The 53,559-nt window shown below is 37.6% G+C and overlaps 2 protein-coding genes across 5 annotated transcripts; one reads left to right on the top strand and one right to left on the bottom strand.

Annotated features, from left to right (window-relative positions):
• The first annotated feature begins 17,278 nt into the window (after window positions 1-17,278).
• LOC133977383 (basic helix-loop-helix ARNT-like protein 1) lies at window positions 17,279-21,846 on the top strand. The gene is made up of 10 exons (XM_062415541.1): window positions 17,279-17,403; window positions 18,035-18,094; window positions 18,181-18,338; window positions 18,425-18,507; window positions 19,966-20,058; window positions 20,211-20,328; window positions 20,673-20,822; window positions 20,931-21,177; window positions 21,322-21,428; window positions 21,692-21,846. Exons 1-10 carry the CDS (start codon window positions 17,279-17,281, stop codon window positions 21,844-21,846), a joined length of 1,296 nt encoding a protein of 431 aa, XP_062271525.1.
• Window positions 21,847-24,158: 2,312 nt separating this feature from the next.
• btbd10b (BTB (POZ) domain containing 10b) lies at window positions 24,159-31,988 on the bottom strand. Of its 4 annotated transcripts, none has more exons than XM_062422991.1 (8): window positions 31,823-31,988; window positions 28,912-29,108; window positions 28,166-28,481; window positions 27,869-27,971; window positions 26,934-27,054; window positions 26,248-26,445; window positions 26,038-26,148; window positions 24,159-24,683 (listed from the first exon to the last, which is right to left on the bottom strand). In XM_062422991.1, exons 2-8 carry the CDS (start codon window positions 29,060-29,062, stop codon window positions 24,352-24,354), a joined length of 1,332 nt encoding a protein of 443 aa, XP_062278975.1. In that variant the 5' UTR covers window positions 29,063-29,108; window positions 31,823-31,988; the 3' UTR covers window positions 24,159-24,351. The 4 variants fall into 4 exon arrangements, with proteins under 4 accessions (XP_062278975.1, XP_062278968.1, XP_062278951.1 ...); XM_062422984.1 differs by having other exon boundaries at window positions 28,912-29,105; XM_062422967.1 differs by lacking the exon at window positions 31,823-31,988 and adding an exon at window positions 31,214-31,809.
• Between the last annotated feature and the right edge of the window lie 21,571 nt (window positions 31,989-53,559).

The raw sequence follows: 53,559 nt of genomic DNA, 5'->3' as shown, positions 1-53,559 counted from the left end.
CACACACACACACACACACACACACACACACACACACACACACACACACACACACACACACACACACACACACACACACACACACACACACACACACACACACACACACACACACACACACACACACACACACACACACACACACACACACACACACACACACACACACACACACACACACACACACACACACACACACACCTTCCTGCCTCTTGACATTCAGTCTTCCTCTATGCTCCACTCTCTCTCCATCTCTCTCATGTGGCTTCTCTTTTCATTTGCCACTTTGTTACACAGAGGAACATAAATTAACCTGACTGATAGAAAAAAAAAAAACCTTTATCTCACAGGTGACAAGTGAGACGTAAGACTACACATGGTATTCTCTGAGGTAAAAATGAGCACATTCCTTGTCTTTTGTTTCAGGGGTGCAGTCTGCATTGAGTGTTTCCCACATCGCTGGATGAGGTTGCATAAATGTCAAGATTTGATTATGTCGAGTGTTCCCAGAACTCTGGTGCCACTTGAGAGGAAATTCAGGAATCTGGAGTGTCCTTCTCAAGCTTTACGCTGAGCTGGCCTGATTAAGGAGACAAAGGGTTTTAAAGAATGCCACTCGTAAGTTTTAATATTTTTCTCTCTGGCATGCAATCAGAGCATTCTGCTGCCAGCCGGATAATCTTTCTGTCTTCTTTAAAGTCTTATCGTACAAGCATACCAAAGATTCAGTCTTTTATTATAGCGTCCTGCCATGTACATAAACATACACAAATCACATCTATACGCACACTAAACAAAAACATGTCAAGCCTCAACAAAGGAGATGGCGCAGTCTTTGTTTGGAGTTCACCGCAGGGTTCACAGGTCATGTTATCAGAGGTTAAAGTTACTGAAGCATCGTTGCCATCTGACTCGCTCTGCTGGGGGGGGGGGGGGTCATGAAGGTGAACAGTAGGGAGGTAGAAGATGATAAAGGAAAGCACACTTTAAGCGGCAGGACTCCCCGACCCTGGCTCTTCATGAGCAGAGCAGAGGGTTTCCTGTGGTGGGACGTGAGCAGCAAGGGGATCAGAGGTGTCTGCATGGCCACTAAATCTTTTCTGTCACCTTAGTTAACTTGATAAAGAGCTATGAGAAACTTTGCATGCATCAACTCTGTCTAAATGATAAAAGTGAAGAATGAGAACAGACTTTTACAGGCCAGCCCGTTGTGTGTTTACATTAACGCTAATATTTTAATGCAAATCTTTCCCTTACTGCAAATTAAATGTAAATGTATTTCAAACTTGATTCAAGTAATATTATCCTTAAACGTCTCACTGCCTCTTTCTTCCTGCTCTGTTTTAGTACAATACCTCAAATATCTTCAGTGTGTTAAAGTCAGAGGTCAAATTTTTCTGATAAGAGACCTTGGTTACTCAGTATAGATGAATCTGAAGCCAAAGATACCTGAATTTCTGACTACAATCAGATCTAAAGCCCTGTTTTTTTAGCAAAGGCCTGTATTATTTAAAAAAAAAACATGTTTAGGGGCAAAAGTGAAACAGCATGTTACAGCCAAATATTACAGCTAATGATGCTGTAGAAGAAGCTCTGTTTCAATGTGCCGTTAATTCATCAATGTGAAAATAGACATATATACACACAAACATACATTAAGTGCATTTTCACACATAACTAAATATTGTTTGAATTTACTTGTTTACACAGGGAGAAAATGGTCACAAAAACTTAAAAATTCAACGATTTCTAACATTGAAAATACACAAACGCTGAAGTTCAGAGCATTGTGAGCTTCAGTGCAAGTTCCCTGGATTACATTGAAAAATACTGCGTAGTGTGAAGAGTAAATTGTGTTTGAAAGGTTGTATGGTTTGTATCTGTGGGCATTTGTTATATTAAAAGTAAATATTGTCTTATGTAAAACTTATTGTCAAAAGATAATGGAAAATTGTTTTGTTAAGATATTATATATTGTGATTTTAGCCACACGACTAATTGATGGTCTACATATAAATGACCAGAAACAGCCTCAGCCCTACTCTCATAAAATAAACACAATTTGATTAACAAAGCACTGGAGGGTTATGTGATGTATTAAATTTCAACATTAACCAAATCAAGTAAATTAAATACACATCACTGTGCTGGAGGCATTTTGACAGTTTTATATAAACAACTTTCAACCTTCAACTCAAAAGGGAATGTCCCAGATATGTCAAGCGCAAAAATGCCTTTGATACGGCCGAAATGAAACTTCAAACTACATCAAACTGCTGAGTGGAAGAAAAATACCTCGTCAAATTAATTACATTGAAATACATTATTTTTCCCGTTGTCAAAGCAAATTCCTCGCACATCAGGCAAAGTTTAACTTCTTTTTATGGTACAACCTGCCAGTGTTTCCTAATCCCGGGAATGTGTCACTTTGTGTTGCTGGGAGCCTTTGTTCGGCCTCAGAGAGTGATCTGCCATGAAGTCACTAATGAAGGTATTGACTCGAGAGACCAGACTTCAATACCAGCGCTGAGGTGTGAGCCACTCAGAAAGCACTTGGCCTGCTGCTAACAGACTGGGGCTGCCAGTGTGCGCTCATTAGAGCTCATTGTGCTGGTGGCAGGTGTGTTAATCCTGTAAGGCCGGGTGGTGACCCTAGGACCCGGCCTGTGGGATACTGTACAACCTCTTTCCGAGCCACTCAAGACCTGTCACATCCTGTAGGGACAGATGTAGCCCAGATCTGTCACAAGCAGACTCATTACCCTCCAATAACCTTTTTCAGAAGGGCTAAATTACAACTGGGGGAGTGAAAGAGAGTGTAGGACAATCTTTTGCTACTGTTTGCAAAGCAATGCAAAAGTCACTTGTAAACAAATCAGCCAGCCATTTTCATCATGACTGGGTGTCTCACAGATGAGACACTGGGTCATATGCAACTACTCCTATGCACAGATTCATTCTTAAAAGGATTTGCCTGAAAATGTTCTATACTTTTTGTTGAATCTCTCATGCCACTCTCAATCCCACTTATATGATACATCATATTCCTCTGTGCCATAGACCTCCGTTGTTGTCCAAAAACTATTGAATACACATCATTGAGTCATGTCACTGCACTGGGCGACATGTTCCTTCACACTTGTAGACGATGGTTACAGTAGGTTGTTTAGAAATGGCTCCAAAGAGTGAAAACAGCGATACCTAACTGTGTGTGCACAGAAAAGTGTCACAGTTTACACAGCTTTTTGGCCTACACATCAACCTTTTGACTGTATGTGTATGTGTAAAGTGCCTTGAGATAACTTTGTTGTGATTTGGCGCTATACAAATAAAGATTGATTGATTGACTGTACTAAAGTTTTTTAAGAAATTCATAATATCGTACAAAGTCAAGAGGCTGTGCTATGTAGCACAACAAGCTAGCAAAGCTCTGTAAAAAGAACTGTTTCCACCATCGATGTACAAAGAGAACTGGATAGAGTGTTGGAGGTGGGAGTCCGTTCATTCCTATGAAAGCTGCTCCGTGGCGCATTAAGCTAAACAAATGTCTGCCAAGTTCTTCCTCTTCCCGAGCCAGCTACTTCCAGTTTAGCCGTCCAGCTAACTTGAATGGGTATAAAACGATCTAATCGTGTAGCTCTTCTGGACTTTTGAAGTGAGATCGGACCGAACGGATCACATTCTGATAGTAAAATGAATTATTTTGTGGGGCTTTGTGACGCAAAATGTATCCGCTGATGTCTAAGTAAAATATGAAGGAAAGTTTGAAAGTGGACGCAAAATATCTGAACAGTGGGGAAAAAACTAAATGCAGCCTTAAGAAAAAGGAGGATGGAAGGGAAGAGAAGGGTCATTGTGTTTCGACATGAGCTCTTATAACACTTTGGCTTCTGGCCTAGCTTCTCTTGATAGTGCTGTGTTCAGTTCACCACATTACATCTTTAAACCATGTGTTAAACAGCTTCAGGTTGTTTGTGGCAAAAGCTACCACACCCAAAAGTAAATAAAGGACAGCTATACGTATTTTACAGCTCAGCACGGTGGCTCAGTCATCGTCAACAACACAGAGACAGACACTCTTATCGTTCAAAAAGTAGGATTTCATGGGTGTGCTTGGTGTATCAGTTACAGAAAAACTCATGAAGATGTCTGGGTGTTTCTGAAATTCACCGAATTACCTTCCTCTCCATGAAAGTAGATGGATTCTGCTCTAGGCGAAAAATCACAAGATCTTGCTGCAGAACAATTGCTGTAACCCCCCCTCCTCCTTATCACCTAATGGGAAAGTTTGGTTTCACATACAATGGTGATGGATTGTGTTTCAATACCTTTGTGGGTCAAAACGCACACTGTGTACAGTGGAGACTAAAAAAAGGATTAAAAAAAAACTGAGAATGTGGCAGGTTTCTAATTATGTTGCACCTGCTAACCTCAGCGGGTATTTAAACTTCATGAAAGCAGAAGCTGTCAGTGTGTAGATGAGTTTACATTTCATCTGATTAAATTTAACATTTTAACTTAGATTGTGTGAACATTTATACACACTTCTTCTCAGTTTATCAATAAAAATGCTTTTAAATCTCAGAAGGAGCCTTTGGGTAAGTTTTACCAAAATGTGAAAAAAAATAAGTTTGTATCAATATGGATCCAAGAGTCTTAAATATATTATAGTTTTATCTTGAGTTTCTAAAACACTACAATTCAAAATCTGTGAGTGCAGTGATCACAAAATCCTTACAGGAGTTTACTCCACAGTCAGCAGCTATTCTTTCATACAGCTGTATATCGCTATAAAATGTGATGCATTGCATTTTGGTATTGTTTGCAGAAAGTATTTTGTTGTTCCTTTTTGAAAATTATGAGGGCACATAATGGCTGCATTACATTTTGATAATACAGGTGGCCGTGGTATTGCTCATACTGTCTCACTGGCTTATCTTGCTGGGGCAATTGAGTGAAATGGAGCCATCCATAATTATATTAGTTCCACCTGTGCTTTTCCTGCAGTGAGAAGTCAAATGTCTGCAGTCAGAAGAGGAATACTAATCAAATACTGTGAAATAAATGTGAGTGCAACAGTGTCACCAAATGGAAAGAGGCAAAATATTACACAGTCAATCCTGAATTCATTTGCCTTTATATTACAGTGGTGCTATCTACAGTACATTAAGTGAATGATGATCAAAATCCAAACTTTTTAGAGCAAGTTTATGCCCATGTCTGACACCATTTTCAGTTAACAGCAACCCAACTTACTGGTAATGTAATCATCATTTGATACTGCTCATGATTTGTACCTGACTGAGAATATTAAATGTGTTAAATGTTCTTCCCCCCTCTAAACACGGGACTGTGCCCATCAGGCAAAAACCACTGCTGTGTCTGTGAACCAGGACACACTTTACTGTTTATCATTTTGATCTGCCCCACAAAAACAAGTAAAGAACATTGATTGTCTGCAAACTTTGGAGAGAGCAGGAGTAAAATATGTCTGAACTATAGATTGGACAAACACAGGCGTCTTGAAAGGAAATCCAAGATTTTGAAATGAGACAGCCTAAAAGCCATCTAATAAAAGCTTTCTTTAGCCATACACATCATTCATTAGTTTGTGCAGGATGTCAGACACTTAAAACAACAATCTGAGCCTGTGAGTGTCTGCAGCGCTCTCACTCAATACTGGGCCAGTTTCAGAAATTGTTGTCCCCATTAGTCACTACACATTTGGTCAGACACAAAAATATGGGAAAATACTAGGGGTCGACTGATTATCCACCAAATTGATAAATGGCTCAATACTGCAAAATATTCACTTCTTAAAGCTTCTTAAATGTGAGGATGTGCTTCTTTTCTCTGTTTTATATATTCATGGTAACACTGGTTTTCACAGTATGTTAGTAAAAATGTAATAGTGAAGTGTAAATTTAAAAAGGAGCAGGACAATCTGTAGACTAAATACAGTTGTATAGAAAGAAATCTGCTTTCAGCTTTATGTCGAGAAATTTTAACGCAGAAAGGACCATTTGTAACACAGTATTGACATATATTGATGATGTGATTATAGAGTTAGTTTTGATCATTTGTATTCAGTTTGCTGCTCTTAACTAATCTGTTATTTTTTTGTGAAGGCTCCTCATTTAAATGGTCTGGAAATCAGTTGTATGTTTGTGATGTACTAACTTATATTTTCTCTCCATGTTTTGAAGCACCTGTTTATGCAGTACTACAACCTAAAGACATGCTGATCAGCAAATGGAGTCAGTACCAGCTTCAGCACTTCTCATTCGATGGCGTCTTCAGCAGAGTCGCTCTGTGTCAAGACCTATGCACCAAAGACTCTGTGGCCATCAATATACTCAATAAGAAGACCAATGCATCCCAGGAGCCCAACAGAGAGGTGAACCATCAGAGTCTTAGTCTTTGAGCAGCACATTTCAGTTAATATGTAAGATTAACTGTTAGCTGAATCACCCATGTAACTTCTCCTTTTTTCTCTCCAGCTGGCCATGTTGAAAGTGATTCAAGTTATCAATCTGCTCTACATTGTCCATTTTCATGAGAGTTTTGAGCACATGGGGTAGACATGTCTTGTCTTCGAAATGCTGGACAAGAGTCTCCATGAACTGTTGAGGGAGAGACGTAACACCCTCTCTCTCTTAAACAAAAGTATGGTGGAGACACTGGGCCAGCCGGAGAACCAGATCCCTCATGACGGGACCTACACACAGCTCTATTTCAGCCAGACCCAGGACCCCAGAAAACCAGCATGAAGATTAAAGGTAGGAAAGCCTAATTAACATCTCATTTTCCACTCCTGCCTGTTTAAGGGTTAACTTTTGTGACACAAACAGCAAGTCCTCTTCTTTTACAGACTCAAAAATCCTGATAGTTTTTTTAAAAAATCATTATGGACTGACCTTGTCGTGAAGGTCAGTAAAATGACTGTCCAGCAGCAGCCTTCCTTTGTAAACATTTCATCTGTAAAAAATACATAAAGCAAAACCTTTTTTCCAATACAAATGCAGGATTTAAAAAATTTGGTGCAAAATGTTCCAAATTTCACTTACTCCACATACAATAATCTAAAAATACAAATAAAGTTCCCCTCACAACCTCCCACTTTATCTTATCCTGCACAGTCTTCTCAGTCTTATACCTCTTTTTAATTGTCAGTTTTATGGACTTTTTCTGCACTGATCGTAGCGTTAGTGCACTGTGTCTTATAATGTCATACATGGACAACTTTATATCAGTACTCATGTCACATTGTTAATCATACACATACTGATAGTATTATACACCCAGAGTCATCTGTCAGCAAAGATTACTGGGAAAGTGAAAATCAATTATCATCAGGAAAGAAAAGTTAAAGGTTGTCAGTCAGTTGAGTCACTGTCATTGCTCATCACTTATCTCATCTTTGTCGTTGGCGTCACTCAGGGCAGAGCACATGGTTCACCCAGACAGCATGGATAATCAGTCAATTTACATCTCAGTGATGATAATGTACATTACACGGTGGAGATGCCACTAAATTGTATATTTGATCCAACTGTTTGACATATATTTAAGCTGTTTCAAGTTCAGATCCAAGTTTGAAAATTAAGCTACATGTGTCCGTTCAGCACTGGCGCAACCCTGAGGGAGAAAAACCTCACAGATGGTAGCTGAGTAATTTCTCTGCTGATTTGGATGGAAATGGACAAAATGCGTGTTTCCTATTTAAATAATCTTTTATTATGCTCACTGTCTCAGCAAAGTAGCAGAGGAGGCAACAATTGTTTCGCTGTGAGCTTAGTGGTACTCCACAGATGGTCTGGCCCTGAATAAGCAGCATACTGATTAGCATTTAGAAACAGCTGACAGAAGCTCACAACAAGAGTTCAGTCATACAGGGAACACTCTCCATCTTTGGAGAGAGGCCTGAAAGCTCTTTAATAGCGCTGGGGTTACGATGAAAATGTACATTGCATGTCTCAGGAGCCTCTTGTTCATTATTACTGGGTATAATGAACGTGTGCACTTTCTCTCTTTTAATACTCATGTGGGCTGGGAGGATGTGGCTGCTGATTGCTCATTAGAAAGACATAAGGCTTGTTAAGCAGAATTAAACGCTGTCAGTATCATTATTAGTAGTATTAAGGTATCTGCAGTTTTAGGATATAGCTACATGGTGTTAGTCTGAATATTTTGGATCAATTCCGTTTTCTCTGCTCGTTAACAGCTCATATTCATCCACAAAAATATAACTTGCATGATTTATTTGGGTTTGATATCTTCATGAATCATTCGAAGCAACTGCACCAGTGTGATCCAGATCATCTAAAGTTGGAAATTAGCTGCCATGACAGGGAATGTCAGCATTATGGGAAGTAATGAGACAGAAAAATGACAAGGATTAAATATATTTTAAATCGGCTTCTTACAAATGGGGACAAAAGTATTTTGGAGACACAAGATCACTGATGTTTATAAAATAATTTACTTCAAACTTTAAAAAAAAAATTAAACATCTAAAATTTGTCATGAGATATATGTTGGAATGATAATTCTTGACCAGACCAACAGGTTTACATTAAAAACTGTAAAAATTAAGTATTTTCTTTGTCATTTTAACTGAACAGAGATAGTGGGAGGTAGTGCTGAAAGGTCTATATTTACATTTAACTTATCAGTGGAATAAAACGGACCAGACACAGCTTGACACTGACTGGTGATATCTGACCTCGAAAAGGTCTCTTTTACAAAAAAAAACAGTGACAGCACAGTCATCAGCTCTGAAGGGCTGAGTCTGATTATGTGTGTTGTTTTCCACATCACAGATTGGTCATTTCTCGGTTAATTTGCACCAACTTAAATCTACAAAAGAGGTAAACTTGCATAGTGGAAAGTCTGTTATCTGTAAAAACCTAATAAAATGAGTAAGAAGGGCTTGGTACTATTAGACACTGGTCCAAAGATACAGAAGCAAACAGGGCGCACAGTGATTTTACCTCACGTTGGGAGTCACACTTACACAGCGGTTTGGCTTTGGGCTTTTTGGTCACTTAGCAAATGACACTGGAGCTGATGCTGATCAAAGACACAGCAAAGATCACATGTCCAAGCTTTCAAGGACTGTACTTTCTCTCTAAAAGTAAATCTAACTCAGTGGCTAGAGCAGTGGTCAGTCCCTTTTTGCCAGTCCCCTCTTTCGCTAAGACTATTCCTCAATATTTGTTGGAATATGGGGGGAAAAACAAAAAAAAACCCAAACAGATGAATGTCCTCATAGGATCACTCTCACAAACAGTAAACTTACACATTTTTTAAGATTGCAGTTTAAGAATGCCAAAACCTGACAAATATATCTTTTCATTGTGCAAATAAAGGATCAGGAATTTCTGCTAGATCGATGTGTGCAGATAACTCAGGTGCAAACCTCCCTAATATGATAAGGTGAAAACCAAGTATCTGGACATCTGTGGGAATGTGGAAAGTACTGGAGAAACTTTAAAAATTAGAAATATAACTGAAATGTATTTTAAGTTTCCTCTGATGTTTCTTTTTGGGTTCAAATGGTATAGTATGAGGATTTAATAATGTGTTAAAAGTATTTTGAGAGGACAAATATCCTCTGGAGGAGGTGGTGTGGCCGTTCTGGGCCTGCATCTTTTTTTAAAAATGAACTAGTTAGATAAACTAGAAGAGGCATGTGACAAATGTCATCTACAGAAATAAGGTACAGATGAGCTATTTTACCAACAAAGTTGTTAATAAACCACATTACATTAAAATAACAAAACTGATATTGATTTACATGCATCAAAAGAAACAATTCACACATGACTTACATATGTTATCAAACTAAATTGCTGTGTAACTAAATTATTTTGATGGAACCAGCAATGGTTTGGTATTTCATTTTTTAAATGACTGAAACTATTAATTGATTGAACAGATTATTAACAGTTGCCAAGTCATTTTCTGACAATGGACTAACTTTAACTGATTTATGGACAAAGCATTTAAGCTCCACCTAACATACAGCTACAACAGGTTACTATTAAACATATATTCTAATCCAGGGACAGAGCAGCACTGAATACTTGATCTGTTTACATCAAAACTTACAGTTCTAGTTACTTCAAACTACATTTTTTATACAACATATATGAAAAAGAAATCACTAACAACTACCAGTAAAGACTGAACCAATGAATCAGAGTAGTCAGCAGCAATACATTAATACCACATTGACAGGAATGTTAGGTAGGTACTGTACACAAATACAGAGAAACCAGTAGAGAGAGGGGCAAAGAAAAGGTGTAACTGACTCACGTTATTTGATGTAAAGGCCATTTTACTTGTTCATGGTGGACTGGAGCACATCTATCACATACGACAGTGTCCCATTGACCCTGCTCCTCATGTTGTTTGTCTACAGAGCTCTTGTGTTGCTTGTTTTACTTAAAGGACGTTGCTAACTTTATTTTATCTAACGCTAGTGTGCTGTGAGGCCAAAATGTGATTAGCTCATATCAGTATCTTTATAACATGCTGAAACTAATAAATGTTTAATTAGTCTCACCTGTCGCCACACCGGAAATGATTGTGTTACCAAATCACGTTCAGAGCCGTAATCACGCGAGAATTCATCTTGTCACTCTTCTGCGCATCCGCTGGAGGCAAAGAAAAAGTAGAAACACAATGTAGGCTAAGTTTATTTTTTTATCCAAAATTTCACATAAGATTTGTGTTGAAAAAGAAGTGTTGTTTTCTGTTTTGTGTATAACAATAGTTGTAGCATTGTAAACCTTTTTATTTTGTTAGGTACGTTTCATATCCACAAAGCCAAAGTTTCAAAAACAACCCCATCATTTATTTTTTTATTGAAATAAAATATTATTTTCAGTCTCTACAATATATAAAAAATATTGTGTTTTATCTATTACCTAAATCTATTCAGAATGTTTTAATTGCAGATGTCTGTCCGTCTGTGTAGCCTATCTTTTGGTCATTCGATTTTCTTTTTAGTATAGAAAAACAATAAATGGTTTGATTTTCTTTTCATATTTAGAATAATACAAAATAAAATCCCTGGCAAACAGAAACAAAATATGACCCGTTTTATCATATTCTGAGACTATCATCATCAAGGCTAGAGTGCAATAAAGATTTTAAAAAAATAAATAAATCCTGTCCATGTCTGGGAAAAGTAGTTTAACACTAACCACCGCAACGGTCTGACAGACCATCATATGGATAATGTAACAATTTTTAAAAATACAATACATCATAAAATATGAAAGCAATGGTTGCATACAAGTACACACACATGCAATTGATCCTGTCATCATCTGCAGATCACTGCCTTTTTTACTTTTCCTAAGAGTTAAATATGATTATCAGTTTGGCCCAATAGCAGACATTAGTAGGAGCTTGAAATTTGTCTGAAAGATTAAGCCTGATGAAAGTAGTAGTGTTTTAGCAGATGTTAAAATTGATTTTATACAGGCACACACAAACTGTGATTTCTGTTACCTGTTAGTGGCTGTCGACTGCTTGATCTGTCTTGTTGCCTGTAGGTATGACTGTATGACAGATGTCTGAGTGATGAGACACTTGTGCAGAAGTACTGAAGACATTGTGCTTTGGAGTACCAGCATAGTCCAATTTCAGCATGTTTCAAATATATGTATATATATATATATATATATATATATATATATATATACACACACATCTGTGGACAAGATCCTTTACTCATAAGATTTTGTTTTGACTGGTTTTGGATCAGATAAACCATGTGATTCAATCTTTAATTTGAGTTATCACCAGCATGACTAAGACAGACAATAACACATCTTAGTCATCTTGTCCCAGATGTCAAGGAAAGCCTCTTTGAGCCAAATTTCACCATGCAACCCAAACATGCCCATGGATATGACAAAAATGATCTTCTTTATATTCCTTTGCCTCATGACTCACTCCTGACAGATGGATTTTTTGCATGATAACAATTAGTTGTAAAGGGAATTTAATTAAATCAAAAGATTATTTGAAATAGCATTACATTTTTACCGCCTCAACTATATATTACAAGCTTATGAAACAAATGACTTCAAAATGTACATACTTAGCCAATGTTCTGTGTCCTATTTGAGTTTCTATGTACCTGAACCTATAATTACCAATAAAATGGTCCTACAACTCTTTGAAACTCTGACATATTTATATCTAGAAGAGTATCAAGACTTTATCACTATTCTGTGCCACAATCAACAGAATCAGAGCTGCCCATCAGGAAAGTATGCATCCGTTTACTTTGGTCTGACTTGGACACTTGACCTTTTTGGCATTGATGCTTCTTCTCCAGTTTCACATCGTGTTGCTGCTTTTTCTACCAAGAACCCACATTTTCCTTTCCAGTGATTTGGTTATTATAGGTTAGTATGAAAGCTGATCATGTTAATTCTATGTCACAATCTTGCAGGCAGTTGGCCTGATACACATGACAAAACAGAGCCTGACACAGAAATTGACTGCTTGCATAAATACAGTATATCTATAGAGATGTTTAGTCTTTCAGGTCAGAGGATATTTATACCAAGTCAAGAGCAACAAGGTAACTGATGAGGTTCTATGGGTTTACTGCTTTAAATTCAAAATTGGTATTATTCTTATGATCTTATAAGACTAATATATACCAAGACTAATATAACAAATTATTTTACTTCTACATTTACAAAATGGTGATGCTTTGTGCTTTCCATGTTTGATTTAGATGAATATTACAGCTTCTACATGCAGAGTGTGTAAGTGATAGGTGTAGAAGTGTCACTTCAGATTTAACACCTGTTGTGCATGAAACATACAGGGTCACAAACAATGTTTCATCTTTTAATCTAAAAACTGAGATATAAATTGTTCTCAACACATTATGTATGACTCCTTTAATTCATGTTTTGCAGGCTGAAACTCAATCTGAAGCACATTTATTATTCTTGTGTTTTCAGTTTGGTCAAGGCTTTTCTGTTTCTTTTTTGTATTTCAATTGATCTTTTATTATATTCACATTTGTAGATTTTTTTTTATTATCCTGAGAAAATCTTAAGTGATCTCTAGCAGGAACACATTATTCTCAACTTTGAAATATAAACTGTAAAGTAAAAGCAACAGTGGTGGCGCTACCTTGCAATTTGTTGTGTGCAGACACTATAAATATGTTTTTTTCATGTTCTTTTGATTTAATTACAGAGACAACTTTTTTTAGGTTTTAGAAAGTGCTGCATTGAGAACAGGCTGCACATTTTTCATTTGATTTCACACATGTCAATATGTGGCATACTGACACGTTATCCCATAAACAGAGCAGATGGTTGAAATGGGCTGCAGTTAAATATGGTGTAATGTTGCATGTTCACATCTCTGTGGCCGAATTTGATTAAATTAGAAGACACCAGAGCTTGTCTTTCCCCAGCTGTCGAGAAACGCAGAATGCAGCCAGACAGCCAAACAATTACCTTTACAACACATTTCTTAATCTATTGCTTTCATTTAAAGTCAGCTTTATGTTTTTGCCATGTAGCTAAGAGACTAGACACCACCCGTTTTGGATCGCTGCATGATTATAATGACATTATTATTTGTTTGACTCTTCCCAAGAATTTTGTGCCTTTCATGAAGCACTAAGGTTTAAAATTGTCACTCTTCATTTCATTTTTTTAATGTCTGTGTTGATTCAGCAGTTGTATCTACAACTCTATAGTCTCCTATTAAATTCAATGGTTTTGCATTTTGCACAGATGTTTGTATTGTGTCCTGATGCGTTCATTTCAAGTTTGGACCTGATTGATATATCATCACTACTACAGTTGAGATTTGCGGCTATAGCAGGTTGGACTGTCACTGTCTGTACTGTGTTGTTTCTTCATGTTGTTCTGACTCAGCTAAATAAAAAAGCAGTTTTGTGGTTTGGTTTGAGCAGCTCATACCACCCAAGATGTTATCTTCTAGACTAAAACAGAAGGGAGGGTATGAGGTAACACATGTGGAGTGGATATTGCATGCCTTTATTCTAAATTGCTTTCGACAGAAGTGTGTGCCAGATAAATTTAATGAAATGAAATGTAATGCTACAAGGATTTCTCATCTGCTGAACATGCTGATGACAACACTGTCTGGGAGCTTGTTACAGGCTCTTTGTTTCTGGATTAGACCACACAAAGTCTCTCCGGCAGCAGAAGGTAAGCCAGGAGGAGTCCTGGGTGTCTGAGGGGAACACAGCAGTTAAGTGGACACTCTGCTGGATTTGGGATTTGATAATACCGGCCTGAACTCAGTGACCTTTGTGTAAAACCGGAGTAACCCTGGACTGAATCCAAGTAAGAGTTATAATGCACAGAAACGTACTGCAGCATAAGCAATGACAGCATGGAGTGAATCAAACTGGCCTGTGCTCATTTTTTCCCCTCCTCACTCACAAATGTCTTCAGAACCTGGTTCCTGAATACATCTGATCGTCTCCATATCTATTTATCAGCAATGTGTACACAGCATGATATAGCACAGGACAGTTAATGTGAAGCCTGAAGTTTAAATCTAGTATAACAGTATTAAATATACTGTTACACTCCAAAGCAAACTTCTTAAAAATGTGTAAACCTTTCAGTACCAAAATAGGTATTAGTTTCACTGATGCTATTACAGTTAGGTCCATAAATATTTGGACACTGACACAAGTTTTATTAATTTACCTGTTTACCAAACATATTCAACTTAAAGCTGTATAATGAATATGGGTTTAAAGCTCAGACTCTCAGCTTTAATTTGAGTGTATTCACGTCCAAGTTGGAGAAAGGGTTTAGGAATTACAGCTCTTTAATATGTACCAACCTCTTTTTGAAGGGACCATAAATAATTGGACAACTGATTTACTAGCTGTTTCATGGACAGGTGTGGACAATTCCGTTGTTATTTCATCATCAATTAAACAGGTAAAATGTCTGAGTTGATTCCAGGTGTGGTCTTTGCATGTGGAAGCTGTTCCTGTGAAAATGCAATCAAAAGAGCTCTCAATGCAGGTGAAACAGGCCATCATTAAGCTTCAAAAACAACAAAAAATCCATCAGAGAGATCCCAAGAACATTAGGAATGTCCAAAACAGTGTCCAACAGTCTGGTACATTGTGAGGGAAAAATATGCACTGGTGAACTTAGTAACACAAAAAGGCCTGCATGTCCACAGAAGACAACAGTGGTGGATGATTGCAGCATCAATCATCAGATACCTTACATTACAATACTAGATTTACATACAAATTACACATTTGCACTTATAATTTTTTTAATTTGAGACGCATCTCAAACCTATTGTAGATTTATTTTGTTGCACTATGCTGCCAGCATGTGGTGAAAAAGGGTGATGGCCTGCTATTCTCTGCTGAGGAGACTTTTAGTGATGACATATGACACAACACATGTTTTAAAAGGCAACACAAGGCTTTCCATTTCTTGACTCACTGTCCTCTGTGTCCTTGAACATCTGGGTGGTAAATGTTTGTTCAATCGCTTCTCCCTATCTCTTCTCACAGTGACAGCAACAAAAACAATTACCACTGCTGCTGTTAGTGCTTGAAGCAATAATAATCACAGAGTCAGTCAGATTGGTATGGTGGCCAGTTAACTGGGGTCTACATGTAGCGGTATGAGCCATTCTTATTCTTCTCAAAGAAGAAAGGGAGAGGGAAAGACTCCCTCAGTTTTTAATGCCATCTGCACAATACTGCAGGGATGACTATTGGTGCTTTTACAAATTATTTACACAATGAGATTTTTGATAATCATCAGTAATGTGGATATAATGACTAAATTGTTAAATAATAGAACAGCTAGAACGGTCTGGTCAGTTCAGAGAGTTAAATCATTTGACTGTAATGCAGCCTTTAAAACCAGGGAAAGACAACACTTATGCCGTATCACAATATTACAATATCCAAAATCTAGTCTCATATCAGAATATTGATATACTATTATGATATTGTCCTTATTGTAACAACTTGCACCCTTTCAGTAATTGGTTGTTTTTCCATTTATGCAGTGTGTTTCCTTATCTAATGCATCAGTTTGCTAATGTTGTCTTAAATGAGATGAATGTGTTGTCAAAGTATTCAAATCATTTTCTGTATTTGCTTGTATTCTCTTAAACTGTGGAGCTTTTTCCTTACTGTAGTAAATGCTTGATTGAATGGATTTTAGTAATTAGTGTTAACGTTTAGTTCTGATGCTGATGTGATGCCATAAAATTTAGTTATACTAACAGAAAAGAGAAATTTAGTTTGAAACCAGAGATGCTGTTACATAATAGTAAAAGTTGAAGAACAGGCTCGTAACAGTGTTATAATGAGGCAAAAAGACAGGGATTATCATGTTTAGTAATATGAGCATGTTGCGTTGGAAAATACAATGAGAAAATTATGCTTTAATCCCCAGAGCCAACAAAAAGCTCACATAACTGACTTTAATAATGTGTAAATAGGTGTGTGATTACTCCTGCCATCTGTTCCTCTGTTCCACTTGTATTTTCAGACTGATTTTGTTCTGTCTCTCTATTTTCTGTCTCCTCAATGATAAATATGAAATTTTCTGGCAAATTTCAAGAGTATACTAATTTTTTTAGATTCATTGTCTACTTCAAGAGAAAAATCGGTGTCTTTAAGTTTATACAAATTCAAGTGTAGATTTGAAACCTGGAAAAACTATAAATTGACAGCTGCAGAACAGCAGCTTTTTACCTAACTACTTCCGACAAAGACTTTTAAACCGGGCAGTTACATCAGGTCCTGCTCATTTTCACGTCTTAGATGTTTCATGTCTTATGCAAGGCTGATTTTGATCTTCAGTTTAGAAATGCACATTGTACACATTTTATCAAAACATGTTTTTCATCCGATTATCTAATCTATTCTTAAAGTTGAGACAGCTTATCTTAAAGGGTTCTACCATATCTTGATTGAGGTTCAGTTTTCTCTTATATATGTATATCTGATTCTCAGATACCTTGTTCATGTGTGTATGCTAACAGGAAGCAGGTGAATGAGAGGTGTGGAGAGCTCCTGCCTCTATGAAATCCTCTGGGTCTCTTACATTGTAAGCACCAGCTGTTAAAGCTGTCCATGCTGAGATATAAATTTCATTGATGGTGCTCAGTTTTCACATTCAGACTAGAGTTGAGTTTACGTAATTTCCTCAGTGCTTCCATAAAGCTGTCTCCCTATGGATCATAGTCATGTTAAAGAATGGATCTCTCATTTACGATGAGCAGGTTTATGTCCTCACGATCAACCAACCTGGTCAGCAGCTCAACTGGCACAAGTAGCAAGAACCTGTCTCGCAAAAGGAAAGTCAGCTCTGTTGTATACCAGTAAGTCTTCTGTAGTCAATGTCATACTGTGTGTTACACCTGCATGCTGTCAAAATGTGTTTCCTTGTTGCTGAATTTAGTACAGGTTTGAAATTGCCTTTGATTTATTGCTTACAAGTAAATATAATGATATTTGGTTAAAATCTTGGCTCTGGTCTTTTCTCTTTGGAGCCTGTATATTAAAATAATGTTCCACCCACAATGCAAAGACATTATCTTTCTGTTTATTAGCCCTGCAACAGGCTGCAGTACCAGTTTGTTTCCATTCCTTTCAACCTGTGCATGTTGGCTCCAGCTCCATTTAAAACTGAAAAGGAATAACTGAAAAGAAGCTAACCGTTTTACTAACTATGTTGATTCTTTCTGAAAGGAAAATGTAAATATCTAAAAAGAGAAATAAATATTTCTGTGGGGTAAAATATTTGTTAGATATCAGAATACTTGATATACTATGTTTTTATTCTTGTGGTGAATTACACAATCAGTCCAAATGTATTGAAGAAAATGTATTAAATCATCTGGTCATAGACATTGGAACCCAGATCCACCTCTGTTATCACAACAGGGATTTAAGTACACATTGACTGTTGAACTGAGCGCTGGAAAACTGTCTCTTAAAATCAACCCTAACATTCTCTATGTTTCTGTACAGAGAGTGCGGTGATCAGTCAGGCCAGGATAAGAATGCCAGGTATCCCCGTCTGCTTTTCCTTTCACATATATAAAGATAGTATGGACACAAGAATGGAAATTATGTCTTTATTTTTTGAGTTACAGGGAGGCTCACAGCCAGACAGAGAAAAGGCGCAGGGATAAGATGAACAGCTTCATAGATGAGTTGGCTTCATTAGTGCCTAAATGCAACATTAAATCCTGCAAACTGGACAAACTCTCAGTCTTGCGAATGGCAGTCCAACACATGAAGACTTTACAAAGTGAGAGAAATCATGATTTTAACAGGTAGAGATTAAATCTGGTTCATATTTAAATAGTTGATTGACATTTTCTCTCTGAAAAACAGGTTCTACTGCCAAACATCACACAGAAGTTAACCACAAACCTGCATTCCTATCTGAGGAGGAGCTAAAACACTTAATCCTGAGGGTAGGTCTACCATGCAGTGTATTGCTAAGAGTGCAAAGTTTTAACACTTTTACTGTATTCATCAATTTATGCAAATAATGTTGTATTACAAAATCCTCCCAGAAACAGCACTGTGGAAGCAAATATCAACCTGAATGCTTAAGTTTTGATAAAAGCCAAATACCTTTCCAGACCCTCTTCGTAATTTGAGTCGCTTTTATTGGAGCTGAGATTATAGGACACAAAACCTCTCTCTGATTTGTCTGCCTTGATAAATAACACCCACTTATTTTTGCATTGGTGCAAGCTGATTTGTGTAAACATATTCTTTGCATTAAAGATCTTTCAGACCGTTACGCTCGGTTTTTCTGTTGTGGTGTGCAAGTGCATTAGATGTTCAGTATTGCTTTTGCCTACAGATAACTGCCATGTACAAGCATTTAAAAGGGGTGTGCAAGACTTTCACATCCTCACAGATGTTATCTGAACAGTGCTGTAAATGTCCCAGTCAGTTAATGCAGTGCTGAACCACCGCATTATTATTATTATGAATAATAATAATAATAATAATAATAATAATAATAATAATAATAATAATAATAATAATAATAATAATAATAATAATAATAATAATGATAATAAATCAGTTGTTCCAGGTAGAGAAGTTAAAGGTCTGACCTCTAATCATTTTGTTTTTTCTCATCATGTTGTCAAATCTTCATCAATGTATTAAAATTTAGCAGTGAGCAGATTCTAAGCTAACTAAGCACACTAAGGGTGACCTTTTTGGTCACATTGGATTACAGAACATGCCTTTGTAGAATTTTGGAGGTTTTGAGAGGTAAACATTAAAAGGACTGTGAAATAAGTGAGTTAGAAAGGTCTTATTTAACCCTTCAGTCTCTTATGGAACTCATATTTAGTCATGAACTTTGTGTACTGACTGAAAGTTAAAGACTGTAGATAGAAGGCCCTCAGAGATTTGGAAAGACTGAAGCATAGATCCACTGTGCATTCACACTGCAGGGAACCAGATGAATTGTTTTTGCCTCCTATTAAAGACACTTTCCTTTGGATGTGCTCCAGGCTACACTGCCAGAGAGTACATCAGGAGATAGCCTCAAGAAAAATGCTGGAGGGATTACTTCTCTCCGCAGGCTTGGAAATCCAGTGTGATCTCTTTTAGAAGGAACTGAAGGACATTTCAATGGAAAATGGCTTCTGCAACACTGTGTTTACCCTGATGACACTGTAACTGAAACTTGAAAACTTGAAAATATATTGATTCAATATTATGGTCTTATTATGGTCACCAAAATACAATCTAGTTTTGTGCAACTGTACATCTAGGGTCAGTTCTCACCGCATGATTGTCAGATTTGGACATTTTTTAGATGTTATAAACTGTAATATTCCCTGTGAAAACCCTCTGTCCTGATTTGTCTTGTTCTCTGTCTGACACTCATCTGTTCTTCACAGGCAGCTGATGGCTTTCTGTTTGTTGTTGATTGTGATCGAGGAAAAATACTGTTTGTTTCTGAATCAGTGGACAATATCCTCAATTATAGCAAGGTGGGTGCTGTTTGGAAGTGTTGTAGTATTACAGAGTTAAGACCTAGTTCTGTTCTTTAATTCAGTATACTACATATTTGAATTTAGTACATTTTCAAACTGATTGCATGATATGGTCTTGCATAATAACAACTCCTGTCTTTTCTCTCCAGAATGACCTGATTGGCGAGAGCCTGTTTGATTACTTGCATCCTAAAGACATTGCAAAAGTCAAGGAGCAACTGTCCTCAGCTGATATCATGCCAGGAGAGAGATGCATCAATGCAAAATGTAGGCTAATCCTCAATGGTAGCGAGAGTAGAACAATCTAATACAGAACACAATAAATAACATTTAAATTGCAATGTTGTTTCTTTTTGATTTGATTTGATTTGATAATTAATTTTAGCAAACTTTTGTAGCACATTAATGATCCTGTACTCAAAATATTTAATAGATCATTTTCAGTATAAATTATTTCTATATCCCTTTTGAACACAAACCCCCATGTCACTTCACCTTTTGTCTTTTTGCCTACCTTTTGATACTGAAATGTACTTTATTCGTGTCATGTAAACATAATAAGTTATTATCTACAGTACATTGTTACCTTTATCAAAATGTTTTTGTTACAGGTGGTCTTTCAGTGAAAACTGACATGAACTCATGCTCTTTGAGACTTTGTTCTGGGGTGAGACGCTCATTTTTCTGCAGGATGAAGTGCAACCGACCCCTGCTAAATATGGACGAGGATGATTTTTCCTCCACCTGCGTGAAAAAAAATGGTAGCATCACTTACATAGTATCTACAGCTTCCCTGTGACTAATGAGTTCTGCTGATTAATTAAATTCTGATGCTTGTCATCTTGTAATGTTGTTTTCTTTCTACGCAGCGGAGCGTAAGGGCTTCTTCACCATTCACAACACTGGATACTTAAAAAGCTGGTCTCCTTCTGAGGTGGATCTGGATGAAAATAACCAGCTTGACATTGACGGATGTCACTCAAGCTGTCTGGTGGCTGTTGGCCGGCTGCATCCCCACACTGTTTCTCAGCCAGCACAGTATGACATCAGGGTCAAGCCGATGGAGTTCATTTCACGTCATGCTATTGATGGGAAGTTTGTCTTTGTAGATCAAAGGTGAGAATTTTCATCACACATTACAAACATCTTATCAATCAAGTTTTAGATAGTGTCTGAAACTTTTACTCCCCCAATGTTACCAAACGATATTAAAAGAAAGAACTTTTCAAGGAAGTATACTCTTTTTTTTTCATTTTTAAGGGCCAATGCTATTTTGGCTTACCTTCCTCAAGAGCTGCTGGGAACGTCCTTTTATGAATACTTTCATGAAGATGACATTGCCCATTTAGCAGAATGTCACTGGCAAGGTAAGCATCTCACAGCATTTGATCAACATGATGGTATTGTACATATCTACAGCTCTCCAAAACCAAATATTACTGTGCACACATTGTGATTTTTAAACTGCTCTGGTGGAATTACAGTGCTTTGCAGCGGCCATGTCTGTAGCACAACAGAAACTGCATTGGTTCATTTGAAAAAAAATACAGATGGTCATGTAGTCAATCTTATTTGTGAGCAGTACATCCATTACCTGTCCTTGTCTCCCTCTGTCACTGTCTGCTCAAAGTGCTGCAGATGAGAAAGAGGATCAATACGAACTGCTACAAATTGAAAATAAAAGATGGCTCATTTATCACACTTAGAAGTCACTGGTTCAGTTTCTTGAATCCCTGGACGAAAGAGGTGGAGTACATTGTCTCCACCAACACTGTAGTCACGTAAGTGCAGCTGTCCTAATTTACTACATCTTTATTTTTCTTGATATAGGATGTTATATGTTTTATATGTATTTTTAAAGTTGTTTTTGTTGTTTAAAAATAAATAATGGCATGAATAGGATCAAGGATTTAGTGGAAGCTGGCTGAATAGATACTGTCTGACTGCTGTAGCTAAGGCTGTTGAGTACAATATTTGATCAATGAAATGATGATGCCTCTTTTCTCATTCTTTCACTTCTCTTTTCACAAAGCAGTGCTGCAGGTGACAGAGTTGAGAACAGCTATCATCAGCCTGTTTCCTCTTCACAGAGGAACATCGTTGTAAAAATGCTAGGTGACAGTGAGACAGTCCTGCCTTTGTTTAATCTCAACCATCAAATGAAAAATATCACATAACACATTTTACTGCCTTGACTTGTTGCAGATGCCATGCCGGATCTCCACACAGTGCCTGGAACTGCTGGAGTTGTGGGGGAAAGCGCTGGGAAGATTGGACGAATGATTGCAGCAGAATTGTTGGGGATCCAGAGGTACAACGATCTTCCATTTAAATGCTAAATAGAGTATTGATGTTGATTTTCAAGATTTCGAAATGTTGGACATTGGATCACATTTAGGAAACTTTTAGTGTCACTTCTTTCCATGTTAAATTACTTTTCATGCTGGTTTACTGGGTCTCCCCCAGAGTTGAAGCAATGGCTCAAATCTTCTACATAACTACAGAAGCAGAATTTCACCTAATCATTTTAACATGATGTTCTCACCAACTCTTTGCACTTAATAATGCAGAATTGAAGATTTACACCTTTGTCCTTACATGACCTATAATTAAGCATAATGAATGAAGCAAGAGAAATAAAATATTTGCAGATACTGTAGATTTGTTTTCTAGATGACTGTAAAACCTTAAAAATATGATTTGTTTACCTGCACCTGATGAAAGGATGGACATCTCCACTGTGATCTCAAATAGCCAGAGAGTATCTGAGGCCTCTGCAACTCTGGAAAATCTGGTGGAAAAAGGGACGGAAAAGGAGCAAGACAAGCAAGCAGAAGACTTTTCAACAACACAGGATGTTAAAACATCAGAGGACGTTTTCGAAGTGCAGGGGCTGCAGAAGACACTCAGTCTACAAGACAGGCTGAGGTAGGTCGAGATCTACTAGAAGCTTATGTCATAGATTATGTAGCCTGCATGTCTGATTTTCCCAGTTTGACATCATCAAAATATGACAGATAACACCTGCTGCGATGGATGAGGCCCCAGAGTGAAGGACAAGGCAGAAAGGGAAGCTAGAAATTAAAATGTGAATGTTTTAATCATTGACGATCATTTCTTTATTTGGTTCAGATAAAACCTGAGTTTGTATTACATAAATCAAAAATGTTAGTGAGAGTTATGAATGTATGTAATCATAATAATACTGAATTGCATTAATGAATTGATATTTTGAGAATTGTATTGTGCTGTTGTGCTGTCAAGCCATTTGTAAATACAAAAACCTGAAGCCTCATCAATGCTGACTGTCTTCTTTGGTCCCTAAGGGGTCAATTTTACAAAACACTTATATGTTATATTGTTTAGCACATACGGACTTCGGTTTCTAGGATCCATAGGTACAAATGATAATAATGAGGTATTAATGTATAAGTTTAAGATTTTAAGATGTTTAGGACACCGAGTCACATTCTACTCTTACTTTTATTGCGTCTGAGTGAAACTGGCATCACAGTCAAGGATTCAACATACAAATATTATTTTGATGTCTTTATTTCATGATTTTAACAACGATTTCAAGCTTTGCACAAAAAGATTCTGACCACAACAGCCTGTGCTCTGCTTAATATCTTGGTTGCGGGAGGAGCGTAACATCACATATCAGATCCAGCCAATGACTACATACCCCGTTACAAGATTCAAAGACATCTGAGGAGTACACCTGGAGATTATGACAGAGTGGTGGTAAATGATTTTTTTTTTTTAATTTGCATGACCAGATAGTCATATTCTCTCCATGGCAAGTCTTGCCTTATTCCTCCAAAGCATATTTAGTAGTTAGGCTTCCCAAGAAAATCTAAATCATCATCAGTGAAATAAAACCAGTGAGAAAACAGTGACACCAAGAGAATGCTCAGCCAAACTTATCAAATTAAGGTACAACAACATTGTAAATAATAATAATAATAATAATAATAATAATAATAATATGTGTTTTGTTGAATTTATTCCAAAAAGAAAAATAAATTCCTTTGGTCAAGTAAAAAACAAATGAAATTAACTGAATTCTTCCGTCCACCAGTATTATGTCCGTAGTGTTTCTTTCTTTCTTTTTTTTTTTTTTTTTTTTTTTTTTTACAGTCAACCAGGTTCTTGAGGCTCTAAGGCTGCAAAGGAGGTGTCAAGGCAATATGGTTATGGTGCCCCTGGCGCTCCATGCTGCAGCATGCTGGGAGAAGGTCTGGAGGAATAGGAGAGGGGCAGAGGCATTGAAAGAGGACCAGTGTGTCCTCAGACAGCAGGTGAAGGTGCATCAGCGTCAGGCTCGTTGCTGTAGTTGTTGCTGTAGTGATTCCCACTAGGTGGGTGGTTAGGTAGGATGTCCAGTTCGTCCACTTGGGGGCCAGGGTGCATCACCACCAGCTGGTCCTGGGGGATATCAGCTGCTGCTGCTGCCAGGTTAGTGATGGACTTGGACTTGACACACTGGAAGTCCACATGGCGGCTTTTACCTTCTTCCTTTTCCCAGGACATGCGGATGAAGGGCCTCTGGACGTAGTTGTAAATTACCTCTGGACGACCTCCTGGTCTTTTCTTGACTTTTTCTTTATATGTAGGATAACCTGCCGAAGACAAATGATAAATTAAACAGTTAAAACATTTTGTTTATCAAAAATACAATAATCAATAATACCATGTTCCCCAATAAAGGGACTAAGTGAAGTCACTTACTGCACTGTGGGTAAACACCGCAAAAAAATTACATTATAATGGTTGCAAAACTTTTCTATGCAATGTATCCATATATAATAAACAGAGACAGGAGGTTCAGCTAGATATATGAGATGAAAATATACCAATATCAAACATGAAACAAATGTGTTAACCCAGTTAACTAACATGCTAAAACAAATCCCACCACATGAAAATAATCCCTTCTGCTTGATGATAGTTGTCTTCAGACCACTGTGTTATATGCAGTACTGAAATTACAGTTTGAAAATTTCATTTAGCAGACGCTTTTATCCAAAGCAAGGATCTAGTCAGGAGAGAACAACACACAAGTGCCATAAAACTAAGTTTGAGTCCAAAAGGACGTAGGTGCCAACAGGCAGCGCATAGAGTGCATAGAACATTGTTTAGTTTATTTTTATTCAGTCCATTGAAAGAGTCTTCAGCTTTTTCTTAAAGATTGAAAGAGACTCTGCGGATCGAACAGAGGGCCCAGTTCTGGTGGTTGCACTAGGTGCCTTTCATTGGCAGTGCATTGTGAGTGGGAGGTAGTATACAACTGAACGAGGGAGTTCAGGTAGACGGAACTGTTGTTAGTTGCTGTTTTGTAAGTGAGTGTCAAGGTTTGGAATTTGATGCGGGCAGCAACTGGGACCCAGTGTAGGGATATGATCAGCAGGGTGAGGTGCTGTTTTGGGCTGGTTGTAGACCAGACATGCTGCCGCGTTCTGGATCATCTGCAGATGTTTGAACGTACATGCGGGGAAGTCTGCCAGTAAGGAGTTGCAGTAGTCAATACTTATTATAAAAAAATTCAAAAAAGATTTTAAAAAAGCATGCAGCAGTTGTGCTGCATGCACAGACGGGTAGGATTTGATCTTCCTGATTTTGTACAGGGCAAATCAACAATAAATATTGTCTTCAGTCACCCAATATACTGTAAGTTAGAATGTATAATTATTTCCGAATCACTCTGCCTTTTATTTATTTGAGTTAGGCACTTGCAACAAGCTTTGCTTTCTAGATGATAGCTCTCTGATGAAAAGTATTGCTGGAGAAAATAGAAAATAAGCACTACTTTCAGTGCAGCTCATGCATAATGGACCTTGCATGAATGATAATGCTTGTGCTTGTTTCTTTTCTGTCTCAAAAGTTTTGCTGCTGACACATTAAACTGTTCAACAAAGAGTTTCTACACTGAAAACAGATTAAAGACACCATTATTTGCCATCAAGTTCAACTTACCTTCAATACCCAATCGTATTTTCTTTAATCCCCTCTCCTTTAGAACTGATTTGGCAACATCTCGGTTCTCAATATACTTGAAAAATCTGTACAGTTTTGTGCTGTAGATGACTGCAACGACAAAAAAACAAAAACAATTGCTATCACATCTTTATCTTTTGCTTATCAGAAACCAGACTGTATCCGCATTTTGTTTTAGTGTGTACTCACTCTGTGAGTACTCCTCTCCCATTTGAGGCGGATATTCTTCATCCCAGTCTACCACATCATCATCAGTAAGGACTACAATGTGACATTCTCTCTCTCCACTCTGGGCGCTGGCCACCATCAAAGGCAGAACCATTTCTTCCAGGTAAAACTCAAATTGTCGCCGAGCACCATCATTTGACAGCTCATGCATCAGGGCACCTGGCAACAAAAAGATCGAGAATATATCGATATTATGAAGACGACGCAAACCAGTTCATAACAGCGCTCGTAACTGTCATGTGTGTAAAGCATCTAAAAACAGACAACATAAGGTCAGCAGTTATGGCTCCTGGTTATACTTGGCGGGCTCCATGTTTTGAAAACCCTCCATTCCTGTTTTGTATTCCTCATTCGCTGTTTTATTTTGGCTTAATAACTGAATTAATTTTGTGCTGTGCAAAACATTCTGTGGTTCCTGCCCTACGCTGCCATAAAAAACACTTCGGAAAACATTTCTACCTACAATAAACAGTGCTTGAGGATTTGTGGTTGTACGCTTCATTAGCTGCTAGACATGTTTTATGCTGTGCAATGTTGTAGAGGTTGGATGTGACCTGGCAGCTTGGTGCTTTTCTCTTGTTCACTCTGACTCACCCTGCCACCCTTAATAACACTTACAGCTAAAACACCCCCGAGAAAATACTCACTAAGGTCTCTGCATTTGATGGTGCTGTAGTCAAAAGAGATACATAGATAGTCACAGGCCTCCCGCAACTCCGGGATGGAGATTCCATCAGGACAACGGATTATCCCAGATTTGTAGTAATCCTGTCAATTAGACAGAAATCACAAAGAAGACAGTCATTTCAAACACAGTCAGTCCATTATCTCATAATATAAAATATAAGTTCAAGAAGAGCATAAACTCAGCAATGGATCAAAGCTTTCAATATTAATACAAACAAATCCTTTCTTTAACATGGCATTTTTCCATAATACAGGATTAGGAGTGCTGTACATTAGATTTAACAGGTGGTAGAACTAAGATGTAAGACTAAAAACATCATAAGATCAGCTATATAAGCCTGTCTATGTCAGGCACTAAATGTCAAGCAATACAATTAGATGTACTGCAGTACTGTATTTGCATGTTTCACATTTGCATAATCGCTAAAAATTCAGACTGGGCAGGAAACATGAATAGTTGGGATGATCATATAGGTTTAAAATACATTCCCTCCCTGTTAAAATACTCCATCAGAGTTTGAATACTGTTATACTGGATCAGGATGAACTGTTGGCTTGTTCACAACCTGTCTATATGTGTGTCTGTTCTATCCTTGTAAAACAATCAATTTCTTATAGATACATTGCTGTGTAACCAGGTCTCAGAAAAAGGTTTGGCGAGTACTCTGTTATCATTACTAATAGAAATGATGGCCAAAACTACAAAAATAGACAAGTTTTAATAGACTAGAATTATCATTTAACGATTTGTACCAGTTGCCATACAGTAAGTCTGCAGGAAAAACTACCAACCCATGTGCAGATTTCATGAGCCAATTAACCCTAAGAAGCATGTATAACAAAAACAGGCAGCATTAATTAAAAAAAATAGAGAGAAAAGCAGAGTGAGACTCACCAGAATTGCTCGGAAAACTGTTGAGCTGATTCCCTCGGCCACCTCGTACTCGCCCTTCTCGTTGGGTCGTGTGAAATTATGCTCTCTTCCTGATCCAAACATTCTGAAATTAAGCAGTTTTGGTTTATTCTTTGAATCACAGAAAATAAATATATTTGGACACACAGTGCATACATATACACACATATTATAAGCATACACACATAATTTATACAGTAGTAAATAGTTAAATACTTTAAATTACTGCAGCCATCCTGACTAAGGACAGAGACCGATGATGTTCAGTGTGTGCTGTACCTGCCCAACATGGTATTGGGTTGTGCAGTGAAGATGGAAGGGTCTACTACGAAGCGCGTGTTGTCAACGATCAGAGTGACTTTCTCTGAAGTCCTAATGTTGCGGTTGCCAACAGTCGCACTCGCTCCTCCCTCCTTGGGATTCTCGTAGACAAAAACCATTTCACCAACTCCCAAGCTTTTGAAGGCGCCTTCGGTACTGGACAGGCTGCTGTTACGACTGCTCACCACCCCACTGCTGCTGGAGCCGCTGGGAGAGACTCTCTGAGGCCGAGGACTGCTGGGTCTCGATGATTGGCCACCATCTCGTTCACGATCTACACACAGACAGGCAGAACGATGACTCGCAAAGAGATATGTTTCAAACACCTCATTAAAAACAAGTATTTACCTAAATATTTAATTTCTCATTTGGTTGCATGATTTGGAGGTTTTTGTATTTATGCAAAACTTCCTCCAGCAGCCACCTTTGGCCATCGAGTAATGTCCACCTGCTAGTAATATTCAAAAGATCTGTACTGGAAAAAGCGCTATTCAGAGTATCCAGACAACTTAATTATAAGATGACTTAGTCCAAACACAAAACAGGTGGATTAATGCTGACGTGATCCATTCACAGCCAAAAACAGCTGAGATATAAACCATGTCTGAGCTGTAAGTCAGCTTTTCTCAGCAGTAGCTGCCAAGAGCTGCGGACCCCCAACATGACATCCATATAAGCCCTCTATTCTTTCCATGCAGGCTCACCACTGTTGTGTTGGCGGGTGGGTGAGGTGACGTTGCGAATGCAGGGCGTGAGCTGGCCTTCTCTCTCATGTGAGGAGTCCCTGGAGCGATCACTGGAGCGGCGGCGGTCACGTGAGCGGTCACAGCCCCCACTGGCACCATGCAGGCTCATCTTCCTCTGTAGTGCCTCCACTCGAGATGCACGGGCCTGGTTGCTGCTTTTCAAGACAAAAGCATACTTAACATTCCTTTGTGTTTCTGAAAGCTGCAGGATATTTTTATTTCATTGTTGTAGAGTTACTATGACAGGCAGGCACGCCCATCCCAGGTGGACAAACACAAGAGCTTTACAGAGGCTGTGCACACTACTACTGTGCACCTGTTAACAAAATATAAAAAGCAATTAGATCATGGAACATCCCTTACGCCTGAACAGGGATGTCACATTTATTTTTTATCATATTGTTTACACAACTCTTCCCAGGTAAAGGTAAAACATGCCAAACATTATTGATATAAATTCACTCAAACAAGGTTACGCGAAAGTATGCAACAGCCAGACCTAACACATATGTAATAAGAGTATGACACATGAACTAAAAATGCAGTCAAGTCATGTTGCCATCACCTTTGATGTCTAATCAGCCATAAAAAACTAAATGAGAGATGCCTGAGCTTTAACACGTTTGCTTGTCTGCACAACTAAAAGAAGGAAGTACCTGCAGTCAAAAGCAAAAATATTGCAAATTCACCAGAAGAGATAGGTAACTTCATTAAGATTAATATTTGACTGGTCAAAACTGTTTCAATCATTCATTTCACAAAAGGAGGAAATAGAAGAACTGATGGGCACAGATGCAGGAGAATAATGTGTATACAATACAAACCCACCCACCGATTACAGGTAAACATTACAGGTATACAGGTAAACTCCCCTTGGTCTGAGACCAAATACACCAGTGTCAATTCTTTGTTAACTATTCTGTGAGCCTCCCTGTGATTTTATTGTTCCTCCAGCAGCTGAAAAGGGGATAGAAAAAGGACCTTGCCGGGTAAAGTATGAGGTCATTTTAGGGTTATCATTAAAAGGAGTGGAAAAAAATACTTCCACAACCACAATTATATTTGGCACTTAGCAACTAGACTGAGATACTTTGTTGTAATCATTGCCAGTTATGGCCAGGCCGACACAAAATGTTACGTGTATATGTGCATAAAAAGTCTTGATACATTTTGATAAGCGTTGTTTCATCTCTGTAGAGTAGATAGTTGTGTTTTCCAAAACAGCCCTTGATAATGCAGTGAATAAATATTCAATTTGTTCATTAAAAATGATTCAGCCAGTTTAGAAAAATGTTTCCATCGTCAGTTATATTGATATTATAACACTGATATATGGATATAATATTTTTAGCAACACAGTAAATAAATCATTTGTAGATGCCTGATTTTGGCTTATCTAGTGACTCAAATATACCTGATTATTTAAGAAAGACGGATAGCAATTAGCAACAATCTCAAACATTAAATATTGTCATAAATATTTCTGCTAAATAATTTCCAGCATATAAACTCACAGAGGTGTTAATACAACTACAGTGATATAGAGCTGCAACTAATTATTATTTTCATTTTTGAGTAATCTGTTGATAGTTTCTTGATTTAATCAATTAGTTGTTTGGTCCATAAAATGTCAGAAAATTGTGAAAAATGTAAATCACTCTTTCCCAAAATCCAAAGTGACATCTTCAAATGTCTTATTCACCATCAGTTCACAACCTAAACTATTCCGTTTACTTAAGAAACCAGAAATGATTCACTATTCAAATTACTCAAGATGAGTAATCCATTATAAAAAAAATAGTTAGCCAATAATTGATTGATCATTGCAGGTCTAAACATTACCAGAAAAAAAGCTTAGTACAACCCTAAGATGGTCATCTGGTACAAACTGTGTAGCAAAATCTTCAACCATTAAAAAATACATATCGTCTCACTGTACATATTGTCATAATGCCCAGACTTAGGACAGTGAATCATGATGGTACTTTCTGAAGTGACTCTCTGATTCCTACCCCTTCTCACACCTTGCTGACTTCAAGCCTTTCACTTAATACAAGACAGGCAACATGTACAGTATAACATAGAGATAAATCATCTATTATATATTATTTTTAATTCCACACTAACAGTTAAGATTATAAGTAACACATGTGTAACTAATCTTAAATCCGGCTACGTCCTGTCCTTCTTCACAGGTGACACACTAAATTACTGCTCTGAACTTTTCCCAGGAGGTCTAACAGATCCTCAGCTGGCTCACCTCGAATGCTTGCAGAGTTTGCGAGGTCGGCTTGTTGCGTTTCGTTCCCAGTTTTCGGTGTCACTGGAGTTACTGTCATATGACTGCAGACGCGCTGCCATCACCCGTACAGGGGGGAGTCCGGTCTGGATCTTTCACCGTTCATGGTTAATGGCGAAATCAACTAGTCAGCTCGGTCCACTGATCAGCTCCCTAGCACACCACGGGCTAGGGCTCACTTCTCAGTTCACAAACTAGCTTAGTGTGGCCGTCGACTTGAACATAAACGAAGCTGAATGATCGCTGACGTTGTTAATAAATAGCTGGATGAACATGAAACATTTCAGCACACGATCTCGTCAGCGCGTCTGTCACACTGAGCCATGCTACGATCTGCTGTGTTAGCATACCGAACTAGCTAACATTAGCTGCCGCTGTTAGCGTTAGGTGGGTTACAACACCACTTTCAGCATATTTCGAGACTGCTGTGTGTCTAATGGAGCTGTTCTGAAATAGTACTGACATGGAGATTTTAACAAGCTGTGCACATGTGGCTAAAATATAAGAAATAGCTACCAAATTGGCTACGGTTTCCGCTGTAGTGTAATCCAACAGCTTCAAAACACTCACCCAGCTGACGTCCGCGACGTGACGACCGTTACTGGCTTGACGCACTGACGCACACAAAGCCAGAAATTATCGCAAAACTCAACTTTGTCTGAAAAGTGAATCCAGTGTGAAAATGAGTTTTAAGGAGTTTTAAAGGTGGTCGATGTGTTTTCTGCAGCTGCTTGAACGGTTTAGACTTTTTCCCAAAAAAGGGAAACGAGCGTTGACTCTGGTAGATCTCGCGATATGTTGCGTTCACGATAGGTTTTTTTCCTCACTTATTCAAATATATTAAAACATATACATACACAAAAAACACAACAAAACCTATATTACGAACAGATTTAATAACCGAAAAAAATCGGAACACAGTCATTATTATTATTATTATTATTATTATTATTATTATTATTATTATTATTATTATTATTATTATTATTATTATTATATCATTATTATATCATTATTATTATATCATTATAATTATTATTATTATTGTTAGTAGTAGTAGTTGTAGTGGTAGTAGTAGTGTAGTACTACTAGTGGTAGTAGTGTATTACTAGTAGTCCTAGTAGTAGTGGAAGTTGTGTAGTAGTAGTAGTAGTAGTAGAGGAGAACGGGGTTGGTAGTCACACTTTTTACTTTCCTTTGAATTCCTCATAAACCATAAACTGAATAAATTCCCTTTTAATTTGTAATGAAAGCCTAAAGTGTCAGGTAGGAATAGAGTACTCTCCATCAGCTGATTCTGTTCAAAAGATATGGGCCATCAAATATGTCTTGTACACTTGTGACAACCAACCCCACTGGGGATGGTTGTCACACACTATGGGGTTGGTTGTCCCTCTGTTATTTTAATGGGGAAAAATAAAAAATGTATACAGTCTTACATTTTTTTTTTAAAATGTTTAGTTTAATTGAAATACAACAACCTAATACATCCCCTGCACCAAGATAACATAAAAAATCATCCCGTTAAGGGCCTTTTTTGTCCTTATATGACATTATTGTTAATTTTCACCTCTCTGACTGCTCTGAGCTTTACATCTGGAGGAGTCCGACCCTTGTTTGTCTTCCTTACAAAGTTCCTGGTCATTTTGTTATCTTAAAAGAAAGAAAGAACTAGATATATGACACCATATATGTATATACCAACATGTGACAACCAACCCCGAAGAGAATGTGACAAGCATCCCCAACTTTTTTGGGATTTTTTGCTACCAGCAAAGCTAACAACCACATGTTTTGGCGTAGCTAAGAAAAAAACCTACCTAACTATCGCTCTCTCTTCATACTTTTTAATGGTAATAATTGTTTTATTATTAATTCATTGTGTAAAAGCCCAGAAGAGAAACACTGAAGAGTTGGATATTTACATTTTCACATGAAAAACACTAAACGTCCTCTCACCTCAGTGTCAAGCAGTTTACTCCAGAAATGACCTCTGAAGTAACATCTCACCTAAATTCTGAAACGTTCAGTACCAAAACATTTTAACAGCGCCCTCTAGGGCCCGAGATCTGATGAATGTGACAACCAACCCGTGTGACAACCAACCCCGTTCTCCCCTACTACTCACACACTTTGATACCATCCTTGTGTTAAGATCATACAGTATACGTGCTGGTAATTGTTAGCTACTTTGGAATATGGTTTGATGAGATTATGAGAGATTAACGTGACAAAAAAACAACAAAAACACGCCTAATTACAAATGATAGGTGTTAAATTTGTAAGTCTATATCTCAATATTATTACAATGGGTTTTACTAATTTTGCCCAAATCTCTAGGAGTCCCTAAGAGTAGAAAAATGAAGCTAAATGTGTTAGTTTGACCAACAGGGTTAGGTCTAATTTTAAAAGGAGGCTCAGCCCTTATGACCCAGGACAACTTCTACAACAATTAACGCTGTGCCCCATCAACTGGGCATATTACACTAACATTCAAACCCCACCAAAATCCAGTCAAGGGCACTTGTAGGACAATGACAATACATTGATATTAAGTGAACAGACCAAGCCTCCCTAACAGCACTTGAGAGGTTGTTTCAGAGAGAGGCAGGCCAGCAAGAGTAGTATTTTTTTTTTTTAAGTATGGCAAGAAGGCTTAACTAACCAGTGGGCCCAAAAGGTCATTTATTTATTGCAGTAAAAAAGTTCTGACAATGAGGCAACATGGTTGACTGGTTGACTTGTAGTCTTTGATAACCTAGGTTAGGAAAGCAGGTATTTATGAATAATTTCTTTCAATATGTCAAAGTCTGGTTTATGAAGTATTACTACATTTTTGTTCTTATAAATTCAGCCATATAAAAAGGCAGCATATTTGGTAAAGTTTACAGATCAGTCAAAAGACATGGTGGTACAACTTTGCCTTTGTTATAACTTAAGTAAAGGAGAAAAAGGAAAACTTATAAGGTTATATATGCAATTGATGGATTCAGGTAAGGGAATAATATAATATGCTCAGATTCAATTAGGTGGGTATTTAACCAAGAGTAAGAATTAAACACACAAAACGTTACAGTGTTTTGAAGATGATAGTGACGGACCAAGACAGCAGGTACTGTAGAATATATTTGACAGAGAAATTGTTTGTAGAAAGATTTAGTGAAATTTGTTGTGGAAATCAAGAGCAGAAGGAAAGATGTCACATTGACTCATAATTTGAAAAGTACAAGCAAAAAAGAAAAATGTTTCTTGACACCAGCAATATTATAGAATACAAACTATCATACCTATATTCCTATTAAGAAAATATAAAGTAATCACATGAAATGATGCCTGTAATGCACAAGTGAAACAAGACATAAATGTAAGACTAGCTGCTTAGTTGGTCCATATTTCCACATTACAATATACAGTAAACAACCTTTACTTTAATAAAATACACATCAACAAAAAACAGGGAATTTGACACCTGTATCAAGAACAGGAGAATATAAATGGATCTAAAACAGTTTTTTAAAAACGTTAAAAACCTGTGAACCAACTAATCTTTCCTTCCACATGATGGCTTGAGATTTATCATTGTCTTTGATAGTCTTAATCCTATTGTTAGACATTCTGAAAGAATGTAAACACATTGAGCGATCATGAAAATTAATCATTAATATTTAACAAACAAACAAATAAATAAAAGAGAGTAACGTAACAATACCACATCGATAACATGAATAAACAAAATAAATAAACATAATAAGTTAATGAATAAATAAAAATAAAAATAATAACAGCTAGAAAAAATGTTTCACTGTCAGAGCCTCAGATTTTATAAGGGGCATCTTCTTGGTTCTATACAAGACAGAAAATAGGTTGTATTCAACGTTTCCTCTTGTCTAATCCGAGAACATCATTTGGAAAGACATTTTTAATATCCAGTGATTGTCCACGTTGTGGTTTGGAAACAATTATGCCCTTTAACTTCTCCTGAAGCCAGACCTGTCTCTCTCCCACTTGTTTGTGTTCCCGAACGTTGTGCATAAGCTGCACTTCACTGATGGTTCTCTTTCTGTCGAGCACATTAAAAACACAACTGTCAAGGAAGAATTCCATCATTAATGAATCATTTATTGTTTCTTAGTAATTAATTATAACTCCAAAGGAGTGAAAGTTACAGCATGGCCTAAGTAGTTTTATAAAGTCATGATATTTCACAACATAAAGACACAAATTGAAAACAGAATTTACCTCAGTGGTTTAGCCTCTATGTGTAAACTGGTGAGGAGGAATATCAGAAGCACTGTTTCCAAGTACCTCAGAGAAAACATGTTGATTATCTGAAAAAGAAAAAAAAAGTCCAATATCAATACATTTCTTGGTCCAATATCCACATACATATTGTTTGTACAAGGTTATTTTCAAATACTGATTCACTGGTTGCCACAAATAAGCTACATCAGAATTTAAACTGTTATGCCCTTCTTACCGGATTTAACGTCCTTATATCCAAGAAATGATGAGTTTTGTTGAGATAGATTGACTGTATCAATGAGACAGAGGAGTCAAACTTGAAGTGAAACTTGTTGATCAGTCTTTGGTGCGAGAAGGCTTCTCTCCTTTATATACAGCGTAGCCCTCCCCTGGTCATCAATGAGCCATTTTCACTGTTGATGTTGATGTCACTTTTCCAATGCATCGATGGGGACAGGCATTTGCATGACACCACCTCCACCACCACTCACTACTAACTCATCTTTCAACACCTCTGCAAAGTGCCCTGCTCCTCACACTGTTTTTCAACTTATTCCATGTTCGCCCTTCATGTTGAATAATGAGACTTTTGTTGAAGCCCTTAACCTTGTCTGGGATATCTCTAATTGGATATGTCTCATACACTGGGACTGCAGTGAAACATATACTCTTTAAAATGGCAGTGACTGTCAGCTTAATTTATTAGAAATGCAATTTATTTTATGGGTCATTCCATGTACTGTAGGCATCTAAAGGTCATGAAGGGGTGCAACTGGACCAGCCCAAAGGGGACTGAGGCAAAGAGACCAATCCAGTGTTGACTAGTCGTTACTTAACCAGACAGGATCTCACAAGAGAAAGCCACAACTGTTCAGTGAAATGTGTTCAGAGGATCAGGAGACTACACTTGCTTGTTTAAGAGTTCTCATACTCTTTACAAATGTTCCCACGGTAAAACCTGCCATTTACTATATCTTGCATAAGCTGTGGAGCTGTCACAGGTATCTGGTCTTTCTCAAATGTAAAGAACTTATTATTAACATTTTTATAAAAAAAAACAAAAAAAACAAATCACTGTAATTTATGTCTATTTGACCATTTTTATGCTTTGTTTGGTAGCTTTGAAGAGAACCAAATTTGAATTTCTATGAATTTCCACCTCTAAAGAAATCATCTATAAGTTCACACTTGTTGGACTATGTGTATGCTCGTAATTAAGTTTGTTTTTCTACAGTGGCTCCATCTGTAGTTTCATGTATGATACCATTAAGACTGGGTTGACTGGACACTTGAAAAAAACTGCTTTAACAAACATACAGTTAACCTACTCTTTTTGAACGTGCAACACTGCAGTCGTATGATGTATGGGTTGTGAATAACCTTGTCACAGTGTCACAAGGCGCATTAGGTAACCATGAAAGACATTTTCTAAATGGGGAAAAGGAATGGCTATGCCATGACTGAAGAAATAGGTGCCACAGAAGGACCTATATCTTGCTGTCATTAAGGTTCCCACACAATATGCTGTGTATTTGCAGTGTCCTTTAACAATAATGCACCCTTTCAAGTTTTAATGATGTCCTTCTCTGTATTGCTGAATTATGTAGGGGACTTTAAGTGATGATTTAATTCCTAAATCATTAATCATTTATTATATTGTAGCATTTTACCATTTAGTCTCATATACAAAGGTCACAAGTTAGTTTGAAAAATGGCCGTGTGAGACAGCTTGAAGTGGTTCCCCATCATCAAAAGAAGCTATTATCCCATATATGAATATCCTTCATAATTCAGTGCCAGACTTACTGTCTTAGTAAGTAAGACCAATGTTTCCTTGAATCACTGATCCTGCACAGAAATCCATATTAGTCTGTAAGGTTGTTTACAGGCCAGTCTACCTCAGTCAGGTTGAACCTCCTTGGAGAGAAACAGAGGGATGTACATGTAACAGAGTACATGTAAGGCCATATAGTTGATGCTGACTTGTGGCTTTATCAGCCCTCTCTGTTGTTCGCTCAGCACTACCTGTGGTTTCAACTTGGTTGCATTTTTTGTACACGTGTAGTATACTCAACTGAGTTGCTATCATTACCTCATGCGGTCACAATGTGAGCCATCTCAGTAATGGTATGCCACTGGTGTGCAAGAGGACTTGACAGGGATTGATGTGAAGAATTGCACGCAAATCATGAACGTGGGTCACCCCCATGTCACAAAGAAAGTAATGCACATAAAAATGACTCATCTCTTTGAACTACTGTATATATAAGCATGTTGGCTGCAAATAGGTTGCCTGTATACATATTAGGGTTTGAAAGGATTTTCATTGATTTTCAGAAAGTCATATTAACCATACTTTCTGTTTATTGTCGTACCTACTGTGGTCTGTTCTATACATGTTAGCAATAACAATTTAAAGAGCAAATACAATCTAGTTCAGTTCAACTGAATCCAATGTGTGAGGTGGGTTTTATTCATTTTTAATATTATATAGAAATGTATTTTGATGTATCTGGTGAGTTACAGGTCAATTTCTCTGGCCTTTGTATTGCATGTTTAAAGGTATGGAAGGACACCGGGGCCATATAACGCTTTCCCTGAAATCTATATATGGTGTTACTTTTTTCATGAAATGAGGTCACCTCACTTGAGGATATCATGTAACGAAATAGGATAAATTTAGATTGTTGACATCATCCCACCTTCGCCTGTGAAACCAAACAAACACATAGAATACATATCTAAATCATGCTGTTTGAATAAAAGTTTATTGCTTTTGGAGGAATTAGAATCCAGTGCAGCAATAAATCACTCAGACGAAAGGTGCATCTACATCTTTCTGGAGCTACAAAACACTTTCTTTGCCAAACCAAGAATTTTATTCCTCAGTGAAACAGGTTTGCAGGGATATGCCAGTCTTGTCAAGTTTCTTTTATGTGGATGCTCAGACACACATCAATCTATCACATACTTTTGCAATGGCCATCTGACTACCAGGCACAGGTGTCAGTGGTGTCAAGTGAGTTGTCCGTATTTCTTCCCTGTTGTGCACATTGAGCATTGAAGCCACAGAGTACAAAAAGCTCAGCAGGAACATGATCAGCGGTGAAGTGGTCAGTTTTTCTTATTCTCTTGATAGAAAAATGACACAGGATAACAGTACTCCTGCTGATCTGCACAGTGTGTCAGTTTGTATTGTCACCACTGTCCTCATGCTCATATTCATAATCATCAGTATGAAAATCTGTGGTTAAACCAAGATGCTGCCCTAGTCTTTGCAGCAAATCAATGTAAGAGGTAGAAATACTGAACATCTAGACAAGGCATTAGTAGAGCAGCAGTCAGACAGATTGTTTCTGCTCTGTACAAACAGATTCTGTGATATCTTTTTAATACAGGGGAAATTAAGCATGTACACATGTTCTTTTCTAGTTATGCTCTGCTGGACATTGACACAGTTACACTTTCACACCTGGGAGCTCCCCAGTTGGACATGTTTCCACTACTGTTGTGCAAGAATCAGCCTCAGAGGAATAGCAGAGGGTTAAATATTATTTAAAAAGGCAGTACAATGTTAACAGCTGAGAGATCTATTTTTTTAATTCACTTTACAATCAGCCAGTCTGTGAAGTTAATCTGTCATGTGTCACCGACATTTTGTCATTTATTCAGTAACACTAGCATACATGCCTACAGTGATATAATGATGTGAAAAACTGAGCATACTAATAAACATGTGAGTCATACTCTACGGTCATATTTACCTACTACCGCACGTCACAGTTTTAGGTTTCAACCACAAGAGGTCACTGTTATCCAACAGTTAAATCCACTGTGATTCCTCTTAAAACATGTTAGACAATCTACAATCTATATGTCTAGAACAATATGGAGCTCCTACATGTACTTCGATAGGTGATAAAAAGTGATGAAGCAGGATAATGTAAAAACACTGTGGGAAGAAGATATAATAATGGAAACAGAATGCTCTGTGGTCTGAAAATACAACAATATATAAAACCAAAGGCAGGATGACAATCTAAACTTGAGAGTTAAAACTTGAGATTTTCTCCACATCCAGGCCCAGGTGGACTGTGTCTGCAGCAGCTCAATTTAATACCAGGCGGTCAAGGAGAATTTGAGCCTTACCAGCTGTGGAGCCCTTCAAAATTGACTGTAAAATCAGAAGCCTCTATTGGAAGGTTTTGCTGGTTTGATAGAAATATATAAAATGAGAACATTTTTACGCTTGCTGCAATTATTTTCTTTATAGCATGCCATCATTTTTGATTGCTGCTGCACTCTCTATCCATATCGACATGAGAAAAGGGCATGAGGGTCATGCATACTTACATCATTTTTACTTTGCATGGTCAAGCGTGTGTAAATTTGTTTAAACATTTTTTTTGGAACTTTTTTTTAATAATAGATGCCGCTTTTCTTCACCACCAGAAAAAAACACAACCATCCCCAAATTAGTGTGCCATGTAGACATTATAACATTTGTTCACATTTAGACACAAGCAAGCAGTTTTCCATCCCAGAATCCTAAATCATTTAGAAAATGACCCAGTTAGCTACAAAGAATATTTTACAGCATGAGGACCATGCGCTATAAAGTATAGCTTTCAATTTTGGCTTGCATCTTATTTGCTTGAACACATTTACATATTATTACATTTGCATACACTGGATTTACACTGGAATTAACTAACTAGATCAATGTTTAAAACAGGCCCAATATGCACAACTCAATACAATAACCTGCTAATTTACATTGTTTTTTCCTCAAATAAACTCTCCAACAGTCACTGTGCAGGCGTGAAACAAGGTAGGTAGCACCTAATAAACGGTGGTTTCAGTAGAGTGAGTCATGTGGGTTAAGTGCTTTGAGATGAAATGAAAAATGTCAAAGCAGCATTCTCTGAAGTAAAAATGCTACAAAATACTACAGTACTGACACCCATCTTAAGGTGAAGTGGAAAAACACTTCTCGCTGGGCTTCTGTTTCAGGTACTCAGTGGAAGGTTTACACTCAGGTCCCATGTGATTTGACATGAATGAAATAAAAAGACTAGAAGGTTTCTGAGCAAATCAACATTAAAGTAGAAGAGGTGGAGATGTATTCAGGTGTTTATTGAAGTGATTTTATTGAACCACACATTTACAAATGAAATCAGCAAGTATAAACCAGGTTTATCCTTTTTGTCCATTTCGTTGTATAAATGATCTTGTGCCAGTCTCATATGAATCAACAATGGTGAATTATTTGGATTCCTACACTATGTTTGTGTTGCGATAATTTAACCCCCACACTAGCCTGAATTTGTAGGAAATACATGCATTAAAATGCTTTTCCTGTCTTAAAAAGAACCAGCTATTGTAGTGAATAAATATGAGCACCAACAACTGCTGCTGTCAAAGCCGTGAAGTTTGGAAGAAAAGCACATGAAAAGTTTACAACACTGATTTTCTTACAAGGATGGTGCTCTGACAGCTGCCACTTTTAGCAGGTTTGCTTTTTATATTTTTGTTTGGATCTGTGTGGCCAAAATGTTACCTTGATTGTAATGATGTATAGATACTCAAACTCTGCTGTGAAAGAAAAATACCAGCTGGTTCACTAACTCAGTTTTCCTGCTCAGTGAGACACAAGCTACAGACTACTGGTCTGTTTCAGAAAACACCTGTGGAGGCCACAGCTGCCTCCAGAATGAGTCAGTTGTTCATACATGAAGATAAAAAACTCACTTGTCAAATATGCTGAATTTGGCAAACTAAGCACACAAATTACTATTTTGTTCCTTGTTACAAAGGTGTACTCCACATGTATTCCATGAAATCCTGTTTTGCATCCATAGGACAGGTACACAGCCACAGATACTGAGCCCACATTACAGTCCCATCAAATGGTCATTATCCCCAACCACATTCAACAATAAGACCTGTAGGGGTCACCTAATAGCCGAATGGTTAAGGCACAAAAGTGCTGTACCCTTCATGTTGAATTCAGCTGGATGGAGGGGAAGATTCATATGCAACAATGGTCTCCATGTGAATCTTCCCCTCCACCCTGATTTCGGGTCTGCTTCTACACACTCAACTATGTAATAAATGTGAAAATGCCTAAAAAAAGAAGAGGTAAAAAACCCCAATAACACTATAACACAATAACAGTTACAACACCCAGGATCAAGCAATTCTGAGACAGTAAAGCAAAACTACTTAATGACATTGAGTTATTACAGCTGCTGGAGTTTTTGTCTATTCATAAATGTGCAGCAAATGTGTGGTCACTGCTCATAATTGTATTGAAGTTTGGTAAAGGTATGGAGTAATTAAAGCAGCTATAATCTAGATTTTTCATAACAATAATGTATCAAATGTCATTCTGTAATGCGAGAGAAACCTCTTATAGTGATGAACCTTCAAGGTGTGTAGCTGTGGGTTGTCCTAGGTGGGCCTGGACTCAGCCACTTAGCACTTAGGCCCACCCAAGCAGAAGACTTCCTTTTTTGGATCATACAGTAAATAGTGTCAATGAGTACTGTTTCAATTCTCTGACTACACGACCAATAACAATAAAACGATTCTTGTTTCTTGCTTCTTGTTTACCATATGATGGTGATAATAGGTCCGATTTTTTCAGTGGCAGTGCATTTCACAATTGCCAGATTGCGAGCAGCCCCTCCTCTTTCTCTCAATGTACAGCTGAGAAAAGCAGCTAACTAGCCGCTTTTAATCTAGGTTAAAATAAAAATCATGGCCAAACAATGTAGTTTGCATAAGTTTGTCACAAAACAGATGCTGTGAGGAAGAAGAGAATTCAACTCATGTTCAGCAATCATTCTCAACCCAGACACCTACTCCTCCTGTGCCAGGTTCTTCTGAACAAGAGCCAAGTAGTAACAACACGTACATGGCTGCTAATTCAACCCTTTCCCCATCAGCAGCAGCAACAAGCTGTACTGCTGAAAGACTCTTTTCAGCTGTCAGTCGGATAGAAACTGGCATCAGGGCATCTATGACGTACAGACTGAACTCTTTGTCCCTGATCTCCTTTGAAAGAGAGTTGACTGAAGCGCCGGACTGTAATAAAATAATTTGTGTTCAACAACAAGCCTTGTAGTCTCCTGCTGTAATCATCAAAAGTAAGCAAATATGCAATTTCAGAGCCTATTCCCTATTTCAATATTATTGTTTATTGGGTATAGCTTTTGTTGAGTGTACAATTGGATTTTATGCTGCACAAACCTGTGTGTGTGTGTGTGTGTGTGTGTGTGTGTGTGTGTGTGTGTGTGTGTGTGTGTGTGTGTGTGTGTGTGTGTGTGTGTGTGTGTGTGTGCGTGTGTGTGTGTGTGTACGTTTGTGTACGTGTGCGTGTGTGTGGTTTATGCTCCAGGCTGTGCGATGCTGTGCGATGCCGTTAAGGTTCATCTTGGTGCCTGTAACATTACCTCTGATGATGTATAAGATTTATATGATTAAATTGTGGTATGTTCGGGGAATTATAGTTGTAATGGCCTGTTTTGGTTAACATATACGTTTCAGAGCCTGTTAACTATGATTGGTCTTGGACAGGTTAGGCCCTCATGAGTTTCTCTGTGCACACCCACACTGTTATCTCTGCCTACGCTACTGGAACATACAGAGAATTATAAGCAACTCTGCAGCTCCACTTGATTTAACGGAGCTTAATAGATTCAGTTCATTATTTAGCTATTTGGCTGCAACTTGAATATTAGTTCACTCTCACTGCTCACATTGGGCCTTGTGTGACGACATTCTCTTAAATTTTTCTCATGTTTTTTAAATTTCTGTTAAGAGAAAAAATAAGAGAAGTCAACTGTAGCAAACGTTCTTAGCCATCCAAATCTGCTTTTACCCAGGTGTGCTGATGATGAATCCCACTTGACCTAAAATGTGATGTGTATGGCCGATTAACTGTTAAATAAACATAAACTTATTATAGTCCTAATTGGGATCAATTGACCACACATTTCAAATATAACAATCCAATTGTTATTATTGCTCTGAAAAATAATCTAACTTCGATTACATGATATCCATGCGTTGTTTATGTTCCTCAACTTCAAAATTTATATTTGCTTGCATTGGACAAACAATTTGTGAACTGTGGAAACAAGATGTTTTTATCTCATCTTGATAGGAGTGTTCTCGACCATTTGTAAAATTTTCGACCTAGATGAGCAAGAATAAGAAAACATTGGTGATTCCCGGAAATCAATGTGTACTAACAAAATAAGAACAAATCATAGATTTGAATGAAATAAGGAATTTGTTAAAAAATATATGTATGAGTGCATGTATATGCATGTATATATATATAGTATGCACTTTATGTACTATTGATTTCATGTACTAAATAACATATTTGTTTGGAGCTCCAGTGGCATCATTTTGTGTAACTTTAAGCTACAGATCGAATAAGCTTATTTTCCAAACTATTCCTTTGAGGCCTAAGTGAGTCTCTGCTTTTAAGTTTAAATGTACAGTCTGCAGTATTGTTTATTAGAGGGGTTTTGCACAATATACAGTAGCATTTTGCCAGCTGACTTTATATTTTAAAGTAGTAAGTGCACATATTCATACCTCCAGCCTTTCTCGATGTGCTGTTATTAAGTATGTATCAAAATCACAGTGGCAGGGGTCTTACTATAAACCCACAAAAACAACAACAAAGGCAGATTAATAAGGCATTGCTTGAAATAAGAACCCTCAAGACTGTTCTCGCTTGTGTATTACATATTGATTTTCTCTTAAATTTATTTACAAAGATTGGTGCTCAAATGAAATTCACGGGGAAAATACTGGTAGTTCCAGACTATAATTAGTTGTAGTCAGTGTGTTTAATGATAAAAAGCAATTTTGTGTGTGATTGATTTTCTGTCCTCTCATGAACTGTAACTTTCCTATTTTTTTCTTCCAGACATCACTATTATACCTTATATCTCGATAGCTCCATGAACAACAAAACAAAACTCAAACAGAAAGACTCTACCTCTACAGCTGGTGTGTTTCTATGCATGTTTAAATTCAGATCTAGTAGGCTATATGTAATAACATGAAACATATTTGATTTGTAAGCTCCAACTTAGTCTCCTCTGTTTACACTAAAATGAATGTGTGATTCATCATTTGAAGCCTTTCAAGCTCTTGATCATTTGAACATTTATGCATTTTTAACTGGACACATTTAATAATTGTGTTGCATTTCTGGCTTTAATTTATAGACTCTCACCTCAAATGGCTCTTGGAGCACACCTCACTTATCAATAGTTGTCATTGCTTCAAAAGCAAAATGTGTCTTCACTGGAGCAGCATTTGCTCATATAAAGTCTTGAGCTTGAAGTTACCAAATGAATATCTGACACATCCCTTTCAGTGGGAATGGAAACTTCTTCTTTCTAGCCAATGAATATTTAATGCAGAGAAAGGTTGCTTTAATAAAATAGTGAACAGGCCAGACCAGTCAAAGACATGTTGAATGATGAGTATCTTGGGGGAACTTCTGTTGCTTCTACGAAAGAAAAATATCACCCTGTGAATACTAAAACAGACAATAACAAAGCAGGGAGGTGAAAGAGACGGGGAGAGAATCATTTGCATGTTGATGTGGGAAGTTTGAAATAAAAGCTGTTTTGAAAGCTGATAATTTAGCTTTCTGTTTGTTCTTCACACATTCTGCCACATTTGTGTCTGTAAGTTAAGCACCCACTTCATTCTCCAGTGGTTTATAATGTATGGTTCGCAACTTTCTCTTGTCACTTTACTCAGCTGTCACGTAATGAAGTGTGGAATTATGGTGTGGTCAGTTTCTACATTTAACTACACTACATGCTACAAGAGAGTAAGCTACATAATATATGCATTATATTAAAAGATTCAGGTAGGGCAACATGTCCCAAATGCAGACACCTATAGTCAGACTGTACAGTTTTATAGTACTGAAGCACGTAGATTCAAATACTCAAACAGTGAGGTGACATTGTTAGAGCGACCTCAAACCTCCAGGCTCAATCACCCACAGCAACCTAAGATTCAGTTGTTGCAAAGGGAAACTGAGAATTATTCAACTTTACGCAAATAGTCTCTGATACCTGAAAAGCTGATCTGCACTGGGAGTCAACTGGTTCCCAAATAACTTTAATAAAGTACTGGAACTTGAATAGGCTATATACTCACTAACCAGTTCGTTAGGCACACCTGTACCATCTAATGCAATACAATACAACAGCTTTGCATTAAATTCTACATTTAGAAAGCTTATACATATTCATTTTTGTTGACATTGTCACAAAGGTGATAATTCGACTTTATGTTTATTATTGAGGTTGTAGTGGGTGGTGGAGGTGTATTGGGGTGCATTATTGAATGGTAGGGGAAATTATTTGTCCATTCCATTAAAATACATGAATAATATAACTTGCATTATGTATGAAAACACATCAAATTAACTGCTACGTTTGGTGCCAGAATAGTGACAAGAGAAAACAAGTGCCGAGTCAGAGCACAGTAATGTTTGTTAATGCTAAAGGCGCCCTTAAGTTTCAGGTTAATGAGAGGCAGCTTTTAATCCATATGTATGAACAGCAGGTAAGGCAGGTTACAAACAAAAGGGCTGAACATGGGGAAGAGGTTACAGGTTTTCAAAAGCAGGGACCCTAATTTAAAAGGAACTCTACACTGTTTGTATCTGGATTCGTACATTAAAGTGCTACAAATATGTAACATAAGTAGATTATTTATTTATTTTTAAAAATGCTGTGACTGCAAGACCAACAGTACGGGCAACAATTTTCAATAATGTGCAAACACTCATAAATCACAATAGTGGGAGGTTTTGCTGTGCTGCTCATTCTGTTGACACTAGGTGCAGCAGGAACAAATGTAGGAACTTGAGGGCACCTGGTGGACAGGTGAGGAATAAGAGGGTCTCAAAAGACCAAGGGGCAAAGAAAAGAGACATTACAGGAACACAATGCAAAATGTGATACAATTCAGTATTTGCCCTACAACAAATACTTCCTTTGTGATATTTATAAGTAATTTAGTTAATTCTGTAAGGTGGTATTTCTGCTCTTTACTTTTCTATTTCCATTTACAGTCTACTGTACTGTGAAGACTGCTGTAAGTCATTCAAGACTGAAGAGTTTCTGTCCAGTAATTTCAATGTCAGTGAGACACTTTCTCTTATTAAATATAAATGTACTGTAGGAACAGCACTGATTTATCTGATGTACAGTAGGTCTTGAATTGTGCTACACACATTTAGTTTCAAGGCAGCACTGATATTATTAGTGCTATTATTTTATTAGATATTCTACATTAAATGGTGTGACACCAATGCTCAACAACTCACTTAAAAACAACCCAAAAAAAATGAATTTCACGTGCTTGCTGTAGCACTTTTTGAAACGTGTTTCTCATTTAAAAAGTGCTGTTCAGAGTCAATAAACAGTTTCGCAGAATAATCAGAGGGAAAAAATAAGATTAAAAAAACAATAAAACACAATAGAGCAATTAAAGCTGGAGTCAAGCAATAAATTATTGTGTCTGAATAAAAGTTTTAGACAATAGGAGGCGAGGGGGAGAGCAATTTAGGATCAAAGATAAAATATTAAATATAAAAAAACTCAGAATATGACAAAAATTTAACAGGAGAAACAATGCAGGACACAATGAAAAAAAAAAAAAAAAAAAAATCAATTCTAAAACTAATCTGCAGCCAGAGAAGAAAGGACACAATTACTGTCTCATTTATTCTGGAGTTTGCTTGGAGCCCTGCAGCTGCTGCTTTTGGCCAAAGCAGAGGGAGGTACTGCAGGCAGACGAGATGAGATGCATGGATAGATAACCTTCTCAAGGTCTGTGCAGGATAGATGGGAGCCTGTTTTAGAGATGGTCCGTCCAGCTCACCAAGGCTTTTTTGCACTGGATCGTTTTGTGCTTGTGGTCTTGAAAATAATTGAGTAACTAATGGTTATTTTTCACTCTGAAGCTTTAAACTAATATGAACATTTAAGTAAAATGTGGATTGATGTGGTATTAAAAACCAGAGATTAGAGATCTTGTTTCACTCTTGTTTTAATTATTAACTAACAAAGCAAAACCGGAAATTGAATGTATTATATGCGATTATGTCAATTTATGTGATACCTATTGTCCAAATAACTTAACTTTATGCTTGGATTATTATTTTTATAAGTGCTAATTGCTTTTTATAAAAGCTCTCACCATTGTTATAGTTTAAGCTCTTTAAAGACTACAAGTTCAAGCACAAACTAATTAATTATTGTAGTTCGTTTATAAGTTTTTAGGACTTATTGTGCAATCAACGTTTACAGTTTGAGCTGCATACCTACTTCAAAAGATCTTTGAGAGCTGTGTTGAACCTAAATCACTTGAAAATGTTCTGCATTTTTTCCATTTACTTTGCTCAGTCTTTTTTTTTCATTCCAATCTTTTACAACCATTTGTACATTTGATAATTCATCTTTTCATGTCAGAGAAGACTGAGTGCTTCAGATGTCTGGATTCTTAAGCAATGCTGACAAAAATTCAAAGAACCCCAATTAAGTTTTAACTTCAAAATACTGTCAATAAAACTGCATTGACCTCTTCTCTGATGAAATGAAATAACTCTTAAAAAAAGACTTGAAAAATGACACATTTCACACCTTAAATATTATGCGTACTTATTATATCAATTATATTTAATATTATTGCTATTGGAAGTCACCCTTATTGTTTTTCTGCTTTATAACGATGCCCACATCTCAGCCAAAAACTAATGCAGGTGGAAAGAGAGGGAGGATCTGAAGTTAAAACTTCTAATGAGCCTCTGTCTGTTGTTCACTGGAAACGAGACATATCGTTAGACCCGGTGACCGTAATAAGCTCTAGTAGCAGGAAAACAAACTGAAAAAAGTCAATAATGTTTTTTGTTTTTAAATTTATATTTCAGTGTATAAGTGTAAGGCATAACATACACCTCAGCACAGAGAGTGAAGTGAAGTGTTTAATATCCATGAGAGTGATGATGAAAAGTTTTACCAGATACAAACTTTCAGAAGGTACATCAGATATCAGCAGAGCATTTTGATGAAACTGTTGTCTTTTAGGATGAAAATGTAATTTCATATTAGATATATGTAAAACCAAGAGATAAATCCTTGAATATAGAAATCCTAACCAGTATTATTTACTGTAATTATGAATATGATCATAATCCAGTTGGCAATAGGTCTAACTGAAAATGACTTAAAACATTAAAATATGAGAATTGAACGGTCTCACTCAAATCAAACAATAAAAACAGGGAACAAGATGAAAAACTGCTTACTGTTTCCATGGTTACTATAACAGCTTGGTAACCATGGTTTGTGATTATCTGAGCAAGACTGAAATGTAGCCTTAACCATTTAGCTTAAATTATTCATACAAAACCTACAGTACTTGTTGCATTAAACACTGACTTCTCATGAAAAGGGAACATTCTGTACTGGAGGGAAATCAGACACAGGTCTACCTGCACAGGTCAGGCCAGCTGCAAGGGTTTCAGGTTGGTCTTTTTATCAGTCAAACTGAAATCAAGAGTGATATTAAAGGTTATCTGTAGTTTATGTTTAAGAGTCTGACAAGAAAGAGAAAAAAGCAGGAAGTACTGTAGTGTTCTAAAAAAAAAAAAAAAAAAGGGATTCCCAACCCGCACTCTAGCAGGTGACAGAGATGAGTACTGAGGCTGAAACAAATTGCAGTGCTGTCATCTACAATAAACCACAGAGCATACTGGCAAATTTTCCCCAACAGTTTGACTAAGAAAGGAGAAACTGCTCTGTGCATAAGAATAAGAGTATTTATTAGAATATAAATTATTAATAAATTAAGTTAAAAAATAAATAATTAAAAAGCATTTTCCATATTCCAGACTCTCACTGTCTGTCTGTCTCTCTCTCTTTCTAGTTATTATATGGTGTGCTTGATGTTGTATCTCGTTGTTTGTAACATCTGTGATTAACATCTGGCCAGGGACAACAGATGAAAATGAGGCTAACTCTGGAAAGAAAAATTAGCATAAACAAAGAAATATGGAATGAACTGTAACTTAGGCTAACCCTGGCTCATGAATATATATATATACTTATCAACTAGCATTATCCCTGACCAATAAACTAATATATGAAATTAAATGAAAAATACTCGTGTATATTGGCCTAACGTAGGGGCGGGCTTTTCAGTAGAAATATTAATGTCAGAGTATAAAGGTACACTTGAGTGCAAATGTGCTGCAAATTCACAGGGGACAAGTTGGAGAATGTAAAGAGATTAGAGGACAGAGTTCACCATTCGATGGCCCATGGGGAGAAGTTCTTTCTGAGTCACCACCCTGTCTCTAGCCACAGATAAGTGTTTGACAGGGTGGTGAGGATTCATAGCTCTGGTTCTGCACCCACTGTTGTATAAGTCCCCTGTCTGTAGGGCTCTATGATCCTGAGCAGAGCTGTTCTCACAACAGTTGGTGAAGCCCTCTATTGTGATGCTCTCCACAGCACCAGAGTTCAAGGTCTTTTGGAGTCCCCAGAGACACTTTGATTTTCTTAAGCTGTCCGAGGTGGTAAATGTGTTGCCTGCCCTTTCTCGCCAAGATGTTTGTGTGTGTGGATCGTGACAGAATCTCTGTGAGGAGGACTTTCTGGTACCTGAATGCTCAATCTCTGTACAATTGCCCCATCGATTCTCAGGGGTGTAGTTCTTCTTCTGCTTCCTCTCAGAATCCAAAACCATCTCTTTGGCATTCAGTAAGAGGTTTATGGCATTGCACCAACAACTTCAGGTAAATGCTGCATGACTCCCTATCATGACAGCTAAACTGAGCAGTAAATAAGGCTTATAGGTGAGTCTTTTGAGAAGGCTGAAAAACTGAGGAAAGCATTATAAAATAATCTCTTCCTTGACAGTAATCTTAGCAGGACCTCGTGTCATCTGTATTCCGTTAGCTGTCATTCACTTGGTGCATGCAGCATTAGATGCTCTGTAAGTAATGGCTTGGCCTGCTGAGTTCTCTGTTGGGGACCACCCAGGGGCGGACTGGGGTTTAAATTCAGCCCGGGAGTTTGGTGTCAAGAGGCCTTTTATCCGACCGCAAGAAGGACACAAGTGGAACCGTGATTTTAACACTACAACTTTAATTTAAGTGTAAAAATACTATATTACTACTACTATATACTACAGTGTGTTTTGCATTTGTGAGTGTGTGAGTGTGTGTGTGTGTGTGTGTGTGTTGATAAGCAATAAAAAAACAAGCAGCTTGGCAAAAATTTGGCAACAGAAACCAAACTCCAAAGATATACAGACCTATAACATCTAAATATCTCCCAAGAAAATCAAATTGTCTCATATCATTAACAAGCTTTTGAGCAGTGAACTTGTCTCTGCAACTCTGTTTATGACTGCATTGTTGTCTAAAGTCACCAGGGTCTCTTTCTCTGTTGACATTAGCATAAATGCCTCAAGATGCTCCTGTGTCAGTGTGGTCCTCAGTCTGTTCTTCACAAACTTGAGTGTGGAGAAAGTCCTTTCACAGGCCACTTGGCTGAAAGACAGGGTCAGCAGCAACTTGTAGGCTAGTCCAATGACATGATAGGCATCAGTCAGCAGGTTGTATTTGGAAAGTATGTGGTAGACACATATGGCACAGTTTTTACAGGAGATGCAACTGTTGTTTGTCCGATCCACGTTTTCCTCATTTTCTGTCTCCTCAGCAGTCCACACAGTATATGACTCCAAATGGGGCAACCTAAGTCTTTCCCAATGGCTGGCAAGACTACATAGCTCAGCCTTCAGTCTTCCAGATGTGGCTCTGTCATCAAACCTAAGGAGACACTTACTGAGCTGTTGGAGTGATTCAGACGGAAGCCCCCTTTCTTTAACTGCACCAAAATTCCTTGGGTCGAGGCATGCAAAATCATCATACAGAGCTCCATTTGCTGCAAAGCGGGTCTGAATGCTCTCAGTGACAGTGTCCAAAATAACATTGTGCACCTTGACCCTGTATTGATCCTCTGCAGTCCACTCATGTTGTTCCTCTGCTCCCTCACCTGGCATGGTCTTCCTCTTTCTGATCTTTTTTTCAGGTAGATCGGCCTGGACCACTTCTTTGCATTCACCCTCCTCCAGCTTCTTATTTGCCCACTCAGCAAATACATTAGCTGCCTTTTTAACACCCTCCATGTCCCTGGTGCATGTTTTTAGTCTAAGGCCCCCATCACAAGCCGATGAGCAGTGATTAGGTCCATGTTGCTGGTCTGAAGGTATTTCGACAGTGGTGAGGTGATCTCAAAGATCCTCAAGAATATCTGTGCCGTAAGCAAAGTCTCATGCTTCAGTAGGGACTCAATGTAGCCCTTAGCTCTTGCTCTGATTTGTGCTTTCATTGACATATCTTCCACTATCCTTCTCAATGTTATGATCAAATCAACAAACAAGGCATTGTCTGGGTTACCAAAACAGCCAAATATCTTGCTCAGGGCTTGGTCTTTGGCCCACCACCTCGTCTCTCCAATGGGGGACAGCCGTCTGTGACGCTTGTCATCACTCACTTTCTCCCACATGTTCATACGCTTGTATGAGTCCTTGATAAATACAGCAACGTCATTCACAATGGAGAAAAGGGATGCACTTTCTATCACAACACCTGTAGTGTCTCCCAGAACAAGATTGAGCACATGTGCATAGCACCAGATGTGCACTTGGTTTGGGGACTCTGATGAGAGTAAAGTGGAGAACCCCTTGTACTGCCCTTGCATGTTTGCTGCTCCATCTGTAGAGTTACCAACACAGTTCTGGATATCAATATTGACCTTTGCCAGAGTTTCTTTGAGCATTTTAACAAAATACTCCCCTGTTGTTGACTCACATGAAACGACACTGATGAGCTTTTCATGGACTGTGTCAGTCACATATCTGAGGACAACAGCACACTGATCTGTAGAGGTAACATCTTGTGTCGTATCAATCTGTACCGAAAACATTCCTGCCTCCTTTACTTCCTTTGAAATGTTTTCTTTTATCAAGTGGCTGATGACGTTGATTATTTTGTTGACAGATGTGCTAGAAAGCAGTGTAACCAGGGATCCCCTGCCTTTAGCCCCAGCTTCATGTAGGCTCTTGCTTTTCTTTATACACTCACTAACATGTTCTTGAAGGGAAACATCAAATTTGCTTAACAGCAGGATCATTTCCAAGAAGTTTCCATGGTCATGAGCCATGTTTTCCCATGTGTATGCAGCCTCAAAATTAGTGCCCCTGTAACTGAGACCACATTTTCCAATGACCTTTATCACTTCTATGATACGATCCATAACTTGACGTTTTTTTCTGACCTGTTCACGTTGAATTGAAGCTTGTTTTCCTCCAAGTAGACTTGCTACATCTGCTTTGTTGGCCTTCATGAAATAAGCTTCAGCACTATCTCTGTGCACTTGGTTTCTTTCATGCTCCTCTATTCTTTGATGTACATGCTTCCATGCTTTCATCCCACCTTTAACAAAAGCACTGTCACCTGCACCTGGCTTTGCGTATGCCAAACATACTGTACAGTATAGGGAGTTTTCTTTCTCACAGTAGGTAAGCCACTTTCTCTTTATACCATCTTTGGTTTGATAAATACACATGCCTTTTCTGGGGGGTTGTTGAGGATGGTAAGAAAAAAAGAGATCTAAATCTTTGGAGGCTGGGCGTGCATAAAAATCAAAACCCTCATCTTCAATTTCAACTGATGTCTCTGCCTCTGTTTCCCCTGTGCTGGGCCCTGCCTTTCCCTGTACATCTGCATGAAAAGAACATAGGTAATAACAAAAATTAGCTATAAGTCATTAATATTGGGGGGGAAAACAGATATCTATTTCAGAACATAACTGCAGGAGTAGATGGGCTCATTGTTTCTATGTGACTGGAGTTGGAACATCAATATATAACATCTTGATACTATTCCATGCATTTCCTGTGCAGTGCACCTATACCTGACACTGTTGGTCTTTTCT

Source organism: Scomber scombrus, chromosome 1 (genome assembly GCF_963691925.1).
Source record: "Scomber scombrus chromosome 1, fScoSco1.1, whole genome shotgun sequence".
NCBI lineage: Eukaryota > Metazoa > Chordata > Actinopteri > Scombriformes > Scombridae > Scomber > Scomber scombrus.
This window is presented reverse-complemented; position numbering and strand designations above follow the sequence as displayed.

Bases quoted from the DNA above. Each gene is read 5' to 3' on its own strand.
- LOC133977383 (XM_062415541.1), top strand. From the start codon at position 17,279: ATGGATCTCTCATTTACGATGAGCAGGTTTATGTCCTCACGATCAACC. The intron at 17,404-18,034 runs GTAAGTCTTCTG...ATCAACCCTAAC, and splicing joins GTCAGCTCTGTTGTATACCA to ATTCTCTATGTTTCTGTACA. The intron at 18,095-18,180 runs GTATCCCCGTCT...TTTGAGTTACAG, and splicing joins GGCCAGGATAAGAATGCCAG to GGAGGCTCACAGCCAGACAG.
- btbd10b (XM_062422967.1), bottom strand. From the start codon at position 31,314: ATGGCAGCGCGTCTGCAGTCATATGACAGTAACTCCAGTGACACCGAA. The intron at 28,482-28,911 runs GTGAGCCTGCAT...GTCTGTGTGTAG, and splicing joins CACCCGCCAACACAACAGTG to ATCGTGAACGAGATGGTGGC. The intron at 26,149-26,247 runs GTGAGTACACAC...TTGTCGTTGCAG, and splicing joins GGGAGAGGAGTACTCACAGA to TCATCTACAGCACAAAACTG.